The sequence below is a fragment of the Neocloeon triangulifer genome, unplaced genomic scaffold, assembly GCF_031216515.1.
Source record: "Neocloeon triangulifer isolate White Clay Creek 2 clone unplaced genomic scaffold, ASM3121651v1 ptg000014l, whole genome shotgun sequence".
Classification (NCBI taxonomy): Eukaryota; Metazoa; Arthropoda; class Insecta; order Ephemeroptera; family Baetidae; genus Neocloeon; species Neocloeon triangulifer.
Window position 1 is genome coordinate 17706536 of NW_026775556.1, and position 70874 is coordinate 17777409.

The 70874-nt window shown below is 36.2% G+C and overlaps 6 protein-coding genes across 14 annotated transcripts in view; all 6 read left to right on the forward strand.

Annotated features, from left to right (window-relative positions):
• The window catches only part of LOC132200404 (zinc finger protein 260-like), a 1812-nt gene extending 639 nt beyond the window's left edge, over nucleotides 1-1173 (forward strand). The window contains exon 3 of the mRNA XM_059625843.1: nucleotides 226-1173. Within this exon, the coding sequence (XP_059481826.1) occupies nucleotides 226-1076 (851 nt within the window). The 3' untranslated portion in view covers nucleotides 1077-1173. The remainder of the gene's footprint in view (nucleotides 1-225) is intronic.
• Nucleotides 1174-12261: 11088 nt separating this feature from the next.
• Nucleotides 12262-16612, forward strand: LOC132200456 (uncharacterized). The gene is made up of 24 exons (XM_059625926.1): nucleotides 12262-12341; nucleotides 12394-12555; nucleotides 13047-13222; nucleotides 13291-13534; nucleotides 13585-13623; nucleotides 13677-13710; nucleotides 13806-13870; nucleotides 13925-14021; nucleotides 14074-14315; nucleotides 14365-14433; nucleotides 14487-14520; nucleotides 14576-14652; nucleotides 14702-14798; nucleotides 14907-15139; nucleotides 15196-15274; nucleotides 15328-15377; nucleotides 15440-15475; nucleotides 15548-15668; nucleotides 15723-15832; nucleotides 15882-15944; nucleotides 16009-16042; nucleotides 16096-16172; nucleotides 16232-16331; nucleotides 16387-16612. Exons 1-24 carry the CDS (start codon nucleotides 12297-12299, stop codon nucleotides 16596-16598), a joined length of 2496 nt encoding a protein of 831 aa, XP_059481909.1. The 5' UTR covers nucleotides 12262-12296; the 3' UTR covers nucleotides 16599-16612.
• Nucleotides 16613-45392: 28780 nt separating this feature from the next.
• LOC132200366 (BTB/POZ domain-containing protein 6-B-like) lies at nucleotides 45393-47813 on the forward strand. 9 transcript variants are annotated; one of them, XM_059625780.1, is made up of 6 exons: nucleotides 45393-45514; nucleotides 45631-45757; nucleotides 45823-45999; nucleotides 46161-46318; nucleotides 46381-46594; nucleotides 46661-47812. In XM_059625780.1, exons 2-6 carry the CDS (start codon nucleotides 45689-45691, stop codon nucleotides 47591-47593), a joined length of 1551 nt encoding a protein of 516 aa, XP_059481763.1. In that variant the 5' UTR covers nucleotides 45393-45514; nucleotides 45631-45688; the 3' UTR covers nucleotides 47594-47812. The 9 variants fall into 9 exon arrangements, with proteins under 9 accessions (XP_059481763.1, XP_059481768.1, XP_059481767.1 ...); XM_059625785.1 differs by having other exon boundaries at nucleotides 45429-45514; nucleotides 45650-45757; nucleotides 46661-47813; XM_059625784.1 differs by having other exon boundaries at nucleotides 45435-45514; nucleotides 45657-45757.
• Nucleotides 47814-48652: 839 nt separating this feature from the next.
• LOC132200495 (kelch-like protein 40) lies at nucleotides 48653-51005 on the forward strand. The gene is made up of 6 exons (XM_059625990.1): nucleotides 48653-48773; nucleotides 48918-49047; nucleotides 49127-49306; nucleotides 49411-49565; nucleotides 49626-49842; nucleotides 49910-51005. The coding sequence occupies exons 3-6, from the start codon at nucleotides 49142-49144 to the stop codon at nucleotides 50762-50764; spliced, it is 1392 nt and encodes a 463-aa protein (XP_059481973.1). The 5' UTR covers nucleotides 48653-48773; nucleotides 48918-49047; nucleotides 49127-49141; the 3' UTR covers nucleotides 50765-51005.
• Nucleotides 51006-69010: 18005 nt separating this feature from the next.
• Nucleotides 69011-70609, forward strand: LOC132199911 (uncharacterized). Its single transcript, XM_059625011.1, has 3 exons — nucleotides 69011-69209; nucleotides 69312-69430; nucleotides 69556-70609. Exons 1-3 carry the CDS (start codon nucleotides 69034-69036, stop codon nucleotides 70041-70043), a joined length of 783 nt encoding a protein of 260 aa, XP_059480994.1. The 5' UTR covers nucleotides 69011-69033; the 3' UTR covers nucleotides 70044-70609.
• The window catches only part of LOC132199912 (zinc finger protein 224-like), a gene marked incomplete at its 5' end in the record, with an annotated part of 1670 nt that continues 1272 nt past the window's right edge, over nucleotides 70477-70874 (forward strand). The window contains one exon of the mRNA XM_059625012.1: nucleotides 70477-70874. This exon is cut by the window's right edge and continues 1272 nt beyond it. Within this exon, the coding sequence (XP_059480995.1) occupies nucleotides 70477-70874 (398 nt within the window).

Below are 70874 nucleotides of genomic sequence, written 5' to 3' on the forward strand. Positions count from 1 at the left end.
TTTTCTGAGATAAAAACGAGAATTAACTTATTTTGAGGTTAAAATTTACTATGCTGAAAAATCAGACAAACCTCCAAGGACCTGTGGTTTGAAAATTATTAGTAGTAAAGTTATAACTTTTTGTACTTAATAATATAACTTCATCAACTTTCAAACTAAAAATAATGCTTTTGTCGTTTAAATTTGATTTGTTATAATACATATTATTAATTTTATTTGTTACAGATGCAAAATTGAAGCAGTGCTGGGTGTCTTTGGAAAAGCTGAAAAGAGTTCAGTGCAACTCAATACAGAGTGGCCAAGGAAAGAAGTCAAAGAAAACAGCAAAGTGCATCTATTGTTTGAAACACTATGTCAACTCAAATAATTTAGTCTTGCATGTTAATCGAATGCACAAGCATGTAGCTTTAAAGTGTGACTTTCACAAACTGTGCGTCACCTTTTTCAAGACTGAGGAAGACCGAAAATTGCATGTTGAAAAATTCCATATGGCCCCACAAGAGAAAATTCTCTATGACTGCCCTGAAACTGCCCTGCCCAGAAAACAGTTGTACGACCATGCTCGGCACAACCACCCTACCAAAGTAAATCAGTGTAAAATTAAGAGATGCGGAGTATATTTTAAAACTCGAGCTGATCTGGACTTGCATTTTGAGAAGGAGCACAAGGAAAAGAACAAATTCACTTGTCATTTTTGCAGTTACAAAGCTAGGGACAAAGAGTACTTGTTGAAACACAAATTTTCCAAACACTACAAAAGTGAGAAAAAACCCATCAGGTGTTCAAAATGTCCAGCCATATATAAATTCCAGGCGAGTTTAAATCTCCATCTTTACCTGGCTCACAAGTTACGCGAGTGCTACACTTGCAGGACTAAAATCAAAGCTGGCGTTTTCAATTACCACATTACCAAGGTCTCCTGTTTCAAGTGCGGAGCCAGATTCAGCTGCAGGGGTGCTTTACTCGCCCACCAAAAAGGCTGCAAAATGTCAAAGTTCCGGTGTGAAATGTGCTCAAAAGTTTTTAAATGGAAAAATTTCCTGAAGCGTCACATTAGTAAAGATCATTTAATGTAAGTGCTCATGTTTTTTTCAGTATTTAAATTATTTATTCAATGAAATGCAGTTGTATACGTCAAATTGAAAAATGAATAAAGGAGTAAATAAAATTAAATTTGACCTTTTGTTAATAATTTATAATCAAGAACCTTTTATTATAACTATTTTAATACAAATTTAGTGAGCCTTGTCGGATTAAAAAAAATTCTTACCTCATTTGTAAGGAGAGGAGATTTTAGAAAACCCAAAGTTTTGAATTTCAATGTTGCAAATATCTTTCCTTCCACCCACTACCACTACCCAGACTTTTTGAAAGTTTTTAACCTAATATCAGTATATCTATTTGCTAACCCAACTTTTGGGCTATATTGCATTTTATTTTTGTATATTTTTCAAGATTATAATATTTCCGGCCGTCTTCAAAACCTGGCAGCAACATCACTGCAAGGCTCAATGCGTATTCCGATAGTGCTGACAGGCCAGATTGCTTTTCTGAGAAACACTCCGCTTCATTGAGTCGTGCATGTGTTTCCATTTTGCTGGAAAATCGGCAACGATCCGAGTGCAAAAGTTATACACACGAGAGAAGAAACGCCATTTGCAATAATAAAAAGCATATAGGAGGATGAGCGCAAAAGAAGACATTACAGATTCGATATGAGAGAAATACATCCGCCTCTTTCGCATAATGTAATAGAGAGAGCAAAAAGGCGAAAAAAGGAAAATCTTTGGCTCTGCCGTCTGCGAATGTAAAACACAAACAAAAGAGGCTCCGAGTGGCCGAAATGACTGCTGCCTGCGCGTGCAAGTATAAAAAGGGAATTTTCTATTGATTTTCGATTTGTATTATTGAATATACCAGAAAAAGAGAGCATAAAGAGAGATGGATGCGAAAGAGAGAATTTAGAGTTCGTGGCCTCTATATTTGATATTTTTTGCCTAAAATATTCCGCCTTGTCTCGTCAGCGGCGAAAAGTGTGAAGACGCCATTCCTCTGGTGACCACTGCTGTAGCTAAACTATATGAAAAATCTCGCGACGACAAAACGACTCGCCGCCTTGGGATTTTGTGTCTTTTTCTTGCACCGCCGTCTTTTTGCCCTCAACGAAGCAGCACAAAAGGCAGGAGCAGTTTTGTCACCCAAGTCTACGACGACAAAAAAGGAAGGTCATATGGCTGGTCGAGTTGGATTTTTTTTTATCTTTTTGATTCAAATTATTTCATTAAACTTAATTTCTCAAGGAAATAATTTATCAATCATATGTTCATGTTTGATTTTTTTATTGACTTCCAAGATTTATTTTAACAATCAACACTTGCGGATTTAATTTCAAATTTAACGAAGCACAGATTGTATTGAATTTTTGGACCAAATAATATTATAGTATTTACTTAAATTAAATTTATTCAGCAAAACTTTTAAAAATTATTAAAATTATGTCATTTATTAATATGAAGTTTATTTCTGTCAAACACACTAATCAACAATTTGATTACAATTTACTCAGATGAAAAACAAAAAACTAAAATGAAATATTATGCTTCATTTTCATGTGGTATGTCAAAGTCGACTTCTTACAATAAATTTTGCGACATTTGCTATAATTATGCTCATCATATCTCGATCAGATATAAGACAAATTTAAATTTACAATGGCAGCATCCCCACTCCATCTGCTGGTGTTACATTAGAGAAGGGCAGAGTTTGTCTGGGTTACACAAATAGTTTGTGCTAATTCACGATTTCGCAAATTTACGCCCGATATCAAGAGTGTGTGGCTCGGCATGTGTCGGGCAAACATACACACACACTGCTATTGTTTTTCGCGCTAATGCGCGCCGCGTGTGCTGCTCTCGCTGGCAAACACCACACGCAGTTTGTGTGCGTGATAATGTTGGCAGACGCAGCGCCCTAAATCACCCCCCGCCGGAGCTAATTTAACACCCTGGCACATACATAGACGCACATAGCATAGCACCCACATGCGAGTACTATCAACGTCTGCTTTTCGTCGGGCGTGCGAATTTGTGCGGGCGTTCCAAACACATACCAACATGCCCAAAGAAATAAATTTTGCACGCCACGTAACAAGCAGCTGACGGGAGACCAACCCCTAACGATGCAAATTATTCTTAGGAAGGTCTCGATTAGCTTTTGTTTTAGTGGTTCCTTAATATTATTGACTTTTGAAAAAATTTTAAAATAAAACAAGTTTTCTGTTTATTCCTTACTCGTCCGATATTTTAATAAATTAAAAGATAATGAATAGGGCGATCGAAGTGATTAACTTGGACCAGGTAATTTTTACCTAGTCTCTGGACTAAATTAACCCAGCACCAATCAAATTGAATGGTGGGTTGCATTAGCCAGCGCCAAGTTAATTTAGCCTAGGCTAGGCTTTCGGATGGCCCTCATTACTTCCAATACTATTATATTATACAATTAATTTTGTGATTTTTTTCAATTGTTATATTTTATTAACATGATTCAATGATGAGTGGAAAATTTTAATTTATTAGCTTCATAATAAAATTTTTTGGAATAATGTTTAATTTAATTTATACTTGTTAATATTTAATATAATTTACGCAGATGAGTCTATGATAATCATATTATGATCATTTTATAACCTTATTAGCCTTATTTATAATAACTGGTTAAAATTTATAACAAAAATAAGCTAATGAATTCTATTCATTTTATAATCTGCTTCAAATTGCTTGTTTAAAAATTTGCTAAACACAAAAATGTTAAAATTAAAAAATACTAGAATATTAAATAATTAAAAGTAATAAGCTAATATTTATTTATTTATTTTAAAACTCTTTATTAGAAAATATTTAATTTGATTAAAGCAGGGTTTCTGAGCACGAGCATTTTCATCTGCTCAACCAGTTTTGCTCATGAGCATGCTCACTTTTTGGGTGCTCAACTTTGTCTGCTCATGAGCATGCTCACTATTTGGGTGCTCAACTACGTCTGCTCATGAGCATGCTCAATTTTTGGGTGCTCAACCTCGTCTGCTCATGAGCATGCTCACCTCAGAGGGTGCTCAATCGCATTTGCTCATGAGCATGCTCACTTTCAGGGTGCTCACTTGCATGTGCTCAATGCTCTGCTCAACGGACCTTTGCTCAAGGCTGCTCATGAGCAAATTTTGCTCAATCTTGCTCATGCTCAAGTTTATATGAGGAGACAATTTCTGTATTACTCTCCTTATAATCCAATTGCATAATAAATTAAAAGTGGCCAAAAATATCATAAAATTAAAACATAAAAATAATAAAATATTAATATGTGTTGGTTCTCATTAGACTCTAATTATAATACTGAAGGTTATATTTAAATCCAAAATTAAAAAGAGAAAATTGAGATTTTAAATAGTCAAATGTATTTATAAGTAAAGTGGGGAAAGTTTAATTTTTATTTTTAGTCGCAACGTAATTAATTTTTAATTGCGCTCTAAATACTTGGATTATTTGGGTCTTTGAAAAAGGAATGAATGCCAGGAGCACATGATAATAAAGGAGGCAGAGCGGAACTATGTAGTAGAGGAATAGAGGGGAAGCAGCGAGAGGGTGGCGGCGGCAGTCGGCGAGCGGCTAAAGGCCACTGAAGTTTTTGAAGGGTACGGGGATAATGTATTGGAGACGATACATGAGCACCTTACGCTGGATTTTCTTGGTCTCTCTATGTATTTATGATTTCCTAATTCCTATTTATTGCAGGGAGAAAAATACATAGGAGCAGATGAGGGGATATTATTGAGCAAATAGTTCTGCTCATGAGCATGCTCACTTTTGGGGTGCTCAACTTCGTCTGCTCATGAGCATGCTCAACTCCGGGGTGCTCAACTACGTTTGCTCATGAGCATGCTCACCTCAGAGGGTGCTCAACTTCGTCTGCTCATGAGCATGCTCACTTTTGGGGTGCTCAACTTTGTCTGCTCATGAGCATGCTCACCTCCGAGGGTGCTCAATCGCATCTGCTCATGAGCATGCTCAACAAACCCTTGCTCAAGGCTGCTCATGAGCAAAATTTTGCTCAATCTTGCTCATGAGCAGCTCATGCTCAGATTCCCTGGATTAAAGTTTTTTAGTAATAAAGTTTTTTAACTAAACATAATATATAAAACTTAAGGTACCACAATAAATATTCTACTAAAAGTTCAGTTATTTTATTATTTTTAAGTATAAAATTCCATTCAGAAGGGGATATCATTAATTATTAATATGATCCACTTTCCACTTGCATAATGAAATTTGATTTGACGCAGGAAGGAAAAGAGGAAAGGCAGGGCTGGATCGCTCCTGGAAGTGCGTGACGGGAAATTTAGGAAGCGGCCGTGCGCCTTTTCTTTTTCCTCTTCTCTCACCCTTCCCTACTTTTTGTGCTGCAGAAATAAATCCAACGTCTGCCTGTGTGTGTATAATTAACTTAGGTGTGGTTGCTCCGCCACCGCTGCCGCCACGTCGTCTCCGCTGGAGGTATATTTTTTTGCCGAGCGAAATCAAGAAAGGGCTGCGAGGCGAGGTGCTAGATTTATACAGTCGACAACAACGCCGGGCTTAATTTCACGCGCTTAAAATTTTATTGCGACTCGCGAGGCGCAGATTTTCGACTTGTTCTTTCCGACATGCGGTTTCACCAGAGAGAGTAATTAAAGATTCGCCGAGAGTCTGGAAAGAAAGAAGCAAAAGGAGAAGTATTTTGTCTTGAAAAGAAATAATTGTATAGGCGCAAAATAACGCCAAGAGCAGAGCTTTTATTGTTATTGTTCTCCACGGCTTAAATTAAAACTTACAAAGGAGAAACGTTTCAATAAACTTTTCTCTTTTTCCTTAAAATCACCCAATTTAAATAACTGTCAAAATTTCCGCTCGATTAAGCACAACTCACAAGTGTTTCGCGGTGTGAAGTGAACCAATTTCGAAACAAGCCATTTTAGGGAAATTCTCCGGTCCCTAAAACCGCGGTCGATGCACCCCATTTACCCTTGAAAGTTTTCGCCCTTTGGTGTTTCGTCAATTTTGGGGGGTCAGCTGAGTAGAAAAGGACATGGGTGGGTCTCTGCTCCTTTTTCCGAGCCACTCGCGCGTGAGTCTTCCGCCAATCGTTTTTCTTTTAGGCGTCCGGAGCCATTATCGAAATTGCCTAGTACCTGCAGTCGGCCGACGAAACCTTTCATTAAACTTGATTGTCGACGCCCATTAGAGAAAAGCGGCTCAACTATTCCTCGACTCTCGGAATCGCCACCCCCGCTTTTGCTGCAGATTGACCTCAAAACATTTTAATTGAATCGTCTTTTCGCACGGCCTGTCGTAAAATTTCATTGCTTCTTGCAATGGCCGTCCAAGTGAGGGGCGATAACGACAGATTTATCAACTCCATTTAATTGGTCACGTGCGCCGTAGTCCAAACCTTGCTTTTTTAATGAACCGTTCCAGTTTAAGCTGCATTTATGCATGGAGGAAAAAAATTTTATTGCTTGAACAATAAACTTTTGTTTTATTGTTTTATTTGTTATATGTATAAAATAAATACAATCGTTTCTTAGCCAATCTAGAAATGATATATTATTCAAAAATTCAAAGCGTATACATTACGTATTTCAATTACTCTATTTGAATATCAACTTATCATTAGTTTTCTTCATTTAATTTTGCTGATAATAATATTGCGCGTTGCCGTGGGTGAATGGCACAATTAGACAAATAACACACACCTACATACATATTAATCACGCCCGCAGGTCTACATTATTCGGTATGGTTTCTATTCGCATGGCGTCGGGCTTTATTCACTCTGAATAAACGCGCAGCCCTGCCGCTGACTGTGCGAGAGTGCATTTCATTTCAGAGAGAGCGATCCAATTCACCTCTCTGTCAAACTGCGCGAGTAAAGCGAAGGCTCAGCTCCCGAATGTTGTTCCACCCGAGCTCCATTGCCCATCACCAGATGATAATGCGCCGTTATTAATGGAAACGACATGCGTCTTCCTGCCAGCGTTTCGCACCGACAATGCAAATTGATGGAAGGTAAACGTCGGCTCTGCCACAGAGAGTTAAGCCATGCGCCATGCAACTAAATATTTTGTTGATTTTTGTACACTTTAGTGTTGATTAGACAAGTAAATTGTTTTATTTTCAAAATGTACTTTTTGAATACATTCAACATTAGTAAAACTGGTACAAACGTTTACACGCAAATAATAAACACAAAATTGATTATTATTCATAAAGTTAAAATATTTAAAAATGTGTTGCAATTTATTTATTTTAATTATAATATTATATTTTTACTAACAATTATAATTATTTACTTTATAATTTTTACATTGTTACTTTTTTTAATTTTATGCAAAAGTTTAATGAATAAAAATTTTATTTTATATTATATATTTGTCTTGATCAACATTATCTATTGATGTTAGTCAAAGGCTAATGCTATTTCTGTGACAGCAGATGTTTTTTGTATTGCGTTTTGATGCATGATTTTTAATACATATAACAATTTAAAGTCTATCTGATCGTGGATTGCTCATGCAACTGCTGAAAAAGTTCGCGTGACTTAAATTCACGCAAACAAAAAATTTGATCAGAGACTAGGCCTTAAGTTACGTGAATGTAAAATCACGTTTAAAATTAAAATATTGTTCTTCCACATTTGAATCTGTGAATTTTGCGAAAAAATATTACAATAACACACATAATGTTTTCTTAAGAAAAACAATACTTAAACAAACAGAGGAAAATCGTGAATTAATGAAAGCTCCGTTTTCTGTCGCAACCCAAACAAAAGTGCCACTTGATTAAATTTGTTTTCGTCCAATTAAGATATCCAATCCAAGTCTCGCTCCTAATTAATTTAGTTGGATTGCGCCCCGTGGCGAAGGTTTTTGCCAAGAAAGTTGGCTTTTGAACCCCTGGAGTGATTTTTGCCGAGCTGTTTATTGTGTGCTTTGCTGCGAAAGTATACAACATACACACACGCGAGACCGCAAACTCAAAGCGGCGGTGGTGGTTTCGAGCCGACAACGAGCTACATAATTTATTACCCTAGAGCGCGATCCAATCACATCCGGATTCACTTTTCCGCTCCAATCTGAACAAATTTGTTCTCCAATCTCCAATGTCAAATTAATTAAGTAAAATGATTAGAATATTTATTTGAAAAAATTTATTTGTTCAAATTTTTTGCTCTCAGCCATTCAACAAGTGAAGAAATTGGGTCAAATGAAAACTGAGTTTGCTCTCTCTGTTTATTTATTGCAGCTCTTTGGTACTCAAGAGTCGAGACCGACTGCCAACATATAAATTAATTATAGACTTTCTTGTCGACCGAATGCTTACTCTCCTCCCTTTGATATAAGAGAAAAGCTTATCTCTTGAACTTTTGCTCCGAAACGACGACGAGAGACGAATGTCTATCTATCTACTTGGGCTAATTTGATTGAAATGCATCACTCTCACAAACATAGTTTGCTTTATTTGCGAAACTAGCTCGCAAGTGAATATTAATTTAAAAGTTTATTTTTGCTCGACTCTGACGACGACTTAAGATGAGAGGAATCATATTTCATTTAATTTTATTGGATTGAGATAAATTGAGTGATTGCTTGAAAGAAGCAAATGAAAATCAACCTTATAAAAAAGTATAATAAAAATTGTAAGACAATTTTTTCTTGACTGAAGAAGTAGCCTTGTCTCAAAGAGAGATTAAATTTGTGAAGTATGAGCAAAACCAGACTTTGTCTTGGTTAAAATTTTTTATTTACTGTAAACATGTGCTTCCATCATTTTCAATTTTATTATCCGTTACTAGTTATGATTTTTATTGTTGATGCCGAAAAAAGAAAACAAAATTAAGTTCTAAAACAGAATGGAAAAATTTCTGTAAAAAAAGGATTTTTCACTTGAAGACGCCTCTAGTTGCAGGCATTATTTTTCAAACACAGATTCCAAATAAATAATAAAGTAAAATAATATGCAATTCTAAATTTCACCATAGCGATCGATCCTTAATTATAGGGGCCATATTGTCTGTATCTTAATTAAAAATAATAATAGTTAATAATTTATGAAAATTGAGTTGAAAGTCAAAATGTTATTAATTTTTTATCTCCCATAGAAAAAAATTTAAAATGAGAAAAATATAATTTTTAAACTCCTTTTGACATTTAGGTTGAATTTGTCTATCCAATAATAATTAATTCCATTTACTGTTTCTCAGCAAGAGAGTAATATTAATAAATATTTAATGATTATGTGTAATTTGGGTTCCAGAACTTTCCTCGTTATTATTATTATTTGCTTGGTCCATTTGCACGCCCACTTCATTGATATTCACAATTCAATTACTAGGAAAGCCTTCCTCCAACGTATGAAAGCCTCTGATCCATTTCTCGAAATCTCTCTTGGTACTCTCTGGAGGGTCTCATGTTGTTGTTGCTGGTGTGCCGTTGTTGTTATTACGATTATTACGACGTCTGTGTGTTGCGAGTTTCATTTGTCGCTGGCTATATTCGTTGTGTGTCATTATGTTTCCGCGCGCGCCGAGAGTTTTATGACCTCGGGAGATGAGCCGAAGATGAGGGATCTCCGAGGTACTAACTTTCGCTTTCCTTGTACCTGGCCAACGACAGGCAGCCCCATTTCGCAACCCTTGACGTTCTTCGCCATATCTGCGGCCTTGTCGCAGAGAGAACAGTATTAAATTGATGCACATATATGGACTTTATACAGAGAGGCGGATTGATGAAAGTTGAAATTGCAGAGGATTTTGTGTGTTGTCGTCTCCTGGAGAGAAATGCTCAAGAAATATATTGGTGGTGGAAAATGTTACCTCAGCGGTGGTATGAAGAAAATGACATGGCAATAAAGTTCGTTTATTAAAAAATATGAATGTGATGATAAAAAACTTAATTTTGTATGGCTTGAAAAATATTTATTTATAAATAATAAGGCTTCAAAATTAATATCCAACCTAATTCTTGTTCTATTAACGTGTTTTATATCGAGATTTTAATTTCGTCGTTATTTTATTAAGATTGGCGTTTTGCTAATTGTTATTACATTTCACAAATAAATAAGTACTGCAGACTGCAATTATTGCCAACACAAGAAGCATAAAAGGTAAAGCAATAGCTAAAAAAAGTTGATATTAAAGCAAAGTTTTTTAATACTAATTAGTGGCATTTTTCATAATAGATTTGTCTTTAAAAATAAATATACCTGGTCTTTTTAATGCGTATACATTATAATTTTTATAGTTTATTTATTAATTTTATAGTGTTTATTATTCAATTCTTGAAAGATTAATAATGTATAAATAAAAATTAGTGCGTCATCACATCCCATTCTGAATGGGAAAAACGGTAACGTTAATGCCATTCCCAGGCTGCCCCAGGCCTTCTGATTGTGAGTCTCAAAGTGAAGATGCATGCGATTGTCCTGATTGAATTTTCTTGAAGATGTTGAACTGAGAATCACGTTAAATTTGTGCAGTTATTCTCTCCACTTCTTAATTTTTTTTTTATTTAATAAGCTGTAAATTTATAGGAAATTTTTGCCTTTAAAAATTACTTCATTTATTTTGTTTATTATTGGACCAATAATTTGTCTTCCTCGAGTCACCGCAGATGCTAATAATCGATTTTCTGCACGATTAGGAATGTGCCAATTTTTATATAATTCATTGCGATCATAAATCTGCCGCATAATGGATGGATTTTCCGGGCAGCACGTCGGTGAATTGCGTATAATAAACGAGGCTCGCTCTCTCTCACTTTTGTTTTAAAATATTGAAAGCAGGCCGAGAGCAGAATGCGCCCAAATTAACCCTTTAAAAAGCAGCAGCAGCAGCCCTGTTTGGTTGATGATGAATTTGACCCCAGCTCGGCCAACTCCCGGCGGCCATTAATAATAATTGGTCGTTTTGTTCCGGCACTGATTTATATACCGCGACCAGCAATCAATATACAGTAGAGAAAAGCCGTCGATTCGCTGCTCTGCGACTGAGGGTGGGAAAAAAATGGGATTTATATTTACGGCCCCCGGAGCAGCCCTTTTTGGCGTGATCTCTTGCTTGCTTGGCTGGCATCTGAATAGTGCGGTGGCCTCTCTATGTATATTTATTCATGGGCGAAAAGTTTTTCTCGTCATCAACGCGCGGCGGCCGAGTCCCCTAAACTTCCTTTTTGCAGTGTGTTGTGGCGATGCACGGCGCCATCCATCATGCACAATAGCCGCCCGAAATAAAGAATGTGAGAAGCAAAGTGCTGATGGCGAAACCGCTCGCCGTGGCCACTGAGGCGGATGCGTCCCCGAAAAAGCGCAAAAGAGCTACTCCAAGAGACGTCTTCAGTAAAAAATCTAGAGACGAAAAGACGGCTGAATTTTTTTTCATTCAGAAAAATTTAAGAAGTTTCATAGGAACAAAATTTTCTTTCTCAAGTGCTATTTATTGTAATTTCCAATTCTAAGTGCCCTGATAAAAGACAAGAAATATGAGAATCCGCTTCAGAAAAATTAGAAAAATAAATAATTATTACATGTTATGATATATAAAATTTAAAAAAATTATTGGTCTCTTGGTTAGGAAGAAATTCCCAATCAAGATTTTTTATTTTTGTTTTGAACGTGGCCTGGGCTTTTCCTCAACAGATTTTTTCATCGCTTATTTATTTCAAAGAAAACAGAAAGATATTTTGTTTATTTTCCTTTAGGATGGAATAAATTACTCAAAACCTATCGAGGAAAAGTTCTGTAAAGCTGAAATAGAATAGGAAACTTCCTCTTACAAAATTGAAGCCCAGTCATTATTCATTTATTTCTCCATTGAAAAATATTGACGTGTTTTTGCTCCTTCGTTGAATTATGAGTTTGTAATGAAAACGAGGAGACCGATTGATATGGAATTTCTTTAAAAATTGGTCAAAAATTAATTGATATATAATATTAATAATTCCTTTAGAGAAATATAATATTATTATTATATATCTACACAGTCAATTAAAATAGAATATTCTGCATTTGAGTTGCATAATTTATTTTTGCTCTTTTCTACCACAGGCAATTTTCGTGATCACCTAGTTTTCCCAACCCTAGAGATGAAATTATTCCTTAATCAATTTTCCACAATAAATGTCAAAGTCTATATTAATGAGATATGGGAAATACCACAAATAAAACGCACATCATTGCCGAGCAGTTGAAAGCAAGCAGCCTGCTAGAAATATGCGGCTGCTCGCTTTCATTGTGCCGATCATTTTAATTTCACTGGTATTTACGCTCGTTCTAATTGAGACAAATTTTTACTGTTTGTGATTTGAAGGCTTTGGACGTAGAAGACGCCGAAGCTGCAGTTTATCGACGCAGAGCTAAAGCTCGGTCAATAATTCTTAAATGTTGCGGCACCAAGTCTTGCTCAAAACAGGAGGACAATAACACGGCGGTAAAAGGACGAAATAATGCCACAGCCATCACAACAAAGAAAGTGAGTTTCCTGATGCTTATTTTTATTTGTTTGTGATAATAAAATCAAACTGGTCTTCTCAACTGCGTTACTTAACGAAAATGAAGGAAATTAATTGAATCTAATTTGTTATTTTCACTTTTCCCTGCAAATCGAATTTCATTTTTTCATCATTACTTTTATTATTTTCATGGTTTGATATTAAATTATGTTACCTTTCAAAGTCTATTAAATAAAATAAAATATAAGTAATGATGCTAATTAAAAAAAAAACCAAAGTTTATTTGTAAATTATTGTGTTACAGTAAGCGGACTTAAAAATCTCTTTTAAGACAAATTCTTCACAATCTTACAAAATTAAGTAATCTTTATTTCACCTGAAAACTAGATGAATTTGACAAAAAGTGATGAAATAGAAAAAGAAGTGTATTAAAAAAGAAATTATTGGCTTAATTTTTATAAAATAAAAAACGAACAGTAATAGTTAAGATTTTAATTGACAATTAAATCAGGATGGTGTGGGTAATGCGGCCGTAGCAAACACTGTTACCACCAATTCAGGACCAGCTAATACGGCAAATGCTGACGCGTCCGGGGGTGGCGAAACACCACCACCTGCTGATGAAACTCCTCCTGAAGGAGATCCACCAACTGACGCAATCAATCAAAATTTGGGCACAACCCCAAGGTGAGATATTTTTGAAAAATTTGGCGGTGCGAATTAAGTATATAAATTTGGGGAATATCAACTGCTAGTGGACCGGAAGTTTCGGTGAGCAGCTCGGCCGCCACCGCAACACAGGAACCCAGCACGACCGGCCAAAAAATGGACTCGAGTACTTCAAACACGACCACATTTACAAACAGCTCCACCCTTGATTCTACCTCAAATGCAATTTCGGCAACGTCTTCTACCTTGAGTACCTCAACAACTACGACACCAACTACGACGACTACAACATTAGCGACTACCACTACAACCCAACCACCATCTGTTGAAGTAAACCATAAAAAAAATCAATGATAATAATTTACTGAAAACAAAATTAGGAACTCATACTGGGAAAATGCGAAACGTTTGACAAGGATGTAAAAATTTATTTCTTAACAACATAATTGATTTATAAAAATACAAAAATTAGGTGACACAGTTTACATCCGATAACAGTTTGAAAGGTTTGTCACAATATAAAATGTAACAAGAGATGACGAATTTTTGAAAATTGCGTGGAAAATATTAAATAGTATACAAAAAAATTAAACGTGTGTAGATCCAGAAAAGTATGGTTCTTGGGTGGAATCATGTGGCTATCAGTTTGTCTTCGGAAAAACATACGTAATTCTCCAATACACTGACTGCCAATCGGTGAAATAATAAAATTAATCAAAGGTTACCTGGCGAGAAAACATGATAAAGTGTAATGAGATCGGTATGGAGCCCTTGACGGTTGAAGATGCGACCAAGCTGGAATGCTTTTCAAAAATGGGTCTATATTAAAAAATGATTAGGGAAATTCATAGCTAGAACTTTTAAAAAAGGCTACAATTGGAAATATGCTTCAAATTTCTGGACTTCCGGCATTAGATCAAGTCAGAATACTTTTTCATGGTGCAAAAAACCGACAAACGTCTCCTTCGGCATGCAAATTCCATGGGCCGCCGGACAGCCTGATAATGCAAACAACAGCGAGAACTGCGTCCACATGAGTTTTCTGCGAGAAAACAATCCCATTAAACTTTCAGACAGAACATGCACCGACATGTTCATATTCGGTTGTCAGGTAATTAAATTCTTGCAATTTATAAATGAAATTTAAATGTTAAATTTAGGGCCCAACCACTCCCGTTCCATCAACCTGCGCGTCTCCTGTTTGTTCGAACGTGCCATGTGTCAAGAATGTATTCCACTAAAAAACAAAAAAAAAAATCAAAAAATCATTTAATTTTTGTAGCCATCTTTGTTCAGCTCAACAGACATTTTAAAAAGTAATTTTTTTATATTATTTTATTATTTAATAATAACATTAATTGTTTTCCTTAGCACCAATGACGTATGGAACTTGGTTCAATCATAACGGAAGAACATACATGTTCAGCCTGTCAAACGTTACTAATACGGTAAAGAGTCCAAAGTTACAAATTTCTAGAGAAAAATTAAAATTTTCAGTTTTCGGGGGCCATGAAAGCGTGCTGCGATATTGGAATGTCTCTGTTAAGTCTTGAATATGACTACAAGTATAAGTCCCTGATGGAGGCTATGAAGGGTGCAATTATTTAATTAAATTATTATTTAAATTAACGATAATTTATTCCTTTTCAAAATATTTATCAATTCACCTTAATTCATGATAGTGAAAAAATCTCATTTTTAGTGAATGCGTCGTCCAAGTCTGACTTCTTTTGGACTTCTGGTTCTGACCAGGGCTGCGAGGGCAAATTTGGTTTTTGCACGACCCAGCGAACTTTGCGAAAAGACGCCGTTTGGGCTCAGGGACAGCCGGACAACGCTAACGGGAATGATAATGCGATTGCGATTACTGTTAACTCGAGTCACTTGCTATTTTACGACGCGAATGAAAATAGCCAGTACAGATACATATGCGAGGTGAAACATATTATTTATTATTTTATAAAATAAGCACTCGGTAAAAATAATTTCAGGGACGAGACACAAGGAAGGCCAAATCAGGCGGCGACGGTGTAAGATTAGAGTGTGCCGCTGCCTACAACGTTACTCAAGGTTTTCAATTTTCTTCCTCTCTGTTTTTTAATCAATATAAATGATTTACGTAGAGGAACAGAATACTTTGTTCACCAAACCAAATTTTGACGTCAGAATAAGGGTTTTAAAATAAATTGTCACTGTCTAAATCAAAAAATTTATTAAATTTTTTTTCTTTTTAAGTGCTTCCTTAAGTGCGTTGGTGAGAACGCTGGAGTGGTTCGTATTTTATTTCTAAGTTAGATCAACTCGAGATTTAAATTACTAATAATCCTTTTTTATTGACAAAAGATGGTTAATGGGAAATTTGTCTATAATGATGCTGTGCCAGTCATGGAAAATATGATGGCGGGCAATGTGACCGAGTACACCAATAACTTTGCAATAGTTGACGCTTGCAAAAATTCCCTAAGTAAAACAATTTTTATTTATCTTTTTTTAAAAGAATATTTACTGAAAATAATAGTGGGTATGAGTGAGTGCGATCTGGCTGCCATGATGATCAAGTGTACCAACGACAAAGCACCTCAAATCGTCCGTGGCATCATCGCGGGAATGGAAAAGACCATCCTTCTGGTTTGAATTTCTACAAAACTAGTGAAACAACATTAAAAAAATTATTTAGGAAAAACCACCGATGGCACAACCAGACGCATTTTGCTACGATCCTTCTGCTTGCAAATTGAATGTAAAATATATTAAAAGAGTGTAAAATTACATGCAAAATTTATGAAATTTTTCCATCTATTCAGTCTGCATTGAAGCTAGAGGTTGATAATTGTGCATGTAAGTCTTCCAGTTTTCACTTAAAAATTAAACTTTAATTTCAAATAAAATAGCAAATTGCTCACTAAGCGCTGGCGATGGTTTAATTAGATCGGCTTGTGGAAAGAAGTACCTTTATTACAAGACAAGTGTATTTAATCGCTTGATATATTATAAAAAAATTATTTAAATACCAAAAATTTCACTTAGATAACGTGGGATCAAGCATTCATCACATGCTGCGAATATGGCATGAAATTGGCCTCAATCGATAGCCAGGATGAACTCGCGTGTCTCAGCCGCGGTCTTGGTTTGTCCTAAACGTTTCCTGCCAACTTCATTTGATTGTTCTTATTTTCAATCAGACGCATCATTTGATAGTGTGGCCATGTGGGTGGCTGCCAGCAAGTTTAACAGCACCGTAACGCGATGGTGCACCTCAAATGTGCCGTTTTCCCTAGAAGGCGTTTCAACGTTTGCAGAAAATGGCAATGCTTACACTTTCATAATGAGTCAGCGGAATTTTAATGCTGAAACACCAACAAACACCAGGCCAGCTTTTTGTGTCAATATGTGAAATAAAGAGAGAGAAAATTCACAATAAATTAGTTATTTTATTGTCCATTCTATTCTAATACATTAATTAATTATATTTGTGAAACTTATTAGTTGCAAATGACATTTATCGAATTTTATTGATAAATCAGAGTGGAAAACGCTATTTGCATTGAAATTAAAAACTATTGAAAAATAATTTTTTTTATTTAATTATTAACTATTGAGAAAACTAACAAAAATTGCTTTTTTTTTTCAAGCGTTACAAATTTTAATTCCAATTATAAGTGCCCACCTGCAGGTATAAAGTTAAGAAATAAGAGAATCCGCTATAGAAAAATAAAAATAATTATTACATGCTATGAAATATAAAAATAATTGTTCTTGGTTAGGAAGAATTTCCCGATCGAGAGTTTCTTTTTATTATTTTTATTTTTGTTTTGAACGTGGGCTTTTCCTCAACAGATTTTTTCAGTCGCTATTTGTTTCAAAGAAAACAGAAAGATGTTTTTTTTATTTTCCTTTTGGATGGAATAAATTACTCAAAACCCATCGAGAAAAGTTCTGTAAGGCTGAAAAAGAATTGAAATTAAAAACTATTGAAAAATAATTTTTTTTATTTAATTATTAACTATTGAGAAATACTTTTTTATTTGATTTGTTATAATCACAATAGTAAATCAAAGACAACTTATAAAATTAACAAAATATCTGCTGAAACATTTTAAGCAATAACCAATTTGTCAATCGAATATTTTTTCATGCCTTCTATGTCATTTTGTAAACGGAGTAAGCGTGTATTTGAAAAAGCTGCAGATGTGTCTGCTTTTAAATAGAGCTAAATTGGAATTACAAAGGCAATGACTAATAGCTTATTTTTAATAAATATAAATAAAATGTAAATTATAATTTTCCGCGGAAATTATTTTCAAGCTTTTAATAGAAATGAATTAAGTAAATCCTGCCTTTATTACGAGTTTATTTTCCCCTCGCAGTAATTCCAGGCCTGCGACAAAGCCGAGAGCGCGTCCGCTGACGTGTGTAGTGCTGACTGAGATGCGCCGTCTCTCCATAAAAGTGCGCTTTTATTATTTTACGACGACATAAAATGCATCGTGCAACATTTTAAAAGTTTTATATCAATCGCAGGCCTCGAGCTCTCGGATCGCATAAAACGCCCCTTAACTCTCACAGCAGCATAATGCACGTGTGTCTCGCTCACTGCATCATGAATAAAAAGATCCCCGACAACGAATCAGGGCAAAAAGACGCATCGAGTTTATCTTTACGGGGGCGCATATTATTCAAAACGGCTCGCGTGGCCATTGTTTTTAGAGAGCTTGTACTACTTTATTGGGTACATCTCCGAAGCAGAAAGCAGCCGTTCAAGCGAGATAAGCGCGAGGGCAAAAAGTCAAAATCGGCGGCGATCCTTTGAAAGTTGAAAGGGCAAAAAGTGAAAGCGCGCTTCATTCGGAGATTAATTTTGCAAAGGCTCATCTGATACGGTGTGCGGCCTCGGGGCTCGTCACTTCCAAGCTCTTTCCAAATGTCCACGCAAAAACGCAAAGGCTTTTTATTTCTGTCCACTCCAGCACGGAGCGAAACGTCGACGAATCGTTTTTCGTTTATTTGCGCGTTATGCGTGGAAAACCGGCCGCGAAATTGTTCGCGAATGCTGTTTGCTTTTAATAAAGTGTTTTGCAAAAAAATTGATTTGCCGCGTAAATGTCTGGTGCAGAATTATTGCACAGGGCATGCGAAACTAATTTTTTTACAAAAGTCTAGAAATGTCTGAATTTAATTCCCAAAGAGAGATAAAAAATTCCACCTAATTTAAAAATTTTATAATGAAAGCAATTCCTTTTTCTGTAATTTAACAATTTGAAGAAAACAAAATGCCAGAACAAAGCCTTGCCACTAAATGGTATAAATATTTTTAGCTACTGGCATCCAGGATGATTTGTTCTCTAGTATTTTATTTATTTTTCAATATTTAGATCAAATAATGCAACCCCATGTTCAAGTCATTGTCTATGAAACTAAAACAAAATCCTGCAGATACATGTTTCTACTGCCGGTTGCACGCGCCATAATTCATTATTGTTGTTTAATTGTCCACATTGTTACAAATACATTGTTTACATTCATATTTTGATGAGCCGTGAAATTATATTGACATTTTTTACAACAAGTCTGTATATAAATTAAGGACTCCTTATTGACAAAGTCAAATCAAGTCTTTACAACAATAGAAGCCGTTTTTGGCAATTATTGGAAATTTAACAAACCATTGTTGTAAAGACTTGATTTGACTATGTCAATAAGGAGTCCTTAATCTCATTACAGTTTTCCATAAAATTAAAATTTTAGGGCAAAAAACTGTTTTTGTTTCACAAAAACAAAATTCTTGAATTTGTTTATTTAATCTTTCAAAACCATTATTGTAATCATTATTGTCAGAATAGAAAAACGCATGTTTCTAACTTCCTAAGTAATGAGATCAATTGAAGTCTTAACCTGACGATCTTAGCCCCAGGATTATGCCTTTTTTTCAATTCAAAAAATATGAACCAACCTTTGACCTGTGATGAATTCTTGAATATAAAATCTATTCATTGTTTGTAGGTATAATTGAAATTTTTGCTTGCTTTATTTTTGCACTGTAATTTTTCATTATATATTATAAATTATGATGAAACTGACGATCTTGCCAACAGATAAACGAATTAAAAGTTACAATTCAATGAGGTTTTAGAAGTGATTACAAGTATTTATTTTCTAAAAGCTACTCAAATCTTTTAGTAAAAAGTAAAATAGTTAATTCAGAATTCTCTCAAGTAACAGGGGTTTTTCAGTATTTAATATTTGGCAAATAATATAAAAATAAAATTTATACAATAAATTAAAATGTGCATTAGTAAATCATAAATATATATTAAGTTATTAAGTTTATTTTAAGCTAAATATAATAAATTAATATGCGTAATATGTATTAAATGAATTGTGATTTTACGGCAGAGCTAAAAGGTTTTATTTTAATTATTCAAAGTATTGTAAAGAGTTTAAATTAGCATAAACAAATAGCACTTAAATTAACTCCACGAATCAGCAAATAAATGCCAATAAAACCAAATGCACCCGAACGGCGCTTGCAGAAATAATGCACTGTGTTTTATGGGCTATTAAGTGCGGAATACTTTTCGATTTGCATCCCCTGAGGTTGATTGACCCATTTACCAGCTGCAATGTGTCCTTCCAACTGCAGAATTAATTCAAACGGCGCTCAATCAGGGCTCAACGGAGCGAAAGCGCCGCCGTAAAAGTGCACAGGTTAATAAAAGAAAGCGTCCGGTCGGTGGATGTGTGTGTGTGTGTGTGTGTGTGTGTGTGTGTGTGTGTGTGTGTGTGTGTGTGTGTGTGTGTGTGTGTGTGTGTGTGTGTGTGTGTGTGTGTGTGTGTGTGTGTGTGTGTGTGTGTGTGTGTGTGTGTGTGTGTGTGTGTGTGTGTGTGTGTGTGTGTGTGTGTGTGTGTGTGTGTGTGTGTGTGTGTGTGTGTGTGTGTGTGTGTGTGTGTGTGTGTGTGTGTGTGTGTGTGTGTGTGTGTGTGTGTGTGTGTGTGTGTGTGTGTGTGTGTGTGTGTGTGTGTGTGTGTGTGTGTGTGTGTGTGTGTGTGTGTGTGTGTGTGTGTGTGTGTGTGTGTGTGTGTGTGTGTGTGTGTGTGTGTGTGTGTGTGTGTGTGTGTGTGTGTGTGTGTGTGTGTGTGTGTGTGTGTGTGTGTGTGTGTGTGTGTGTGTGTGTGTGTGTGTGTGTGTGTGTGTGTGTGTGTGTGTGTGTGTGTGTGTGTGTGTGTGTGTGTGTGTGTGTGTGTGTGTGTGTGTGTGTGTGTGTGTGTGTGTGTGTGTGTGTGTGTGTGTGTGTGTGTGTGTGTGTGTGTGTGTGTGTGTGTGTGTGTGTGTGTGTGTGTGTGTGTGTGTGTGTGTGTGTGTGTGTGTGTGTGTGTGTGTGTGTGTGTGTGTGTGTGTGTGTGTGTGTGTGTGTGTGTGTGTGTGTGTGTGTGTGTGTGTGTGTGTGTGTGTGTGTGTGTGTGTGTGTGTGTGTGTGTGTGTGTGTGTGTGTGTGTGTGTGTGTGTGTGTGTGTGTGTGTGTGTGTGTGTGTGTGTGTGTGTGTGTGTGTGTGTGTGTGTGTGTGTGTGTGTGTGTGTGTGTGTGTGTGTGTGTGTGTGTGTGTGTGTGTGTGTGTGTGTGTGTGTGTGTGTGTGTGTGTGTGTGTGTGTGTGTGTGTGTGTGTGTGTGTGTGTGTGTGTGTGTGTGTGTGTGTGTGTGTGTGTGTGTGTGTGTGTGTGTGTGTGTGTGTGTGTGTGTGTGTGTGTGTGTGTGTGTGTGTGTGTGTGTGTGTGTGTGTGTGTGTGTGTGTGTGTGTGTGTGTGTGTGTGTGTGTGTGTGTGTGTGTGTATGGGACGTTAGTGCAACACGAACGCAAGGCAATGAAAAGTAATTGCGCAAAAACACAGTGAGAGAGTGAACGGCGCACACACGAGCCTTGAAAGAAAGTTTTACTGGCGTGGCGGCGGAGGCGGCGGCGGCGCATAATGGCAAAGTTGCTCTCGCTCGTCTTTTCATTGTAGTAAATCCTCGAAGCAATGGCTTTTCAGCTCCCGAGCTTTTGTAGCGAAAGCAAACTTCCATTTTCCGCAAGTGGCAAATTTATGGCTCGAAATTATTGCGAGATAAGAACGCATTTCGAGCTTTGTGAACTCAAAGACTTTCGCCTTGTTTATCTTTCGCTTTGAAAATTTTCCACCAAACCCGGCCGCCGTCTCTCGTAAAACTACAAATAAACTTTTAATAATAATAATAACAAAGGCAGACGCAATTCCGTGCAGTAAATAAATTTCTCCCTCGCTTGGATTTTGTTGCTCCGAGTAATAACTGTCTCAGCCCAAGAAGTTGAGGAATCTCTGGCATCGTTTTTTATCTTTCTTGCTCTTCTGCGGTGCTGATCGGGCAGAGAGTGCAGCGGCAGAAATACCGCAAGTTTTCCTCCACCCCGAGAGGGGATAAAAAGATGACTTGATCTTCGAGGATAATTCTCGGGAGAAACTCGGCGGAGAGAGAGAATAAACCGCCGGAACGTCTGATACTTTTCCAAAGTTGCGACACGTGCCTATAAACGAGTACGGCCAATCAAAGTGCTTCGCCGACTTCAGAAAGAGCGCGACGTCTCGAGTGGCGAATAAATCCGCTCTATTGCCTGTCTGCTCCGGGTGCTCATCCCGGCGAAATGTTATTTTGATCGCAACGTCAGAGAATATTATTACGAGTGCTTCTAAGTAAGAATTTTTAATTTCAAGAAGAGAGCTTGAATAAGGAAAGTATAGAAATAAAAAAATCGTCTAAATTTTATTAAAATTGAGTCCGGACATTATTTAAAAAAAAAATTAAAAATAAGCAGAAAATAGCTGATTTAAGGTTAAAAATCATAAGCAGGGCGATCAAAAAGTTAAATATCAAGCCAAAGCTAGAACTGTTTTTACAGCAAATTATTCTGTGATTATTGGAAGACAATCGACTATTTTGCTCCCATTGTTGTAAAATACTAATTAAACTATGCCAATAAATCGTGTTTATTTGTAATAATCATTCAATCATTTTGCTCCAAATAACAAAGTAATCTGTAATAAAAAGGCAATGAAAATTTTGGCAAGGGGAAAATGGTTACTTGTTTATCCTATTTTCAAGCACGGGCAGAACAGTTTTATTTCCATAACTGATTTGACTTTATCAGAGAGCATCTCCTTAAGCTATGAAAGTTGGAAGGTGCAATACTAATAAAAGTTGTGGCCCATACCTGATATAGTTATTGTTGGACGGAGTAAATATATTAAAGTTTCAAATACAATAATAACAAAAGATTCGTTTGGAATAATGAATAAATTTCCACTATTTTTGGCTAATCCATAAAAAAATTTAAAATAAAATATTAACTTATTTTATCAATATGATAATGAAAAGTTCACGAAAGTTTAAAACAACTGTTAGGGTTAAAGAAAAATAAAGTCTGTAAACATTTTTACAGATCGAATGATTTATTATGAAAATATTTGTATCCGAATGTAATTTTTAAAATAAAAATGGTTCTCAAATAAACTTTTGATCTTTTTCTCTTTTCAACATCACTCGCTCGAGATAGAAAGTTAAATGTAGCATTGGTCTTTTTAGCTTTGGAGCTTTTGTTTCAATCACCAGTGAACTTACTTCTTCTCTTGTTGGCCTCGTCGGCGACAATCAAAGCTCTTGAACCGATAGCGATCGGTCCGCTCAGCAGAGCACAAAAATTATCCCCGCACGCGCTTCTGGCTTTCTCTCAATACCCACTTCGCTGTTCGTCTATGCGGTGATTTTCCAACTTGGCAAAACAAAGCCGTATGTTTCGGCAAACAAGAATCATCTGAGAGCGGTTATGGCCCAATGAATATTGACACAGTCTTTCGGCGTGGACAAAGGGTTTTGTTTGCCGAGCGGAATGGGAATCGGAAGCAGCCAGCCAAAAATCACATATCTTCTCCAGACAGAGCAAGGGTTACATTATGGAGAGAAAGAAAAACAGGCCGTGAAATCGCAATCGAAACGTGAAATTTGTCTCTTTGATATTCGCAGAGATAGCTAAAGGAAAATTATTTTATAAATTGAACGGCCACTCTCTTTGCTTTTCTTTCCGACCTAGTTTCTCTCCGTCTTTTTTCGCACCAAAGCCTTTGATTGGATTTAGCAATGCAGTTTCCCGCGGTTAGATTAAAATTCAAGAGTTTTGCAAAGTGAACTTTGCCATGCGGAATAATCTAATTTGAGCAGAATCTCGTCGCATTTTCTGCAATCCGAAAAGTTGCTTTTCTTTTTCGAGAGCAAAACATCCGCTCTCTCGTAAATTAGAAATAATTAACCAAACTGGCTTAAAACATCCAAAGCGGCTTAACCTGCTCATAGATGAATTATGAAAATGGACTCGCAGCTCGAGGATTAAAGTGGCAAAATGACTTTTTCGCTCCCCTGCTCGCCCCGAACTTGCCAAGGAGATGCGCCGGCTGCTGGCTAAATTGTTATAAATGGTGCGCTCTCGTAATGTGCAGCCCCCTTTAAAGGAAGTAGCGCCGGGAAAAATTAATTGTGATGAACCACACGGATGAATGTGTGTCGGGGCGAGGGTGAAGCGAGAGGTGTAGAGGGTCGCGTCTCAAGACTCAAGACTTGGATTGAGAAAAGCTTGAGCTTCTTGCGTTTTCTGGAAAATTTTGCTCTCGGAGCTATTAATCTGTTTCAGGAGAGAAGAATTTCATTTCAGTAAAAATACGGTCTGATGTAATCTGGTGCGGTTAATGACTCGTGAAAAGTGATAATAATGTCGTAGGTCATCAGATTCAAGGTCATTTAACTCACGAGGTAATGGCTTATAAGCCTTTTGTGTAATGTAAGAAGTCTTGAAATAATAATAAAGTAATAAAAGGTTAAGTTAAAAACTTTTAGAACAAAATTTACAAATAAAATTTTTGATTAATATATTTATAAGGTTTCTAATATTTTATGTTTTGAATTAAAATTAAAAAATATATATCTTAGAATATAATCTTTGTCAATATATTATAGGTACAAATTTCTTACCATCAATTTATTTAAATTTTATTATTTTTGAATTAAAAAGAAGAAGCATTAATAATTGCACACCAACTTACATTCCCATTAACAGGAGTGATTAAACTCATTGAAGAGAAGAAAATTTCTTTCCATAAATATGTAAAAACATTTTTTATAAATTTAAAGAAACCTGAGATGAAATTAATACTATATGTCTTTATATACACTGTTAAATTTCCACTTCCCATTCTGAATAATGAGTGAAAAATTGACATGAACTCCGTTTCCTGCGGTTCTACCATCAAAATGTCCTCTCTCATCTCTTGATTCTCTGTCAAAATTAAATTTTTTTCCCTCAAATTCCGAAATGAAGAGTCAAAAAATTTGAAATCCACCAGTTTTTTAGTGTGCAAATTATCTGTCCGCAGGCGGGTGGCGAAAAATCCCATTTGCCAGTCGGTCATGTGTTCAGTGTGGCGCGCGGTCCAATTAAAAATCGCTGCACCTGTCCGCAGCACTCGGCGCCAAATTCTCTCTCATATTCAGCTCAGCATAAATTTCGCGCATCGATCCCAGTCTAACTTGATAAAGCTTTTCTGGCCGGCGATCACGTGCAATCAAAGCCAGATGTTGCGCGCGATCTCCCTCGTCGGCGGCCGCCGCCGCCGCACATGCACTTTTACGCCGCCGCACCCTAACATACTCACACGATAGGCAGGTTGGTCTTTCGACCCGGCGGCGGTTGCCGCGCACCTAGGCGGAATTTTCAATCTATCACTCGCATACATCACCGCAAATTTGATCAATAGCGCCATATTTTCATCTCCACGCTGCAGCATTCATCATCCATCTCGTTCGACGGCGCCGCCATCATAAATAAAACGGGGAAATTTCATTCAAAATTTTTTGTTTTCAGTGTAAATATTTCCACCAAACTCGGTCTTTCAGTTCAGTTAGTTTTTTGAAAGAATAATTTTTTTTCAAAAATGCTGCATAGGCTCATTAAAAGATAACTTTTGGTAGTTTATGTTTATTATTTCTAAAGAAAAGCCGGTTTCAAGCAAATAATTTATAAGTTTCATTTTATTTTTAGCAATATTCAAAAATAATATTAGGAATAAATAATATATAAATATTTGGAATTTTATGATCAAGACATCTTCTCTTTTACTGCAATGATTATGAACAGAGATTTTAAATGAGCTTTCGTAACAAAAATCATTTGAAAAAATGCGTAGCTCAATTTTTATTAAAACTCTTTATATTGCCTACAATAAAATAAAACAAATTTCTATGTTTAATTTTTTGAAATTAATACAAAAAAAAATGAATAATAATTTTTTTTCAGATAACATTTCAATTCAGAGTGAGGAGGAAGGCAGGGTGATGACTTTTAATAATCAGAGCGCCCGAGACGCTCGTCAGTACGTTGTGGCACTTTTTGCTCTTCACCATCGGAGGAAGAAAGAAAATCCACTAGTGTTCATTTTATTACGGAGTGCCAAGATTGGAGACAAGCTTTGCCTCGAGCAAAGATTGCTTTGTTATGCAACTGCGAAAATGGTGATGTTGAAAGACGAGGAGAATGAGCGAGGCCGCTTCAAAGGGGGAAAAGAGCGAAGGCGTATATAAAAATAAAAAGTCATCTCTGCGAAAATTTAATCCAGTCGCTGCAGAGGTTTTCTATGACTTGATTGGATATTTCTTCCAAGTGCACGTTACCAGATTGAAATACAATATAATAATAATCTGCTTTTCGCAATAAGGAAGTATTCCAAGTTCAAAGATTGTTCCGAAGCAAAAGAAGTTTTATCTTCTTTCCATATAAAAAAGTTACTAAAGTGTTTAATTGAAAGCCAATGTAAGCAAACCTTTGTTCAATTATAATTCAATACAAATTCCTAAAAATTAAAAAACGGGTAGCTTCAAATTTTATTTTATATCTTCCTGAACAAAATATAACAGTGAATACATTTGAAAATGACATTCTATGAAATGGTGAATAATATGACAAAAATTAATTTTTATGAGAAAATATCTAAAAAATTTTGGAAAGCACTTACTTCAATTGCTTTAAAATTGAGTGGTATAAAATTATATTATTATTCAAATGTGTTGTTAGAACATAATAAAATTAATATAAATGCATACCATACGTGAGACATGAAGTTACAAATAGTTAACAAAAATTCAATTGAAACAAATTTAGCGACTTGTACGTAAAAAAATGAATTTATGTATTAGTATAACGAGTGTAATTATTTTGAATAAGAAAATCTTATTGTTCGCGTGCCAAGACACGGTTTTTCTTTCCACTCTACCGCGTTGCAGATGCTGCTGATGGAGCACAAGAAACAGAGATGCGCACACACCCTGTAATAATAATCATAACAATATCAACACCGAACTACGACATGCAAATAATGCAGATCATGGCAGACTTGTTGAATGCACACCCACAAACTACATAGATGGTTAGCTTTGAGTGCACTTCTGAGAAACCTCCCTTTGCATTCTTGCACGGCGTCTTAGAAAATGGGCATAACCATAACACGGAGAATATTCAAAGTGAATGCAAAATAACGGAAACTGACATCCGTGGAATATGCAACAAGGCCAAGCTTTGACTTGCCAATTGCAGGAAAATGTTTGCTGTGGAGAAAAATGATCTGATGTAGGAAATTTAAAATTCTATTGAATAAATTCCATAAAAATTCATTATTTAAAGAGATTTAAAAATTGAAATGAATTCTGATTAAATGAAACTAATTGTAAGCTAAAATATATCAATTTAAAAAAAAATAATAATGAAAATATTATTTGAAATTTGAACAAATTTCGTAAATTTTAACTAATCACAAATTTAATGAAGACAAAATATTTAAACAGGCAGTAAAAATAAATTTAATGGTTAAATTTCTTGCATAGTCACACGCATGTAATTAAAATTAATCAAAACGACACAATTCTCGAAGATTCACTGCTAGAATAGATGTGTTGGAGTGAATAAGAAAAAATAAATTAGAGAATTAAATATTAAAAGAAATATAATATTATAAAATTATATTTCAAAAATTAAAAAAAAAATATCCATATCAATTTTTCTCACGCAATCATTCTGTGTTTTTAATTTCTTCCTTTTATTTTATTTCATATCCACTCTGGTTTCGGTGTCACACAGAGAGTTTGAGCCCTTTAATTGCATTTACTTCGCCTCCACTTAGCGTTCACTCGCCTTGTTCCTTTTCCGTGTTCTCTTTTTTTTCGCAGACGGACTTCACTCCATTAAAGCCGCTCGCTTCTTGGGCATTCGCGTCACGTGGCTGCTCGCGGCGGCGGCGGCCACTCTTCCTTTATTCTCACCCCGGCCGGAAGCGCACAACCCTCGATCACCCCCGCTACAAAACAAACCCCTCGTTGTAATTTACACCGCACTCCACACGAGAGAGGGCTGCTGCTGTGTCAACATAAAAATTTAATTCCCATTTCCTTGTTTGCCACGAGTTAAGACGCGAAAAAAAGGAGCAAAAATGCAAATGGGGCGAGGAGTGATTTTTTAATTCCTGCGAGTGCAGCCGGAAAGTTTGGAGGCCGAAAAGAAGCTTAATATGACGAGAGAACAAAGCGAAATTTGGCGCGTCTTGTGGCGTCTCTGCGTTTGGCCGAGGCGAAAAAGTTGTTAAAAAGTTTTAAAAAGAACGTTAATCAGCAGCGAGGGCCTCTTCATTAGGCAGTCTGTGCTGCCGCGCTGAAACATAAAGGCGCACTCGGTTTTCGAGACCAATTTGCACGCAAATCCCCCCAAGGCGCGGGACCAGGGCTTGAAAATAAAGAGCTTGACGTCTTCGTAAATTCTGAAAACATTGTTCTCCCCACATGAAATTTTGATAACCAGGCGAGTGGAGAGGAAAATTACAATCTTGCTTTATTATTTCAGAGGGACGCTAATTTGAACATAATTCAGGGATTAAAACTCACCCCCAACAATCAAGTTTAGTTTGAGCTTTTCAGCAAAATCAACAGAAAGATTTATAAAAATCGTGATTTGAATTTTCTAAAAGTCCAATAGTAAAGTCTAAAGTTTACTGATTATTTTGCATATGTTTAATAACAATTTTTAGCAGATTCAAGTAAGATTTTTATACACATATAAATATGTGAAAATTTTAGTTTACTTTCACATCAATAGTGTTTTTCATAATGTTTTTGCTATTTTTTTAAATATAAATAATGGCCATCCAAAAGCAACCAATACAATTACAGGCTCAATAAAATTAACTCTATAAAAAATAAACTTTTTTTTAAATTATAGCAGGTTAGAATTTTGGATCACCCTTACTAATGTTTTGCATGTCCGCTGATGTTGATATTAAAACGAGGAAAGTAATGGAATTCCCACCGAAATCTCATTTTAAACACAAAGCAATAATAACGTATAAAATCATGTTTGGCGCAACATTAACGCTTTCCTATAATTTCTATCAAAATAGACCTTTTAAGCTTTCATGTTTATATTGCGCGACTTTAATTCATTTATAAACATTTTCAAACATAACAAACATTTAGTTGGTTCTGTCACAAATTTATTTTTGTTTTAGATGAATGTTTATACCTGAACTGGCCTTTTCATTACTTTTTACTTTATTACTAATAAATAAGAAGAAAACTAAGCAAACGGCAAAAACCATCATCATCATCATCATCAGGAATATTTAAAAGTTTTCAATAAGTGTGTTAAAATTTAAAACATTCAAATTAATATGCAACAAAAATTATTATAAAAAAAATGTTCAAAGCAAATTTTAATAAATTTTGGCCTGTCCTTTTAATTCCATGCTGGTTTTTGAAACAGATCGAGAAATAAATTACGATTTTCTTCATTTTATATCCAATTTCGTCCTTTTTTGTACCAAATGATTGTGGATTGTTAAAATTCGTTGAGAATTAATTATTTCCTCATTAATTCGTTTCGCCGCACCAAAAAAATGAGAGACAATGGGCGTGAGATCGATGCCCTCTCGGCGCGGCAGCCGGACTCATTAACGAGCACCTCGGCCCAGCAGCCCAGCCTGGCCCGGCCCGGCCGCCTCATCAACTCTTTAATAATTATGTAACCCCGGCGCGCGCTCTGCTTTCGCTCGAAACTTGGCCGTAATTAATTACTTGGCTCCATAGATAACGCGTTCGGTATAACGTCGTTATTCAACGCTAATAATTCCGCGTGCACCAGATTCCCCTGCCGCCGACAAAGTTTTGGCTCAAGACGAGAGAGTGCACAAGAGAATGGCCGCTTACTGCAAAAGCAACTCCAAACTGGGGCGAAGCGACCAGATTCTTGGGGCACTTTTGAATTGGGCGCACAAGCCAAACTAATTCCATTGTGACGCCACAAGAAATTTCCCGGCAAAAACTTTGAGTTATCTTCGCAGTCAAGTTGTTTCTTGCTGGTTAAGTGGTCCCGAAAAATAGTTTTGCGAAAAATTGTCAATTTTTTGAGTGAGAAATTATATTTTCCGTAAAAAAGGAATAAAATTGCATATGAGGGAAATAATTTTTTCATCATTTTTGCTCAATACTTGTTTGGCTTTGCTGACGGATTTAAAAAAAGTACTCTAAAAACACTCATTTTTATTAATGGTTTTAAAAATGACATGAATTTCTGTGATTGCCTCAACAATAAAAAAAGTATTTCTATAAATTGAAAACTTTTCCTGGTTATTCAAATATCTAGATTGATCCTTGGCCTGTGGTGAAACAATTTGCAGATAGAATTACTCAAGCTTTTGCGTGTAAATTTCAAACAAATTGAAATAATTCCAAACCTATAGTTAAAAAATATGGTTTAATAGATTATTCATCGATAATTAAAAATTCCAATTACCGCTAAAGCTCTAAGGTTAGAAAAGCCAATTGCAATAAAAATTAAATAGCACACTGATTTCATTATTAATGCTTCCCACGTATCCAATGGTTTATAACAATAAGAAAAATAAACTACATTAACAAAGAAAAATAAAAAATATGAAAAGCATGGAAATAAGTTGTTTTTACATTTTTAACCTGTGATTTGCATTTTTTTCCAGAATTTTCCGCAGGTATTTCAAGTTGAAAAAACTATGCTCATCCGGCCCTCGGAGGTGTGTTTTTTCCTGGTTTTCCACGTGCGTGTGCGTGCGTGTGTTTTACACGAGGGAGACAAACGAGTGAGGCACGCACAGTAATTTGTATGCATCTGCGTTGTTTACATATGCAACCCGTGCAGCGGCGTGTCGGACAAATTACCGCGGCAATCAGGCGTGCGCCGCGCTCTTCTCTCTCCCGCGAATTCGCAGGGTTGCATAAATTGCGTCGATATTTCAGCGGCGACAACGAGTGGGCCATAATTCACAGCTTGCACGGCCGGTGATGGAAACGAGGCGCCGCGCTGAAAAATTGCCGCGGGAAACAAAAAACGCATAATGGCGAGCGGCGGCGTCCGGGAGTAATTTTAATTAGGACGCGCATTATCAGATTACACGCCGCCGGCGCAAAGAGAGTTAGTTTCCAGCGTAATTTGTTTGCACCAACCTGCAAATCGTGCTTGCTTTTTATCATATGCATGCTGAGTTTATTCATAAACGCCTGCTGAATTAAATCGTATATGCTAAACAGGTATGACGGGTTGCGGAGGCCAGATATGCAAATTTCAATTATAATTCACGCACCAAATTGCAGGACGAAAAGCAAAACACCGGCTTGAATTAGCTGAAGATTTTTATAAAATTGATAAATACATTTTGCTATGGGAAAAAATTAATTTTTAATTCAAAAAGCAGTATAACTTGTATTTTAATCAGTGGGCGTTGAAATTGGGAATAAAATTGCATTTTGTGCCCTTCAAAAAATTTCTGTTTTGTGTGGAAGGACTGCTATTATTTTGATAATAAACTAAAAATTTACATTAAAGCACACAATGAATTAATCATCATCATCCCAAAATCTGTAGAATTTATAATTGACAAGGAAATTTGGTTGGATGAAAATGAATGTGAATTAATTTAAATTGGGGCTGGAATAAAATTAATTCAAAATATCAACTTTTTGGCACTAGCTTCAACCGCCAATGAAACACAAACTTAAAAATATCAGCCGAAGATCAATAAATAATTATTTTAATGTGTTTCGAGGCCAAATTTTTTAATTTTTAGTGCCTGAATTATCAATCAAAATTAGACCCACATTTTCAAACAGTGATTGTGTGTTGTGATTAACTGAAAAAGATATGCAGTTTTAGCCTCATTATTTTATAAATACAAAATCAGTTGTAATTAATTACATTTTAAACTATTCAATTTTGTATTCAAATAACCAAAATAATTCACATTTTTGCTACGCAAAACTAAATTTCTAAATTTACTTAAATTGAACTTGGTAAAATTTATAAGAAAAGGCAGCAATTACACTGTCTCCTGGAACGCCGAAAAAATAAATTTTCACTTTCCTTGTTTGTGAAATTTCATATTTACATTCGAGCATTCAACGCTGAGCCTCTACTCCAATTTCGAGTGCAAAGGGATGCCTTTTAGAGGCAAAAGAAGCAAAGGGCCTAAATTCGACCAGACACTTTGTCGCAGGTGTGCCAAGGGTGTCAAGCTGCCGTGCTCTCGCCGACGGCGCGGGGTGGAGAAAAGATCAGAGGGCGCGCGTCATTTGATAGCAATCAACGCGCGACTCCGCCGCCGCCTACCTGTGCTTAATGTATTCCACGCGCGCTCGCAAAAAAAGAGAGCGAAAAAGCATCAGAGCAAGTCGTTGTCAGGCCGAGCGTCTCGATTCGATGCCGCCTCTGAAATGCTTTATTTGCAATTTAAATTCTCTAGCGTGAGGCCAGACATCTTCCTCTCACGACCGGAATCATTCAGAGTCTGGAAGATGCTCTTCCAAAATATTATGTGTCTAATTTTAAAAAAGAGCTCAAATCACTCAGTTATTTGCATAAACTGAATACATTTTTCAATTTTTAACATGGTTTCTTATACGTTCTCCTAAAATAATATAACAAATATTTAGAAGTTCTATTTAAATTTTTATAATCAGTTTAGTCTAATGTAATTTTGAAATTATTAAATAGTAAAATATTGTTGTAAAATTGGTATTTGATATTCCAATATAATATTTTAAAATGCACCATTTAATTATTTACTTTTATTAGCACTCACGTAACATTCAGAGGTGGTAAGCCGAAAAGGAATAGGTTTGCATCAGATAATTGCTCATTTTCAAATACCTGCGATGAAACTATTTATACGAAATTAACTTAATAAATAAAATTGTTCTTGACATAAACAGACTTAAATAACATTAAATAACTGTTTTCCGATTTAAAAAAAACAATTCAATAATTTATTCAAAGTATATTACAAAAAGTGAATAAAATTATTAAATTTAATGTAATCTATTATTCTCAATAAAAATTTGTTTCTAATTTTTAATGTAAAAATTTAAAGTAGCCTTTTAAAATTTGAAATAAAATTATTTACCTTATTATACATTCACCCGTCAGAGGACAAAAATCACGCCGTTTAATTTTTCCCACAAATAAAACACCGTAACGTGCACCATTAAAAGCGTTTATGTCAATTCGCTATTCGCTTGATGAAATTTCACTCTCCGGCATGAAAGCTTCTCTTCGGTTATTATGTGGCTCTCATTACGACTCCGCAATCAAATTAAACTGCACGTTATGCATTCGATGCTGCTGTACCGCCGAGCTCATTAATAACCCTCCGCAGAGTTTTAGTCCACTTGCACTGTACTAAATGTATACGCGTCCGCAAAATAACATACACGCAGGGGGAAGTCCCTGCCTGGTTGTCTACCACATTAATTGACGTTTGTTTCAGAATGGGGAGAGGGAGAGGACAAATCGCTCTGGCTCTGCAGCACGATTTGACGGTTTCCACCCTCTTCGTTAATTGCCAAATTATCATTAGGTAATTGGTGTTCCAAATCTTTTGGCCCTTCATTGGTGCCTATTTAAATGAAGCAGAAATTTAACACATCAAGAATTATTGAAATATTTACAATACAGCAATACTTTCGTTGCGCAATCTTTTGAACTAGAATATTGCACCTGAGTAGATTCTCGAATCAGATGGAAAATCAATTACCAGTTGGATGGATGTGTGTGCTTTTCATCGGCAATTTTTCTGCTGAGGAAGTCGATCTAAAAATCAACGTTCGGAAAGGAAAATTCTAGTTCAGAGAACTTGCTGCTGTATTTGAAGAAGTGCAGAGTATTTTTCTCATGTCAGAATTGGAATCGTTAAAAGGAGAGAAATTTTCTCTTTTCCGAGCATTTTCAGTAAGCTTCAAATTTTTTATTATCAAAGTTTTTAAAGTAAATCATAAGTCTTTGTTATCAAACTATTACGAAAATCTAGTAATTGAAAGTAAAGTGAGCTTGTTGTTATTTCCCCTGTTCTGAGATAGTTGAAATTTAATGTGATGTTTCTATAGTTCAGTCATAATTCCGCAGTGAATGTTTTTAATAAATATTTCTCATGAAAAATATAATGTTAAGGAACGTAAAGAGTAAACAAATCAATTAAACCATAGTGCCTCATGCATGAGAACCACAAGAGATTTTGACATATGGGAGGATATTATGCATTTGATTGCGTTTGCATGTCAAAAGTTTTGAATTTGATTGTTTTGGGGAAGGCCGCGAATGGAAAGGCTGCAGCTATGCTTTCTGAAAAGATAAAATAATCTCTTTTCAATATGTTCAGTTCACTCTTATAAAAAAAGATATGATATAATCAAATCATACTATACGTACTTAAAAGCTTTGTATATGAGATGAGATGAGACATCCCGATTTTGATGAAAGTTGTTGTGCATATTTAACTACATACTCTTGACTTCTTTGGAACAGCGATTACTGCTCAATTTGGTTTCCAAAATTTTTCATTTAAAGTTGAAGTTAGGCAAAATATTTACAAGCAGAATGCTTTTCTTTCCTAAATTACAGTTTTTAATGCAAATAAGCCATCCAGGGAAAACTATGCTAATTCTGGGCTGAGCGCATTACTTTGAAAAGCGTTATTTAATAAAATAAAAAAAAATCAAGAATCATAAACGAGGTCCTTGTTTTAATATTGTTTTCATACATTGTGAGGATTAAATTTGATTTAATTTTATTCACCAATGGTTTTTTTTGTTATCATGTGGCAAAACGTAGAGACTCAGATTGCCTGATGAACACTAACTCACACACCGACTCCGATTTGTTTTTCATTGTATTCCCAAGCCGCTTAAGATTCATATTCAAGGTATTCTCGTACTCATTAGAGCACACTTCAAAATTGCCTTATGAATATGATAAACTAGGAAAGAAAATATTTCCACAAACAATTAATGACATCTTGAAAAAGGATGGTACTTGAAAATTTTAATCATAATAATTCTAGTTACCATTTATTTTCCGCTTAGAAGAACCATTCGTACAAATGTACAAGAAGTGAGAACTTTCAACGATGTTTTTAGTTCTCAGCAAACCTCTATAGAAAAGCTGCACGTTGAAAAGCCGCACGCTTTCTTTGGTAACCAGAGCAACCTGGAAATTAATTTAATGAATCATTGCGCAGCGTGCGATAAAATGCGCCGAGCAGCCGCGTTGTAAATCAAAACACGCGCGCACCCTGCCTCGCGATAAAATAAATAAGAGCGTGTGTGTGCTGTTTTTAGCAAAACACACTAATGTGCTAAAAGAAAATAGACGCCGTTTTAAAGCCGCAAAGAAGAAATAGGAAGCAGCAAAAACTTGGCCGCGTTCCACGGAGCATTAATATATTGTGCATTTGGAATATGAAATAAAAGGAGAGGGTCGCGCACTCTAGACAATGCCTGATAATGGTACTAAACCAACCAAGCATATCCACCCTCGCTCTGACACATTACATGATTTAATCGGATTCCCTCCCATACATCGGATATTTATTCATTTGTTTCAACGGCACTGCAGTGCTTTGTATGAAGATCGAGCAAAAGGGAAAGGCCGGAGATATGTGCGATATATTTATTGCCGAGTAAGAAATATTGGAAATTTTGGAGCTCCTATTCTCCCAAAAAGTGAGTTTTCACTTCATATAAATACATATATAGAGTCGATTTTTATGTGGAGAAAGAGACTTCAGTAGTAATAAAAGTACATAAATTCTGCGTTGAACATGAATAATATTACTATAAATTTATTTCAGATATTTCCTCAATTTTTTTTCTGTTATTCAAAAAGAGAATATTTTCAGTTTTAATTCAATTATGAAGGGTATGAAGGGACTTGAGAAAGTCAAACCGTAAAACTGAAAAAAATGTCATGTTTGTAAATTTTTAAGAAATATAGAAAAGGAATAAAACTAACTTATACCGGCTATACAGGCTGTATCCCTTCAAACTTAAAATAAAATTGCATTGTTTAGAAGTTTGAAGATTGAAAAAAAATTCTGATATTGTTAATTTTTATTTCACTTTGGTTGCAATGCAATTAAAAAAGATAAGTTCTCTCGAGATTTACATAAACCACCCAATTATGGCTAAACCACCGTCAAAAGTAGAAGTTTGATAGCTCAAATCGTCTCCATAATCAGTCGGAATTTTTTTCTTCACAGTTGAAACACTTGTTTTTGGTATAGTAAAATTTGTGTGTATTTTCTTCCCATAAAATCAATTTGTACGAATTTAATTTTAAGAATTTTAAAAATAGCTCCTCAGATCAAATCAAAATGTAACTATAAATTTAAAAAAATAAACTTTTACACGTGATTTCTGTTTCAAAAAAACTACTAAAGATGTGCCAAAATGAAATTTATTTATTTTAATTTTCCTCAAAAGGATTTGAAACCTGTTTGTTGTCAAATGGAGAAATCTCCAAAATTAGGCACTTGTGAAAAAGTACTTGACTCTTAATGCCCAGCTCTAAATTCACCACCCTGCGCGTTGCTGGGCGCTCGCTGGCTTCGGAGTTGTGTATAATGAGAGAGACCTTGCGCGAGCTGATGTTGGTTATTATTGCTATTGCCATTACCGAGCTGAGGGCGCATTCGTTCGCAGCGTAATTGCAATAAATAATAACAAAAAGCGGCTCTCTCGCTCTGTCTCGTTAGTCGCTGCTGCTGCTGCAGTCCGATATATTTCATGCATGATTATCATTTTTGCGGCACGATGACGAGAGCGAGCGTAATAATGACTCTATATGTATGCAGCGACACAAACTGTTGCCGCAGCACCAGCTGATATATCCAGCTGCGAGAGAGCGAACGCTGCACTCTGCTTTCTTTCTTTTCTTTCATCGTTCCTTTCCAGTGATTTACGGCGACCTGCATTTGCAATTTGCGGAGCCGCAGTACCGGCGAATACCCATTCAATTTGTTCCCTGGGTTAATTCACCGCAGCACAGAAAATGCACCAATTGTTGAAAAAATTTAAATAGTAATGCATTTTCATTTACTGGAGCGATTTATTAAAAAATTGTGTATTCGTCACGCAATCTTCAATTAACGAGCAGTCAGCATTTTAATTTATTCCAATCATTTAATTTTCAATTCACTGCTATGCAGTAAATTAAATTTTTATCGATAGAATCGTACTAGCTATTTATTATTTTCTGTAATTTAGCTAAACTCGTTTCTGCTGAAACGACGTAAAAATGCATTAATGATTTTGTAAATTCATATTATTACGATTTATGCACACATTTTAATCACTTATCAGTTGATTGAAATCGGTTTTGTAAGTTGGAAACGATAAACGATGCAGAAAAATGGGTTCTGGGTGTTGCTGCCTTTCTATAACCAGACTGTTCATTTACAAAAAAGCATCTTAATTTTTTCGCAAAACAAAATGGCAGTGCATTATCTACCGAAATAAAACTTAAAAATAATTATTCTTGATATTTTAATTACTTATAATTTTTGCATGGAAAAAAATTACAAAGAGATACGAGTTTTTTGTTAGAATTTACGAAAATAATTATTAATTTTGAAGTTTTTTCAAATGAAATAAATTTTTAAAGTAGTAATTTTTTTTTAAATCTAAAAAAAAAGCTTTTTTGTCGTCTTATCATATTTAATGAAAAAAAAAAATCTTTTATTTACTCCTCGTCCTCTATCAATAAATTGAAGCTTGCCGTCAAAATTAACCCTTCCAAGTCTCAGAGGCGTTCTTCAGGTTCCTTCTTGGAAGTTAGCTTGGACCGTTAAGGCGCAGCACCTGCAGCAGCATAATTGAGATAAATGATAAGTCAGCAGCTGTAGTTTGGCGCGCACACCGCTCTTAGGGGACTGTGCTGGCTGCTTATTAAAATCTGGCAACCCCCGCCCTGCCCACCGCCGCAAAGTGTATAAGAGTGCTCTTGAGACGAGTTAGCGCTGAGGCGGCATTCTCTGGTCGTCGCCGAGGCCTCTTGAATTCGCTAGCAGAGGACGGATGAAAAATTCAGCACTACCGACCGATTCGTAGAAAGCATGAATTTATTTTCGGCTTTTCTGAAAAGCGGTCACATGGCATTTCCACGCAGGAAACGCACCAGTGTTTTCTTTCCTGTCGACCGACCAGCGCTTCCGGTGATCGAAAAACCCCAACAGGCAGATAAATACCCTTAAAAACAGAATCAAAAACAATTTATATTTTTCTCTTAATGATCAGTAAGCGATAATAATAAAAATGGCCAAATTTTGAATTAGATATGAATTAGTCTATAATTCTAGACAAAGTGCATTAAATAAATTATAATGTCAAACATATATTTGACATATTTGTTGTAAAAAAATTAACTCATAAAAATAATTTAATATAATTTTTAGTTTCTCTAGGCTTCTTTTTAACATTTTTAGGAATTTTTGCAATGCTGAGGTAGTTTCCATAATCACATTATCCCGATGCAATATGCATTGATAAATGTTTTAAATAATAACGATGCTTCGAATATGATTGCAGGGGCTGATTATGCAACCTGCTCAACATAGAAGCGACACAAATTGCCTACCTATTTATTCCAAATCACTCTTCATTAATTTATAAATGCTTCAATTATAAGTGGTAATTATTAAAAAAAAAAGCCTATGGACAATATATTTTAGTGGGGAAAATAATTTTAAAGAATGTTTTTTTCAGCTTTTAATTTTATTTGTTTTGTTTGCCCAAATCTGAAAGTATAAAATGAACAGAATGTTACATTGAAACATTGCCACAAATTTGATTACGAGCTCAAAAAGCCTCTGATATGATATAATTAGAAAAGTACCATTGTCAATATTATCATCAATTCATTATTATATACATAATCAACTACTAAATCATCAAAGTAATATGATGGAGCTCATGAATTAAATTCAGTATTTTCAGCCATTGAATAATGTGCTCTTGTTACGCGACCATTGCGACTAGAAATTTATTAAGCCCAACTACCATGAAAAATAATAGCGAACAAGGAAAGCACTAACTTTTCTCATAACGGCGTCTGTCTGGGGACCAATACGCATTAGCCATGAATACAGCATTAGCGGAAGCAAACGAAGGCGCATCATTACGCCAGAGTGCAATACTCGCCCGAGTTTGAATGCACGAGGCAAAAAACGAGCGCTCTCATTTTAATTCAAAACTAAAAGTGCGTTCGCCGACAGGCGTCGTCCCAGCTGGGAATAAAATATATATGCGAAAAACTCTTGTGTCTGCGCGTCCGAGGCTTGTTTGGCGCTGCGGGAAATTCAAATGAGCACTCGAAATGAAATGAACTCTCTCTCTCTCTGGCCGCCCGCAGTAGTTTAATATGAGCCGTGGCAGACGTGCACAAAAGATTGCCGGCCGCCGGCGGTGATACGCCGCTTTTCCAAATTAGCCGACCGGCCACTTGACTCCGACTAGCCCGCGAGGCTCGGCCCGAATTCCAGGCAAAGAGCATTAGGCGAACTTTGCGATCGGCCTGTGCGGTCTCGTGACGGATGAAAAACGGGCCCCCGGCTGGCCGACAGACCCGTCGAAACAGACATCACAAGCGGCCGATATGACCCTGGCAAACCGCACTCACAATCTGCGACAACGGGTCGTGCAAATGAGGTTCGGGAACCAATTTTAGAAATGGAGGAAGGCCGCAGACGAGCCCTCGGCCCTACAATTACACAAATGGATAGAGCAAAATTTTTATTAATAAAATTTCTCCGCATTGTGCCTGCTGAGCCAGTTCAGTTGAAACCAGATTATCCTTAAAAAAAAGTTTAATGGGTGGTGTTAAATTTTCAATTTTCAAATGCAAGCTTTCTAAATTGAAATTATTTCCCCAATTTTACACTCACTGAATCTTTTGTATGCTAAAAATTATTAAATGATTAATCTGGCGGTCACCTCAAAGTTAGCTGGATTTTTAATAAATCCCTATATATGTATCGTCACCTCAAAAAGTAAAGCGATACAAGTTTAAATTTTAAGGATTTTAAGATTTAAGCCTCTTTCTATAGATGAGCTTAATTTAGTCATGAGTACATAATTTTGCTTGTAAATTGCTTTTTAAATACATATATGTCATCAAATAATTCCTAATTTCAACTTAAGCATTTTTTTTCAATATTATTTTTTTATTCACCAACTTCTTTTATTTTGCTAAAACAACAATTTGATTTGATGATTTAGTTACTACAAAAATCTGCAAAAACAGCAAAATCTAATAGATTTAAAATTCAATAAGAGGCGTCACCTCTTTCAAGCTAAAAAAGTGAAACATCTTTCAGATGCAAATTCCCCTCCATCTCCCTGCTTTTGTCACAAAGGGCATCACGTGGAAAGAGCGGAGCACTTTTACTGATCGGTTTAGATTTATTTGCATCCTTTTTTCCCCGCACCGCCGCTCTTCACAAGGGAAATTATTCATCAAGTGCCGGCGACTGATAGATATTGAATGCTAAAAATTCTCTCATATTTATTTTGCAGCAGCTGTGCCGCAAACGTGACTTGGAAAGAAACAATTTCCGCTGCAGCTGGATGGAGATGGATGCGCGATCACTAGTCCGGAGCGGCACATCAATAATTCAATTGTGTGCCGACGCAGGCACGCAAAGTCAACACTGATGGTCTCTGCATGTGTAACACACTTTAGAGGGCGATTAGAATCAAGTCGATATCTATATCTTTCCTCGCTCTCGATATTCATTGCGTTTTTCGGCGGCTGTTTTTCTCTCCTTTGAAGTCGCGCTCTCTTTCTCTTTCAGATCCGTCGTCTCATTACGGTCCTTTCTGGCGGAAATCTTCAGCGCGCACCTTATTCCACGTTTTCGTCTCAAACGCCGCCTTTGATGTTTGACTTTGGCTTCAAATTAGGCGCGCGGCTCTCTTTGCTGCGTGCATGTGATACGCCAGCCAGCCGCTTTAATGGAGTAAAAAGCACTTTAAGTGCCTGTTTGTTTGCCCAGAAATTACGCACTCCTCGCCGCGGGCAAAGAAAGGTCGAGAGAGAGCGTCAGACTTTTCAAACTCTCATCCAGAGACGCGAAAAGGATGAGAATTAAAACTTTCCAGATTGACTTTCAACAGGATGATAATTTGTAACTGCGATATTTGAAGTGGAGAGTTCTCAATAATTAAAACTTCATTTTTATGTTTAGTTTACTTGAAAGTGGTATTTATTTAGGAATAAAATTTGAAAAAGAAAAAAATTGTTTTAAAAATAAAAATCTGAAACTTCAAAATATTCCTTTTTTGGTACAGCAACCGCCGGTTTTTACACTAAAAAAAACCTGTTTACATCATGTACGGCTAAAGTAAATCAGATTTTATTCATAGATTTCTTTTTCACAAAAACACTATATTATATTTGTTGTAATTGCAAAAAAATAGTTGGATATTTATATTTACAACAGGGCAATTAACTTTGCCCCATCAGTAAAATAGACAAAACAAATAAAAGAGAAAAATATATGGTTGTTGTTTGTGATCCCTGTGTCCTTTTTATACATTTGGATAAGAATTGGAGGATCTTTTTTGCTTTTCCTTGTCTTTTATTCTCAGAAGCAGGAAATATCTTTTGTGAAATTCTGCTTTGGCTTTTGTGTGTTTGTTCGCGTTCGGCACATTGGGCGCGTGTCTTTGACAGCTGCATCGGAAAACGGTGCAAAAGCCGTACTCGCTTGTTGTTTTTTGCAACTTGTGTTTCACAGTAGTTGTTTTCGCTGTTTGTGTAGCCAAAGAAGGAAGCAAGCAGGCAAAATAGCAGACCCGGTTCGTCCTGATTAATGGGCACGCTGTGTCAGCAGCAGGACCTTGTTGGACCGCGGAAAAGCAAACATTCGCTGGAGATCTTCCTTTCTTCCTCCACCCTGTTGCTCGCCCCGAAATGGAATAAAAAGCTAAAACCGACGGCAGATCGAAGAAAGCTTTTTGTCGGGACCAAAAAAGTAGTACATAGTGTGCTGCAAACGGACAAACAAAAATGTACGTGCGAAAAATTCACTTAGGCCGGCGAAAGTAGCAAAAAGGCCGCACCGCCAAATGGAATTACTACGTGTGCTTTCGCTCTACCACATTTGCGGTGCAAAATTGAGATAAGTTGAAGGGCGTCCCGCGGCCGCCGCAGCCCCTTCGCCAACTCTCAGTAGGTATATAATTGCTCTGTGTTTTCTCTCCGACTATGCAAATATTTTCGAGGCTCTCAGTCCGTAGAAAATAAACTTCAACCGAGACCAAGAGATGTAACCTGAAAAACAGACATTTAGCAGGGGAATTTCGGAAAATGAGTCCAAAGGCGGAAAAAACGCAGATTTTTATTTTAAAAGTCAATTTTCTAGAAAATTGTGTAAGAAAAATTTTAAACACTAATATTTTTCTATTTATTCTCAATTCAAATAAATTGAAATACAACATCGTCTTTCAAATCAATACATACAAAAAGAAATGGAAAAAAATTAAAAGATTTATTTATTTTTGGATGCAGACTAGAGAGAAAAGTTGTTTGCTTAAGAAGGCTAAAACTTTTGTTAAAAGTCCCTCAGTATTATTTTTAAGAGAAAAATTATTTTTTATCTAACAGAGACATTAAGAATAAATAAAAATTATGAGAAAACTACATAAAAGAATTTTAAAATAGTCCTCATAATTAGAGAATTTTAATTTAGGAAATTATGCACAAATAAAAAAAAATTTATTTTAAATCTTTGAGGAAACAAACCGAGTGTAAGTCAGCTGTATTGACGCGTTTATGTAAACCTATTAAATTTTGATTGTTTGTTAAGTTAACCATTGTGTATTTACACTCATGCAGAAAAAATTTGGTTTTGCTTGCAACCACTGATCGTGAAACTGGTTATTGATTTCAACTGGTCAATCACATCATTTGTGTTGTGTGTCTGTCTCTGTTCTGTGCAAATCCCAACGCAGCTCGCCAGCCACCATGAAATGACACGCCACTTAACAAGCATAATGGACAATTGGACATTTTGATTAAACACCACTCACCGAGCTGGATACTAAGCCCAACTGCCTGTGATGTTCAAAACAAAGCGCAATTTCGTCCGTTTAGAAACTCTCAAAACTCAATTAAAAATTGTTTTGAAATGCATAAAATACACTCTGCAGATGAAATTAATAATGCTGGTAAAAATAAATAATCCTCCCCCTGTGTAAAGGTGGCGAGGTGGAAAGAACGAGACAAGAGACGCAATTATTTTCCGCCCTTATTCTGAGTAAAGCGAGTTAAAATGCGTACAGGATTTTCGCACTCGACGACACGTGATGTGCGCGAGCGTTTTAATTAGAGGGTGCGAAAAAGCGCGACTACACGGCAGCTGGCGACAGCAAGTACGAAATTAATTCCCAAAATTAGTGCATGACTGCGTACAGAACGCTAATTGCGATTTAGTCCCGTTATATGTATTCATAGTTTTTCATTTTACAGCTTGTTTACACCTGCAAATGGTTCAACGAAGGAAAAAAGTGAATAAATTCCATCTTTTTAATTGCATCAAAATAAATAATTTTGTAAGCACACACCCACACACAAAAAAGATAAGAAAAAAAATTGATTTTTATAAAAAGTATATTGAAAAAATATTTTTCTCTGCACCTGAATTTGAGATCTTATTCAGTTCCACGATGCAAAAAAATTCTGTAATTTTTTAATTCTGGTGTGTTTAATTTTAGATAGATTTATTTAACTTCGTCATAGAATTAAAAAAAAAAAATATGTGCTTTAAATTACTAAAAACAGCTTTTTTAGACTTGTTTGGTGAAAAACTGAGTATAATAATTAAAAATAACAGAAAATTTTGAATTCTCCTTCCTTTTCTAGCAGAAAGTAAAGCAAACATATATCTCAAGTGAGAACAATGCACGTCTAATGGCAGCGCGAATTATGATAATTATTTTTGACGGATTCGCTTGTCTAGTGGCTGAATCCAGATTATTATTTGCTGCACACGAGGCGTGTGCCCTTTGTAGCAGAAACAAGCCTCATAAATAATACACACAACGGCGAGAGAGAATCGCGCTCGCTCGCATCCCGACAGAAAACCTAGTGTGCCCGGCTCTCGGCACCAACAACAACCAGAGAGCGAGAGAGACAGACACAAAGGAATGCAATATGTGTGTTAGTGTGACGTGTAATTAAGAGCAAATTGCGTCTTCCTTTGTTGCAGAGGGAGCTGCGGAAATAAATTCGCTCTTGTGCCATTACATCCATCCATCCATCCTTTCTTGCACAGAGTTTCAAAAGCAAGAATGGCGGAATTCGCAGCACATCTGAAGGATTGAGACTGATGTGTGCTCTTAATTCTTAATTACGTTTCATTTTAACTCACAATCATTTTGATCCATCCTGCAAAGCTTGTGAAGAAAGTATTAATCTAAAAATCTGCAATTATATTTAAGGAAAAGACAAGCGTTATTTTAATTAAATATTTTTATCCACCGATGAATAAAATAAATTAATTATAAAATCGTAAGCAGATCGAAGGAAATTCTCTATTATCAATACTCAAAATTGTTGCCTGCAGGTCTTATTAAAATAATTTTCTCTACAACCCACTATAACCAAAAAAGATTTCAAAATATAATAATTAATTTTTTCAGCGTATAAATATTCACAGAATAGAAGCTAAAGCTTTTTAATCGTATAACTTTCAAATTGCAAAAAAAACTATTCAATCACGCAAATTTCATTTTCCTCAACGGTGGCCTCTCACCCCAACAATAAATTACAGCTAGAAACTATTTATTCCAAGTGTAGCTTGACCTTTATTATTCATCGTTTAATTCCATTCATATGCGCGTGTCAGCACAAAATTTACTGCCCAGTGTAAAAAAGATAATATAAAAAATTTACATCAACTCCGGGGCGAAACAGCTGTCTGTCTATTTTTACCATTTTTACATCTCTCAGGACACGTGAGGGGGTGGCGTGCAAATAGAAGAAGTGTGGCGCGGACAGACAAAGGCTGCTTTGCTCGTCTTGTCGGATCGAAATAGAAAAATAATGGGAACGCGCGGCATTGACACGTCTGGGCCACCCACACCATATTGTATTGTGCGTTAGCAAAAAATACTGCGAGCGCAATTCGAGCTCTTCGTTCGCGTGGTACATGTAGCAAATTTTACCACACACATCACATATTTTATCCGATGGGAGTCGTAAAAGTCTCATCCAAAGAAGTATTGAATTTACTTGAAAAAAAGAAAAAGGTGAAAACGCTTTGTTCTTCAAAAACCGTCGAAATTAAACGATTCACTGTGATGCATTTTTAACGGCTCAAAAGTAAAAAGAATTTATGCAAATAAAGTTCACTAATCTGTGTTGCCTTTTTGCTCTCATTATACATAAAAAATATAATATTATCTCATACTTTATGTAAAAAAATTAAAAAAAAAGTCTTATTGATAACCAATTATAAAACTTGCTATCATAATTTTAGCTCATTTATTCTTAATAAATACGCTTTCACGATGTTTTTGGCTATGCCAGTCTTTCAAATGAGCAGCAAACCTGATGCGAATTGATCTATGATTGTATTTTATTGCGCCGACGAGTTTCTACAAAAATTTTTATGTCCACGTCAAACCGATCGGGGGAGGAGAGGGGAGTGCGAGTTTTGTTTCTGTCATTTCGCAGTCTCCTCACGGCGCTGTCTCCTCTACCCCTACCCTGCACCTGCACCCCCCCCCCTCCGGATTTGTTGTTGCTTGTTCTTTTTTCTTTTTTCCAATATGTATTCCTTTATTTTCTTGTTGACAAAGGACCAAGGCGTGCGCATCACAATAACTCGGAGCAAATTCGGATTGTTGCAAAGCGATTGTAGGTACATTGTTTTTTTGCACATGCAACTCAGAGAACTGCAACGGAAAATCAAATTCTTATGTTCATTTGTGACTCGCGAACTTTGTTGTTTTGCCCTTCTTTCGTGAGTTCAGGGTTCAGGTTAATCGTCAGGTATTAGTCGCAGATCTGCACTCTTGTCGGAACCACGTAATGCTACCTCGTTTCTGGCCCTGGACAGCTTTCAATAAGAGGAATAATTCGCCCAAAACAGAGTCAGAGGTACGTTTTTTTAACGGAATTTATGGAACACCGAATCATTTTTCATTATTTGAATGAATTCTTAGAGCAAAAATTCTGAAATGCAATCCATCAATGAGGTCGAGGAAAAACTAAGTCGATGGGATAATGAGCGTTTGAAGCAGCAGCTGGTGGCAAATCAGGCCAAAAAGATGATGGCTTTGCTCAAAAGTGGTGAGCACTATGATTGCACCTTCCAAGCTGGTCCTCCTGGAAGCTCAAAGGTAGAAAAACATAATTTTTATTTGCATACATACATAAAAGTAAAAGTAAATTTAGCCATTCAATTGATTATTTGTTTCTGTTTGTCTTGCAAAATGCAAAATAACTTGAATTTTTTGTGATTTAAATTATTATAATTAAATTTTATTTCACCATTTTTTAGCAAGGCCTTTTCAAGTGCCACCGATTGGTTCTGGCAATGAGCAGCCCTGCTTTTGAGACAATGCTCTACGGCCACTTCAAAGAGGCTGGAAAGGGACGAGCGGATGAGCCTATTAATATGCCAGACGTGGACGTTGTGACCTTCCATGCTGTCCTTAGGTATAAGCAGACATTTATATTTATTTCCATTAGTTGTTTTTTACAATTTTATTTGCACAAAGGTTCATCTACGGTCGAGAAACTGTATGCCTGACTGAGAATATGGAAGTGGCCATTTCTATTCTGGAGTTTGCCTCCAAGTGGCAAATTCTCGGATTGGATCAGTTGGTTGACTCCTTGTTCCTTCGTTTTGATCTCTCAGCTGAAGACTTGCTTGTCCTGCACCACCTCTTCTACACCCACAGCTTGACTGATGAGCGCAAAAAAATTATGCAAGTGAGTTGAACCATTTTTGTAGATAACATAAATATAAAATGTTAATTTAAATCTTTCTTTTTTAAGCATATCTGTGAAAGAGGCAGTGAGGTGCTTAAGTCATTGTCTGCTGCTCACAATGACACCGTCATTGATATCCTGAGACAGGACAAATTAAACTTGTGTAGCGAAAAAGACTTGTACGACGCCCTTGTGGACTGGGGTGCTGCCCAAATCACCAACTCAGACAAGAACCCTGCATTGATTAGGAGCCACGTGAAGACTTTGCTGCCCCTCATCAGATTCAAGTCCTTTAGTGTCAAGGACTTTGCCCAGCTCTTCAGAGACCCTTCAGTGGTCACCGACGAGGAGAAGCTGAAGATTTTCTCTATTCTGCACTTGGAAGAAAATGTTACCCTGAGATACTTTGATCTGAAGTCACCCTGGAGAGGAATGTTCAACCCTGCAACTCAGCAATTAACCTCATACAAAGCTGAAACCCCTTTGCAAATAATTGAATCCCAAGGGGAGCAAATTGCCTTCTCCAACGTTAAGTGCAGCAAGCGCATTTATCTGTTCGGCGTCGGAATCTACAGTCTCTGCCATCTCAACAAAGGTGCTGAAATGCATCTCAGGCTGACGGTCCGGCATAAAGAACTTAACCCTTTGGCCATAGTCGATCACCATGTGATGAGCAACAATTTCAGCCACAATGACTTGGCCAATTCAATGATCATGCTGAAAAACCCATGCCTGTTGGAGGGTCACACAATGTACAACGTAACTGTTACCCATTTTGCTGGGGGCTTGAGGAAGTACGCAAGTTTCAGCAAACCAAGTGAATGGAAAATTGCTTTCAAATCTACTTCTGAAAAAGTAATAAATAGAGAAGATGGTGATGATGATGAAGAAGAAGAAAGAGAAGGTTGCAGATGTTGGATATTTGGCTCCGAGACTCCAATAGTTTTCGGAAATGAGGTGGTTGCTTTGCAATTCGCTGAAGCAATGAATCAACAGTAACAGTTAATACTGTTGGGAGCATTTGAGATTTTGGCCATTGTCAACTGTGCAGTGACAGAGATTTTCTGTTACTAAATTTAATTAATTCATGCATTTTGACGTTCTAAGCTTATATATATCTAAGCACTGCACATTAGTTTTCAATTTTTGTCAATAAAAAATGTTAAAATATAATATGTAAACGATGATAACAATTATTTATTTTCCCAGTTAAATCTCTGTGACCTCAAATGAAAATTTTTTGCTTCATAAAAGGTAATTCCTCATCTCTAATCATTTGTGTTTACATTAATAGATTAGTGGTATAATCCAACGGGGTGAAAAAATGAAATCATTATTTAATTATTTACAGTTTGACTCAATATTTTCATCATTTTTATTTATATGTATTTCACTGTTAATCTGTCATGTTGAGATGTTAATGATATGAACGAGAAAATATGATATGAAATTTAAAAAAATTACCATTTTTAAAGCATTTTTTTATACGCGCAAAATATGAATGATGTGGCGCGTGTGGCTTAATTTACATTGCGTCGTCGAACGACACACATGAGCCGAACCGACCATTGAGACCGTCTGAGCGAGAGGCGGGAATTGTCGGGCGAGATCTGCTCGTTTTGATTAGCCCAGCGAAAGAATGCATTATTTTTACAGAACGCGTTTTTAAGTTAAGTATATATATTCATTCAATATTTTCAGAGTTGATTGTTTGATATTTGATATGCTAGTTTTATATATATTTTTTCTAGAAGTGGAAATTACTGGTATTAAAAAATTTTTTAGTTTTTTTTTCTTTCAACTTTCCAATAAAAAGAACAAGAACATTTTTTGAAGGACTCCTTTTGTCCCTTTTGATATAGTGTCAAATCAAGTCTTTACAACAATGGTGATTAAAATTTCCAATTGTCTTTCAACAATCACAAAAATCTTTTATATTGTTGTAAGGACTTGATTTGACTATATGTCAATAAGAAGTCCTTAAATTATAAAATCGTTATAAACTGTCGACTACGCTCCGCCCCCTTCCGACTTGTTTTCTGTTTTCTTTCCCAATGAGTTGAGTATACAGACAGATTACCGACGACCCAAGGTTATTTCCTCGAAGCTCCATTTGTCTTCAACGTTCGCTCTCATCACAACAATTGGGCGCTAATTTGGATCGTTGCCGGGTGTTCTGGTTGGGCTATACTTTATTATTACTTTGTACTGAATTCATAAAAGAGTTCAAAACAACAATCAAATCTAGTTTCATCGTGATGCGCGGACCTTTGCTTAATTTCCTTTGGATGACGTTTGTCGTTTTTACTTCTTCTTTTGTCAGGGTCAGGTGGCTGGTCATCGTCAGGTAGTCAAGATCGCTGCACTCAGATACTCGGAACCAAAAATGCTGCCTTTTTGGATGTCCCTCATGAAAACAATATTTCACTCGGAATAATTCACCCGCATCAGAGGTATACATAGCACAACCGATTTTTTTTTCAAACGAAGAATTCGCATGTGGTTTCATTATATTTTTGTTTGAATTCATAGAACACACCAACTGAAATGTCAAGCGGATTTAAGGAGATTAGGCTGGGCAAGGACAAAGGCGGAGAATTGGAGCAGCAGCTGCAGGTGGCAAGTCGTCAGGCCAAAAAGCTGTTGACTTGGCTTGAAAGTGGTGAGCACTACGACTGCACCTTCCAAGCTGGTCCTTCTGGAAGCTCGAAGGTATGAATTAGAAAATGTTTTTTGTAAATTAATTAATTGATGCATGATCGTGTTTTTGCAAAATTTAAAAAATGCGAATTAAATTTATTCTTATGTAATCATAGGAGGGCCTTTTCAAGTGCCACCAATTGGTTCTGGCAACCAGTAGCCCTGTACTGGCAAGAATGCTCTACGCCCACTTCAATGAGGATGGAAAGGGAGTCAATGACCCCATCTTCTTGCCAGACGTGGACGTTCTGACCTTCAAAGCTGCCCTTAGGTAAAGCAGACAATGAATTATTTCTTACAATCAGTTAGAAGAATTTTATTTGCATCAAAGGTTCATCTATGGTCGAGAAACTGTTGACCTGCCTGACGAGAGTATGGAACAGGCCATTTCGATTTTGGAATTTGCCAGCAAGTGGCAAATTCTTGGTTTGGACCAGTTGGCAGCCGCAGTGTGCCTTCATTATGATCACTCGGCTGAAGACTTGCTTCTCCTGCACCACCTCTTCTGCACCAATGGCTTAACTGATGAGCCCAAAAAAATTATGCAAGTGAGTTTAACCATTTTTTATTTTTCTATTTACATAAACAATTTTAATTTAAACAATACTTTTTTAGCTCATATGTGAAAGAGGCAGCGAGGTGTTGAAGATGTTATCGGCTGCTCACAAGGACACCGTCCTGGAAATCTTGAGGCAGGACCAGCTAAACTTTGTGTGTGAAAAAGATCTGTATGACGCTCTCATTGAGTGGGGTTCCGCCAAAATCACTGACTCGGACAAGAACCCTGTATTGATTAGGAGCCAAGTGAAGACTTTGCTGCCCCTCATCAGATTCAAGACATTCAGTGTCAAGGACTTTGCCCAGCTCTGCAAAGAACCACCAGTGGTCACCGATGAGGAGAAACTGAAGATGTTCTCCATTCTGCACCAGAAGACAAATGATTGCATCAGAGGATTCGATCTGGAGTCACCCTGGAGAGGCATGTTCGACCCTGCAACTCTTCAATTGACGTCTTTCAAAGCTGAATGCTCTTTGCAAACAATTGAATCCCAAGAGAAGCAATTTACATTCTCTTCCATTGAGTTCAAGTCGCCAACTTACCTGCTCGGGGTCGCAATCTACAGTCTGTGCCACCTCAACGAAGGGGCCGAAATGCACCTCAAGCTGGAAATCACCTGCAGTGGGAACCGTTACCCTATGGCCTCAGTCGAGCACCATGTTGCAAGCAACATGTTTAGCCACAAGGACTTAGCGAATTCACTTGTCATGCTGAAAAATCCTTGCCTGTTGCAGCCTTTCATAATGTTCTGTGTGAAAGTGACCCATTTTGCCGGTGGCATGAGAAAGCATGCACGCTTCAGTATGGGCATGAAAAATGATCCCATACCTTCTGATCAAGACACTCCTGTATATCGTTGTAGGGGAGGTGAGGTGGTTGCTTTGAAAGTTGCCAAACCAATGAAACGTTGAGAGAGATTTTGGAAATCTTCAACCTGCAGGATTTTGTTTTTAAATTTAAATTTATGCATGTTGAAGTTTCTCATTGTACTTTCAATTTCTTCCAACAAAAAATGTAAGTAAAAAAATTGAAAATATTTCCCCAGTTTAACCTTCAACTCAAATGAAAAATTGTTTCGCTTCAAAAGTTTTTCCCTCTAATAATTTGTGTAAATAATTAATTCAACATTTGTAGTTATCTTATCAGTAAAAAAGTGGGTCATTAAATTATTTACAGTTAGATCAAATAGATCAATTCAAAATTATATTTATTTCATTGGGTTGATGAAATGTTAATAACAAAGTAAATCATTTTATGCTATAAATTAAAAAAGGATACATGTGACATTATTGTTTGAAAATTGATAATGATTGATTAAAAAGTATTGTTATTGCAACATGAGATTGGCCGCGGTTTAAAGGAATTAATTACATTACAAGACAACAAAATGCTAGGTTAAAGCTTCAAAGCTTCTTTTTTAACAAATTCTGTCAAATTTTATCATAAAAGTGTCATTTGAAATATTTCAAGGGGAATCATCACAGATGGGCAAGTGTGACCGACTCGCACGCAGTGGCAGTATAACTCAATTCTTGGCACGTCTCATCATTGTGGGGTCGTTTCTTTTTTTCCTTCTTTTACGATGAGCCATCGACGCGAGCGACTCTTTTCGAGAGGACCAGCGGCAGTCCTTCTCCATCATCACACCCGATGACTCCGTCGACTGCGGGCAGACATATGCTTGTGACACGTCTTTTTCTTTCTCTGACTGAAGCCCACCAGATTAAGGAAAAGCGGCGGGCGAAATAATGTTTTGATTGCCCTGTCGATTTTTCACGCCCGCGGCGAGAGAAGAAAAGGGTTTGATTGCTTTTCGCGCTTTCACCGAACCGGCGTTTCTTCCAATAGCTTTTTCTTTCATCTCATTAATTTCCTGGAAGATTTTTTTAGCAAAAAAATGCGAACGGTAAAATTTTCTCAGAATTTGTAGAAACATCGTGATTTTAATACATATTGACATTAGTTAGGTGCGGAAAGCAGGTCCTTCACGTGCGCCTGCGAGAGAGTCGCACACTTTGATGCCATAAAGCGAGCGTGCATTTAAATTAAAGTTACGACTTATGCAGGTGGAACAAAAGAAGAGAATAAAAGTCGTAAAATTACGGCGAGCGCGCAAATAATAAATTTAGCGCAGCATCATAAAGAATGGAGAAAAGGGAAAAGCGCAGTGTGCACCAAAAATATAATGTGTTGCCTCAAGCTCAATCTGTTTTAAGATAAGATAAAAAAAGTTTATCAACTAAATTTCAGTAATACAGTAATTTCTCAAATACATGAAAGAAATCTGAATCATGCATTTAGTTTAAAAAGTCAGACATTTAAAAAGGATTGGAGCATTATATAAAAGCCATTGCCTTATAAATATAAATCTTTTTTATATGAAATAACAGCTTAAAAGCATTTCTCTTTATTAATGTGAATCATAAAAAATTAAATGTTTTGAATAAGTTTCCTTTTTCAGAAACAGAAACCCATTTTTTTTTCAATCCGATAATTTTAGAACTGTATTATATGATGGGAAATCAGTCGGTAAATCAAAGAGAGTCTATTATTGCTGATGAGTGGAGAGCGATAAAATATAATTGATTAAATTGGCATGGGCCGCGTGCGTGCATGTGTATGTTGTCTCGGCAATAATTGCGGGTGTGCAGAAGCAACGGGACAGGGAGTGGGTCTTTTCGAAACATAAAGCACGCTTTTATTGCGTCGTAAAACTCTCATTTCGCGGGATGGAAGTTAAGTAACGAGAGATACAAGCCCTGCAGAAAGAAAGGAAAGCCTGGCAGGCTTCAAATCTGATTTTGTCAAAATGTTTCTTTTGCTCTCTCTTCTGTCTGATAAAATCTTGGACGCTGTAGCACGCAATATGTTAAAAACGGCCCCAGACACTTTATTTCTCTCGAGACAGTGAACATACGTTCGTTTTATTTGAGGCCGACACGATTTTGCGCCTGCCCGGCCGACCGGGGTGCGAAAAGTCTTTAAAAGCCATAAAACTATCTCGCGGTACTCAATTGCCTGCTCCTCTGCGTTCTGCACCCGACGCCGCCGGCTGCTCATTCAGTCAGAACGCGAGGAAACTTTTGGCTTCCTAGCTCAATGGAACACATTCGTAGAGAGTGAGAACATAGAGAGAGACAATGAAAGGCGTCAGCTCAAACGATTTTGCAAGCACTGGCAATTCGCGACTGCAATTAGTCGGCCTAAAAGTTTTGTGCCAATGTATGCACTAAATTTCCTGCTAAATTGAAATTTTGGCTATTCAAATACCAAAGGTTGCCATTTAATTATGTTCAAGTTGTTATTTAAATGCCTTTTTTTATTTTTTCTTATTATTTATATTTTTTTTAACCTTGGCTACAACGATTGTCTTATCTCTGACGCTTTAAATTTGAAGAAGGCCCACAATATTGATTTTTTTATTATATATTTTAATTTTAATCTTGTATTGGTCCGGATTTTGGCTTGAAAATTTTATTTTTAAGAAATTGGCTGGTTTAATCGGAAATCCTTACAATTAAGCGTTCAAAATATATCAAATAGGCATAATTGAAAAAAATTATTTTCAATGAACTAAAACAGATTTATTGATTGTTTTATAGAAAACTGACAAACCAGCCAAATAGCAGTAATTATATGTGAAGGAAGGCGTGAGAAATTTTATATTTTAAATTTTTAATTGTTTTTTTTTTTAATTCTATTCTCTACCAATCAATTGACAAAGGGGAAAATAATTAAAATCATTTCATCAAAAATTGTCTAATTTATGTATTTATGTTAATTGTATAATAGCGTTTTTTTAGATTTGTCACTCATAATAGAATCAAGTTTTTAAATTATATTCGTATTAAATATAAATTCTTTTCTGCTCTTCTATTATTTGGCTCATTGCAAGTCAAGAGTTTCCAACCTTAACATATTCTGATATTGAATGGAGAACGTTTCTCCAGAATCGATTCATAAATCAAAAGATGCAAAGCCCAGGGAGCTTCTGTATAATAAATTTGCAAAATTCGATCACAGCCCTCCCACGAGAGAGTGACGAAAGGGTTTAAGTGAAAATTCTGCCGCAATCCTCTCCATAATTGGAGATTTGTCGGCGGCGGCGGCGGCCCGACGACGGCGTGCCTCTGGCAAGTGTCACAAAGCGGCCCTTGTTCTTTTTCCTCTGCAGGCGCGCGCAATTTATTTTTCTCTCGTTGCTTCAAGACTGCAGAAAGGCGGATTTGGGCACACTCGAATTGCTCGCAATCATTCTCCAAAAGAGCACCGCCTTTGTGCACCAAAGCAGCGAGTCATTAAAATTTTCCGACCGATTTTCCCTGACGGCGTGTTCATAAATTTTAATTGCTACAAGTTTGCGAATCAAAGGCTTTGCCGATCATCGTCCGACTGACCGCAAATTCGCGCGCAATTAATCTTTTGCGGCGCACTCATGCCGAAATTAATCTAAATATTTTAATTGCTCGTTTTTGCACGACGAGAGCGAAACCGGAGAATAAAAAGCACTGCAGCACTTTCTGCGCAAAAATGCTGTATATGTGTCGCGCCGCTGCTGGCTGACGCGCGCGAGAGATAAATTTATCTTTCCACTCTTTTTCTACTATGTACGATGGTTGTGCCGGGTAAATAATGTAAATTCATCACGGCACTCGCTCCAGCTGCCTGCAGTCGTCCCATGAAAAATTCTCTTTAACTCAATTACACGCGCCGCGACCACTTCCAAACCGCTTCATTTCAGTCCAAGGGTGAAAATCTTCCTCGCCGCCATATGTGCCACGGCGATTCGTCATCTCTCGCACAGTCTGCGGGCCAAATTAATAGTGTGTTGTGTCTGCGCTCACTCGCTCAGGTCATTTGTTTCTCCAAGGCGAATACAACAGCTTGAGCAAAAAAGAATTTTATATTATGGCTTCAACTTTTAATTCCTCATTAATCAAATCAAGTCAATTGATAGTGGTTTAGCTTCAAAAATTAAAACATTGAATAAAGAATAACGTCGATGTCTTGCAAAATCTTGTCCATTTTGTAATTTGTCATCCAAGATCATTGACAAATCTTTTTGTTTAATTTTTTGTTTTAAAATACTTTTTCTGTCTTAATTTTAGTACATTATAAATTAGCAAAGACTAAAATTGAAATAATAAAATTTTTTGTCATTCTCAAAAATGTTTTAAAAGCAGATTCTATGCAAACTAACAATAATAAGTAATTGTTTTTGAAAGTGCGTAAAAAAATTTTAATAATTTGATTTGATTGTTAATCCATTCTATTTATGCTGATTTGCAATCAAAAATTTTAAAAATCAACTCCTAAAACACGCCATTTAAATGATTTTTGGAAGTTCATTAGAAACCAATAAGTCTGATTCTGAGTAAATTCGTCTAAATAAACAGAGTGCAAAAGGCCATTAATTCCACGCAATTAGCAACGTACACCTTCCACTGGTAAACAACCCAAAATAGAAAGGTTTCAATCGACGTTTCCGCCCCCGTATTTGGCAGAATCAATCTGAACCCAAACAGTTTGTTGTTTTGTTTACGAAACGGAGCAGGAAAGCAGAAACGGAAAAAAACGACTTGTGTCTATTAGCAACAGCGGCACAAGACAAGACGGGGTCGCGCGCGCGTTGCCTTATTTACGTTGGTGGAAATGGAGCGGTCGTGACACCTACATAGCGCCGAGCGATAAGAAAAGAGAGCAGGAAATTGACTTATGCACCAGCCGAGCTGATAAAATAACGAATGCACTCCGACAGCCAGCAGCAGCAGCGAGATTGCGACTCTCTCAGGCGATTCGATTTCTCGTTTTATTACGAATGCACGTAGCAGTTGATGTGTGCAGTTGCGATCGCTTATCGCCGCCAATCGTGTGCCATTTATCAGGCGTGTGCGCGCCGAGGTGCTGTAAAATCAACCGAAACACACTCAATTACTTGTGATAAATGCGCGACTCCGCAGGGAGATCGAAGAATGAGAAAGAGATGCACCTTTTATATTCAACGGCCGTCGAGTGTTGTAAATTGTTTTTGCAAATGGAAAAAGTAACAAAATGCTTTTGCGAGACGATTTCCAAGTTTTTTTTTATATCTTTTCACATTCATTTGCATAAAATATTTAAGAATACTTCAAGGTTGAATATATCGACTTCATTTACTTGATCAGCAGCGCAACTTGCAAATAGAAAGTAATTCAAATTCAGTTTCAAAATTGGCAATTTGTTATTTTTGAATTTTTAATTATGTCCAATTAAGCTACATAAAAAATATTTATTAAAAAGGCGAACAAAAACCAGAGTTAACAAAAAATTAAAATCCAAGATATAAAAGTTAATAATTCTTTTCAAAGAACCACTACTTAAGCTCAAAGTTTATTGATTTTAAATTTACTTTTGAAAGGGCGCTTTATTGTATGTACAAATTATCAATCTGTCTTATTCATGACCAAAATAAAGTTTAGTACTTTTCCAATCTGGGTGGCTTTTAAGTTTGTAAAATATGAAAAGTCGTAAATTTCTGGAAAATTTACACTATTGGTTAAATTTTACCACCATGCAAATTAAAAAAAAATCGGTTATTTTAACAACTTTATTTGAATAAACACAAATGCGAAACGAAAAAATCAGCTAAAGAGTTATCACTATTATATTTTTTATTGAATTGCTTTCTTTTTACTTTAGTGCAAAGAACAGGCCTATGCAGAAATTCGTCTCAGGCCAGAGAAGAGAATTGAATCCCAGTCACGAGTGGCCGCAGTTAATTTATTTCGAAATGATGAAGCAGCCGTTGCACTGTGCACAAAATGAATTTCATTCCATTCGCCACAAACGGCAAAATTAAATCCAAATTGCTTTTTTATGGCTTTTCGCGTGCACAGATTTGCATATTCTAATGGCCGCGGCACGAGGGAAGAGCTGCTGGTTTGACGCTTTTCTGGTGCTTCTCTTATCTCCACGGCAATAAATTAGACGCGGACAAACAATGCAGGTGCGCCTCTCTCACTTTTTGCCGCCTCTTGGTAAAAAAAATCCGATGAGTCAGACACACACCTAATTGCGGCGGGCCGACTCTGCCGCCGCATCAATATAATCCCAAATTAAAGATCGCGAACCGAGATAAAAGCAGCGAAAGCCATTTCCCGTTGCCGCGAAACACATTTTAAGAGCGGCAACTTTAATTCCGCTGCTGGCTCCGCATTTCCAGGCCTTAAATCACAACAGCCATTTTCCTTCCAAGCAGCAGATAAAATTTTTATTTATTAGTTTATGTATTTTTTTTTTACCCAACGTCGAAATGCAGCAGGCAAAGAAAATTACAACTCCCTGGGAAATACAACCAACACCACTCGCGGTGTATTTCATTTTAATCACGAATCGCGTATCTAATTTATTGCGCCACGGCTTCCCAATAAATTTGGCACTCTCTCGCGCCGTGTGCAATAACACAAGTGTGCGAAATAATAACCAAACAATCGATACCATCGCCTGCTGCTCCCGGGGACAAAAATTTTTTGTACTAAAGAGGGAAAAAGTTAATTTACTGATTACATTCCTACTAACAAAGAAGATAAAAAAACGTTGATTATTAAAATAATTTGCTATTTTCAGAGTGCAATGAACGAATTAAAACATAATTAGCATTGGTTTATTTTTGAATAACTAAATTATGTGTTTTGGGCAGAAATTTCCTATTGATAAGTCAATAAACTCAATTTGTAAATGAATGCATCCTTCCCCTTTGGTGTACATTTGTACAGATATAAAAAGTTAGCCATGATAAGCTTTTTAATTGTGTTTGAAAGCTCATCAAAGTTTAACAAAACAGGAAATTAAAATCTAAATGACGGTGACCTTTAAAAAGCACGCCATTGAAAGTTTTTCAATCACATTTAATTTCCTCTGGAGCACCTGGATAGCAGTATTCAAATCAGCAGAAAGAATGAGTTTTTTTTGCTAGGTGACCCCAGAAAAGCTTTTAAAAGTTTAATTGATGCACTCGGCGCTGCACCTAATTTAATAATGCAACTCTAATCTGCAAGATAAAAGAGAGCGCCGTTTAATAGTTTCCTGCTTTTAATAATACACTGGCCGCCTGTGGAAAAAAAATATAATCATTATCGCACGACGGCGCTCTCTTTGCGCATTTAAATTCCAATTTATGCAGAACTTGTTACCGTCCTCTCTCTTTTTAATAAAAATCCAGGTGCTGAGCCACACGGGTGCGGCAAAGCCTTCGAGATTTACCTCAGAATTGGGTCAATTGCGCTTAATATATTCTTATTAAAGCGGGAATGATTTAATTTACTATTGAAAAGATAAAATGTAATTTTCCTCTGCTACTTTTTTTAGAAAAATCTTGAGAGATGTTCTCTTTTATTCTTTGAGCACGGCAGAATGGCAGCTTTTCCATTTTCAATTTGAGGATAAGGCGTGTGCACGCACCTTCTTTTGTGTGTTTATTCATTCCGACCCCAAATTCCCATGCCGACACTGAGCGTCTTTTCACTCTCGTATATACGCGTGTGCACCGCGCCCCCGCCGCCGGCTTTGCATGTGTCAGCAGCGTGTGCACCCCCGCGCCGAATAATCCATCTGCGGGGTCGGGACGAGTGCTCCGTCTGCTATTATGTTTCACGCGACGCGAAAGTGGCGTTCTGCAGCCGCACGAGGGAAAAACAATCGGACACATGCCAAATTTCCTTTTGCCACTTTTCGGGGGAGAAATATGGAAATACGTCTTCCAGAGAGCGTCTTTTCGAAGGGGTGAAAGTTGAAAGTCAAAAAGGGTGCAATATTTTTTACCACTGCGTGCGAGCTTGAGAGAATAAAACTAACAAGAACTTTGACCTTTGTGGGCAAAAATTGTGGAAATGTATATAATTTTAAACTTTAAACAATTTTTATAGTCACGAAAGAGTGTATTATATGACACTGATATGAAAATCTAATTGCATAATATGAGTATAATTTTTTATTGTTATATAAAATAAATAGTCCTGTTCTGGTTATATATTTTAATCCTTTCATCAGAAAACCTCATTTAAATAAAAATAATCCTGTAATTGGCACAGACAATGAGTATAACAGATATTATTTTAGATTTAAAAAAAACTCAATTGTAAATTATAAATTAATTATATCATTTTTTAAGAGAATGCAATGGTAAAAAATTAAAAATAAATGATTATGTACCTTTTATTAATAACACTTGTAATATTTTTTAGTATTTTATTAATTTTTTATTTGAACGTATCAACAATTGAAGAAAAAAATCGTTATAGACTATAGAGCAAAAAAAGGCACCAAAAATTTGTATCTAATTATTTTTAAATAGCTTAAACAATAAAATATATACAAATGTTATTGCTACGAAAATATTTCTCAAGATCCCAGTTGCAGATTTTTTTATAGATTGCAATTTGATCGTCCAGTCTGTTGAGCGTGTTGCATAACTCGTCCCCTGCTACTCTCTCCCGGAGACCCTCACAGCAAGTCGCATTAATTCCGGATGCAGAATATCATTCGCCGCACTGCATTCTAAATAAATACAAGTTTGTTTTGTGTCCCCCTTCTCGCGTTGCTTTAATTTGAACATTTGAATTACCATCTGCATAATTTACAGGCGCCACAAAACACACCGAGCCGGAATTCACATATGGTGGTGCACTGCAGTAAATTATCATGAACTCCAGAAGGCCGAAAAAGGAATGCTTTATTATTTCCATTTGGCTGACAAAACAAACGGCAGCCAACAAACCCACACCTTTCCAGCTCACGGGAGCCAGAAAAAAAAATGCTCACGCATTCCTTTTTTCATAAAACAGAGTTAGCTGCGTGTGTTTGCGCCCTTGTTTATTTTCTCCGGCCGGGTGAGCAAAATAAACTGCTGCTGAATCGAGCGGATAGGCGGGAGGAAATAATAGTGCAGTTTTTTAAGCATCCTATTCACTAAACTTAACTGTTGTGACTTTTGAAGCTCGCGAGCGAGGATTTTCAATAGGAGAAACTGGAGTAAAAAGGTCGGATCTCTCGTTTTGTTGTGAATAACAGTGCAAAGTAACGATGAAGCTTATTTTTATCAGCTTTTTATGAGGATTTTATTTTCGTGTGCGTAAAGCAAAGGCTCAATTTTCATCCAAAATAAGTGATATTGAATTTTTCCTGCGTAGCATTTGGCATAACATTATGATCTTCTCGAAGGTTCACTATACTTCTTTTGATGTTATATATCATTATGTAAGAAGTTAAAAATTATTATATAATTCTTTAAAGATTTATTTATTTTATTTCCTTTCTTAGAAGGCGCATTCTGCAATTTCCTTCCAAGTTATAGCACAGCAAAGTTTCCTTTGATAATTAATTTAGGTAAAAGCTGTGAAAAATTGTGAAGAAAAACGCATCAAGGTTAACAAAATTCAGGATTAATATTCCAGTGATAAAAAGCAATAAGAGTTAAATTTATTGCTAAATTTAGTAACTTCATCATGTTACGATTCATGGTTTCCCATCTTTTTGTTTGGCGAGTCCCAATTTTAATTTAAAATTATTCTATGTAAAAAAATGTTACCAGGAATAGAATAATTATAATATGTAATGAGAAACACTTTGTGGTGATTAATTACTCTACATAATAATGAAGCTCGAAATTTAATAGTAACCACATCAGAGGGAATCTTACAATTAGTGTTTTTTTTTCTATTCAAGCGCTTATCGTTTTTTTTTTATACCTTTTCGTTAATCAGAATTAGGCTAAAGAAAGTAACATCATGTGATAATTTTTTGATTGGCACCAATTTCTTTGCTATGTTTTGTAAGGTGAATTAAAAGAAGTGATTTCTGTTGCGATATGTGTGACTTTTGGAACATACATATCTAAATAATTTCAAATTATACTGTACGCATTTAAGATTTCATTTTTTTGCATTTAATTCCTTGAGTTTTTTTTATTATTAGAAAATTAGACAACTCCTTGCTCTTCATAGTATTACCAACTCAATGTACGAAAATTTTTCTCAGCGTTTACAGTCTACATGTATATAAAGGTTAGTAACTTTTGACTCCAACCCACTTATTCCGACACAAAGTATCTCAATTTCCACGCCGTTTGCGGCGGCGGCTTTCGAGTACGTCTCGTGACTCCGGCGGCGGCGTCGCGGATAATTCGCAACAATGCAGAAAAATGGCGAAGCCTCGAGGATAGAGGGCGGCATTCAAGTCGGCATGAAAGCGACGGGGCGCGCTTGAAAGGAGTGCGCCACAATAATATCAGTGTCGGGCGAACGAGTCTGAATAGCACGGCTGGATGAATTAGAGCGAGTTATGGCTTTTTCGGCTCATTCGCCGGCTGAATAAACTCCCCTGAGGAATTAAAACGTCTCGCGCAAGAAGCTGCACCTGCTTCTTGGCCGCTTTTAATCCCGGCGCCAGCGGCGGCCACCGCTAGACACAATTGTGTTTCTCGCTCTCAATTGCGCCGGGCAAACATTTGCGCGCCACAATGGCTGTGTGTGCAACGCACAATAATTAATGAATCGCAAAAGCACAAAGGCGTTCTCTTTGTCAGCCACTTTTGGCCGGGACTGAGCTGCCGGGCGCAGGTATAGTCGTGCGTTGTGTAATAAAAGATCAGCTCATATTGTTAAGCCGGCCTCATGAATTCGCAATCGAATGACATTTGTTATAATTCAAACAGAGTGACTTTGTCAAAGTCAAAATTAGCTCGCGTGAATTAGGATCACCAATATTTGTACAAAACCCAAATTTAGTTTTCTTCGAATTTATTGTCCCACCGAAAACGGATAATAATAATAATTACATTGAAATAAAATTGGTAAATTGGTGAAAAATAATTTAAACATAATTCAAAGTCTTAAACTTAACTTAAGAAATTTACTACCATAAAATATTGCACACCATTATTTAATTATTTATAATGAGGTTAATTGGGCTCATATGTGCAATGTTTCCCTCACACAAATAGTTCAGTTGATTGAGTAATATTAAATTGCAGTTCCAAAAAACCCACGAAAATAATCCAGATTCTAACCAAGTTAAATCTTTTAGAATTTATTTTTATAAGAAAATTTTAATGAACATGTATAAAATTTATTTTTCAAGCATATTATTTTTTTTTAATTTGGAAACGAAACGGAGCTTTTATTATAATTAAAAGTTTAAATTGACGCACAGCTACACTATATACTTTAGGTAAAATATTTGAAATTTTATTATATTCAATGGTTAAAATAAACATTTAAATCATTATTGATTTTCAATCTTTAAAGTATGTATTACTGAGGGCCCAATGCAACAATGACATTTCATTTTGCATTGTTGTTGGCCAGTGAGAAGTGGTATCAGTTTTATTTGGCCTGCAAACAGTGACATTGATTTTATTGATTTATTATTACTACGAAATAAGCATAAAATAAAATACTAAAACAACAATTAAAATCATAATGGCAATAAAATTCTGAATATGTAATTCTGATTAAATTTTATTGGGACTAAAGGTGGTCCACTTGTAGTCACCCTGAATCCTGCTGATTAATTTCATTTTCGGACGCACCAATTGGCGTGGAAGAATTATTGCAATTCGATAATCTCCTAGCCACAGCTATTTCCACAAGGCCAAACATCAAACTCGTTAATTAGGACTCGGCTAATCCTCTCTTTCGTGCAACCGCGATTATTAATCACCCGCGAGAGGTAAAAACCGTCCGCCTAGGCCCGCTGATAAATCGTCGTTTTGCATGCACCGCTGTAATTCATCGCCATTTTTCGGCGTTAAATTTTCATAAAGCTGTTCTTGCCCGCACACACGTTTCATGTTCGCCATTATTATTTACGCCATCTGGGCCGATAATTCATGTTTTTGCTCTGTCGAGCAATAAAACTGCAAAGCTTCTTACATTTTCTTTGTGAGCCTGGACCACAAATATAGCGCGCGTGGCCCCAAGATGATCGTACACATATTCCTGATTTATGAACTGCCTTTTCTCTTTTTTTCACAGCCGCCGTGTGCAAAACAAAACACACCTGCTCTGTCGTATTTTTCTCTACGACCGGTGTGGGTGTTTAGGTACGGGCACGTCGTTCGGCGCTTTATGAAAATTAATGGTGCAGGTGGAGAAAAATAAACAAAAATTGTGTAAGCAGAAAAAATGGCGCGGAATTTGTCAGCGTGCGAGATCGAGGTTAATGGTTCACGTGACTTTTGGGATTTGGGTGCAACCTGTGCCACGTTTCCTCTCCACTGGAAAAATGAGTTTGAATGTATAATCATTGAAATATGCAAAGCAAAAAAGATTAAATTACACAGATAAAACAAAAAGCTATACAAAATTGAAAAGCAAAAATTTTGTTAATAAAATTTAATTTTAAGTTTGGTGCAGAACTGGCCACAAAAGAATATTTTAAATCCAGAACTTTGCCAGAAAATATCTTATCACAGAATTCACACAAAAATGTCAACTTATGATAAAAATAATAATAATAATAACCTGGCAACTAATGTTGTTTTCATTATTCTCTCCCTCCTGATAATAATTAAAAAATAATCAACAATTTTGTCATTTTTCAATAAAAAAATAACTTCAAAACTCAAATTATCAATTTTGTACAATATATTTTGGTCATGAAGTCAAATGCACCACCAACCTAATCCAACGCAAAACATAATAAACACAATTTTAGATTATTAGTTTATTACTTATAGACAAAAATTACATACATGAACAATATACTTTAATTGCAGTAGTTACTTGATTTATGCTCCATGATGGTCAACTTGAAAGAAAATGATAATAAATAAAAAAATATATAATTAATGAACCTTTTCTTTGAAACATTTGATATATTATAATAATGTATTTGTTGCATATATTTCATCTTTAATCTAATTTGCTTGGAGAAACAGGGGGGTAGGTTTTTAAACATTCCGGAGTTTAGATTAATTATCTGCGTCAAAGAGTAAAGCATTGAAGTTTGTGCTAATCCAGCTGCCAGCAGCATTTAATATTCAAATTCCCTGCTGGGGTGGCGTTCAGATTTTGGTGAAAAATTATGGGTCGCAGCAGAGAATGTCCCGCTGCTTATCGCTGGCCAGCATGATCCGGCATTTAATTCGAGTTCAAAAGTGCCGCAGGCCGCAAATTTCCGAGCAAATGCCTCGCACACGGCACCGCTAATTGATTTCAAGTATAATTCTGCTGAATTCAGGCGCGCGCGGGTTAACACCTCAATTTGACAGCAGGCTGCTTATCAGAATCTGCTTGGTGTGCGTGCGGTCGCCGGACGGTGACTTCCTCCACTCGCCCCCATGCATCCCAATAATATATCATAATTAACCCTTCCACCCCCTGCTGCCGGTATTCCGACGAGGAGTGGCCGAGCGCTGCGGTTGCCGGGCAGTGCGAAATAATTCAAAAAGTAGCTCACGCGAAAATTGAGCTTGGATTTTGGAGGGTTGATTTTGTATTTAATAAATTTAGAGGAACAAGAGGTGCAAGAATCCGGGATTTGTGGAAAATGTGAAATGATTGCGGAAGACTGATGAGGAAAACCGCACAATTTAATTCATGTGATTCCAATCAGGGGTGGATTTCAGCAAAATGTCACTTGGAAATTTGTGTCAAATTAATTTTGGAATTTTGTAAGGATTTGCGTGTAATAAATGTCATATATATATTTTGTATAAGTGTACGCATACCTAAAAGCTTTAATTTTAATTTTTACCGATTTTTACATAGTTTTCTAGATTTAAAAAAAAAATCATAAAGATACAATAATTTTATAATTTATAACTTACTAATTATTTATTTTTAAATATTTTAAAAATATTTTTATCATAACATATTTTTAATTTTGAATTTTTAAAATTTAATTAATTTAAATGAATATTAAACTATTTTTAATTTATAAAAACAAATTTTGATTTTCTTAGGTACAACATAGATATTTAAATCAAATTATACTTATTATATTGTTGTTTTTATATGAATATTCAAAGTATATTAGTTGTGTGTCTAATTTAAATGAAATCAATTATTACAGAATTGTACTTTGTCAATCGTCGCCCCCTAAACAGTTGAAAGCAAATCAAATGAACAAAAAAAGAAATTAATGACAACATTCGCTGAAAATGAATATAATTTCAAGATTAAAATAATACCGAATAGGTTCCTATTCAGTTTAAAACCATTATAAAAATAAGTTAATCAGTCTTTTGAAGTTTTGCATTTCCAACTGACTGAAAATATTTTTCAAAATTGTCACACTGCCCTAGTGCAAATGCAGAGCGAGCGTTGCGGTTCATAAAATATCGAACACATTACGATGACATAAATCACACACACTCGCAGCAGCAGCAGCAGCCCGCATGCATACAACTGTGCCTCGCATTAATTAGCGCCAAACTTTGGCACCACCAGAACTCTCCTGGCTGCTGCGAGTTGGCGCCGTGCATATTACCTGGATCAAGGTACACTATATGGTTGTCGCGCCCCGGCACAGCGAGCTGTTTGCTCAGCGTGTGGGTGCATAATCGGCAAAAGCTGCCTTGCACAATCTCTCTCAAGGCCGAATGCATTTTCCTGGTACGGAGTTTTGCGTCGCAACCACTGTCGTATGAATGCAAACCCTTTGCAGGAAGTTATAGCGCGCGTGTACCATGAATAATTATAGATGTAAAACTTTCTGCAAGTTGAATAAACTTTGACTGCTCTGAAATGAAATAATATTTTTGTTAAAAAAAAAGAGTAAAATGAAGCGGCAAATATATATTAACTTTATTTATTATAATTGAGCGTCATAATTCAAGAACAAATATGAGCAATTAAACTGCAATTGAGTTTCAATTTGTAAGATATTAATAACAAGTAGTAAGGTGTGTGATAAAAATAATTATTTTAAATACGAGTAACAGTATCTATGTGTATCTATGAAAAAATTTATGATTCAAATGATGAAAAAATATGTTTACAATTAAATAAGTAAAAAAATTAAAAAAATTTAAATATATAAAAAAAAAATTCTCTTTGTTAAAAAATTTAAACAAGGATATTTTTATTGCTTTTATAAAACGTCTGCAGCAACTATTAAGATTAAATTACAAAATTCCAGTTAGAGTGGGATGAATTTGTTAAAGCCAATGTCATGTTGACAGTTTTTACTGAAAAGCGCCCACGTTGGCCGGCGCCCTCTTGAAATTCCGCGGCAAACGTGAAGCACCCTTTCCCGCACGCACACGGTTAATCTAATTTGGAGGCAAAAAAACTACACTTAACATAATAGCCACCTGAAAATTTCACTTGGAACACGTGCGCGAACGACCCTGATTAAATGTCATTTCACACTCCATAAAGTGGAAATTGCTCGAACGCACGCCGCGAGAGCAGGTGCAAAATTATGCACGCGCTAATAAGTAAGAGCAACGAGCACCACCGGCGGAATGTTAATTGCGTTGCATTCCGCTCCTAATTAACGAGTAATCTTGCAGCACGCCGGCGAAAAGAAATTTTTAATTAAATTTGCGCCTCTCCACGTGTGGCGGTGACGATGAAAGCGGCACAGAGTGCTAATCATTCGTCGAGAGAGACGATGAGGGCGGAAATTTCCCTCGTTCAGCTTAATTTTACTTTCTCAGCTCAAGCGTGCACAATTAACACTTCTTCCAGCTACTTTTCTTGTGATGAATTGAGCTTCTCAACGGTTAAAATTTGCAGCTCTAAGCTGGAAAGAAGAAAGTGAACTCATAGAAATAACCAAAGATTGTAAAAAAGCAAAAGCTGTCAAAAATTCTTAATATCTTGTCTTTAGTTATTATCTTATATTTTTTTTCTCTCATGGCATAAAAGTATATTTATGTGAATAAAATAGGAGTAAAAACTCTAGAGAGAACTTTTTAAATTTAAAAAAAAAATTTGCTCCAAAAGAATTTAAACCATACAAGAAAAATTATGGAAGATATCTTTTGATTTGAAATAAGAAATAAGGCAGTTAAAAATAACCACCTTTATGCAATACTTATTAGGGGGGCTTCACATGGTTTTCACACCTTATTCAAACAAAACCCCTTACAATTAAATTATATATTTTAATATTTTTTCTGTAAAATGTTTCAGAAATTTTGGAACATCATCCAGATTTCCGCGAATTGTGTAAAGCAAAATTTTCTTCCCTTAGGCGAGTATTAAAAAGTGCTTCATCACACTGCGAATCCATTTGCGGGGGCGTTCAATCACAAACTCATCGTTTTGCTGGTGGGGCCTTTGAGGGTAGGTATTTTGCACTTCATCTGCAAATTGAGGCGGAAAATGGCGAGGTCGGTCAGCTCGGACGATCCATCCACACAAATTTGAAAACTGCAGCACACTCTCTGTATAACACAGAGGCAGAGGTTGGCAGAATTTTGCGCTATGCATCTTTGAAGCTGATGATAATTGATGGCCGCGGGGCCTGCTCGACACAAACTCTCTGCGAGTCGAGAGGGTGACACAACGCGACGAGGCAAATGCATATCAGAGCAGCCAGTCAGTCAGGTGAACCGCGCCAGCGACGCCGGCGAACATCTCCATCACACAAAGTGCGCCCGCCGGCGATGATTGATGTTTCACAGATGGAATCAGCAATTTCATTCGACGATCCGCTCAAGTTGTGATGCAGCTCGGCATTATTTAGACCCGAGGATCACACAGACAACCGTGTCTATCTAAAAATATATATGCATAATATACTTCAAACACATTTTGACTTTTGACCTGTCAAAGTGCTCTCCGCTCTTGAGATTGTCGCTCGGTGATATAATATAATAATTGTTTTATTAGCAAAGCTTGTTCAAAGTAATATCCTTATTAATTATTTTCTTTTAAATTTAGACTCTAATTTATAAAATAAAAATTAATTATTTTGCTAATTTCAAAAATTATTTGAGTCCGTATATTTGCAAAAAACATTTTTAAACCTCATTGTTTGTATTTTTCGTATTTTTATTTATTATTATTGCTTTTTTTATTAGTATATTAATAAAAATCTACAACATAAATTGTAAATTGTTATAAAAAAATAATTATATTTTTTAGCACATTAAAAATTATAATTGCGTTCGATTAACGTGGGAGTGGAATTCATAAATTGTAAAATAATTATCTTGAATCAGTCTTGAATGAGACCTTTTTGTCATAGAATTTTCTGAAAGTAAAATTATTTAAATACCTTAGTTAAATGTGTATTGTATATAATTCAATATAATCCGTTAATTCTCTCTGATAGAAAGCTGTTTATTGCTACATTCTAAATTCTAAGATTGGCAAAATCATTTTCCATTTTCTAAAATAGACACAGACAACTTTGTTTTGTCCATATAATGGAGTCAGTGGAATTTTTATTATATTTTTCGTTAAAGTTAGACCTTCAGAGCGGTCAGCGGGTTAATTAATTAATTTTGTTTTGTCGCTTCTCGTTTGCGGCCAAGCAAAAATTATATATTATATTGTGGCAACGTACCGCGAGATAGAGAGAGATGGGGGCGCAAAATTAACAGAGCGTGCTAATTGCAATTGCACTCGACAAGAGATGCATTATTAAGCTAGCTGATGCACACATATGTCTCTAGCCTGGCTGTATTTTGCTGCATCTCGACGGCAGTTATGCATTAATTGTGCTCCGCTCCGTGTACTGCACACACACGCCCTTGTGTGCATTATTATATTGCTCGGAGAGCTGCACGCCATCAGTTTGCTCCTCTCCGTGACAATCGAGCCTTTTTCCCGCATGCACGTCAAATAAGCAAAACGTCTCTCGTCCTATGAAACGGTTCTCAATTTTGTGCGATAAATTATCACAATTAATTATCAAGTGTGATTTAAATTAAAGTGCAGAAACGTTTTTTATATTTAATTAAATAACATGGAAATAGATAAAAATTTAATCATCAATTACAAATTGTATTTAATTTTTAAAAATAAAATAATTTTTTAAATGAAAGGATAGGTTGTTTCATTATGGTGTTAGAATTTTAAAGAATTTTGCCAGTCAACAGTGATGTTCTTCGTTCGCGCCACTTCGCGCGCTTTGAGCGCAAAATATTGAGAGGTGGGAGGGGCTAAAAGTTGTCTTTCTCGCTCGGCACAGCTGATAAAATACAACATCACATAAAAAACAAATCCAGCCAGGAGAACCGAAGATGCGGCCTCGGTTGTGTCGACTTTGCGAGCGGCCAGCGGCCGACGGCGACTATGAGGCGGCCGAATTGGACTTGCAGAAGCTGGATGAGTGGTGTTTAAATTACTTGGGCACGACTTTGGCCGAAGATGTCACAGAAAATGATGTCTTCTGCAATGCTTGCGTTTCAGACGCAAGGTATATTATTCTAGATACATAATTGCCATTTTATTTAAATATTTTATGAATATAAATGTTTTTATTAATTGTTATTTTCAATCTTTCAATTGAATTTTTAAGGTTCCTTCATAATAATGAGATGCGGAAAGCTAATCTTGGAGCTGAAGTTACCAATCTTTGCTGGTGGCCAAACGAAGTTGCCGGGAAAAAATTGCCTGTAATGATAGATATTTCTGAAGGTCAGTGTTTCTTTCTTTAAATTCCGTTTAATAATAAAAAAAATTAATTTTTTTTAAAGAAGATATAAAATTAATATTAATGAAAAAATAACAATTTTCAACGACTGTTTCAAATAAATTTTCAGATGTGGAGTTTCCAATGGTAAAAACAGGACAAATATCAGCTCAAAGTCAACAAATATTCAATTCCACCAACAATAAATCATGTAAGAAAAAATGTGAATACTGCAATAAGATGTATGTGAAATCAAAAATGTCAATGCACATCAATAAGGAACATTCAGATATAGCAATAAGGTGCACTTATCGAAAATGCGCAACTTACTTTAAAACTTTGGAAGAAAGAGACGCCCATATTAAGGAAACCCACTTGAAACCAAAGGCTATCGACCCATATCCATATGTAGAATGCATCTATTGCAATAGGCGTGATATAAGAAAATTTAATCTTTCACAGCATGTTAAAATTAATCACTCTGACACTGCCATCAAGTGTAACTTTGGTAAACGATGCTTGACTTATTTTAAAACTAATGCTGAGCTAGAGAAACATTATGAGACAAAGCACAAAAGCATCGAAGAAAAGAAAAAGTTTAAATGCTCTTGGAAATGAAGAGATCGGGCTTTTCCTCGTTGCAGAAAAATTGTTTTTATTCAAAAACAAATGGCTCTACCAGTTTCGGTCACGGTCTGCGACCCTATTTCATGAGCAAGAAAAAATACAAAAAATCAGCAAATTGAAAAAACACCACATTTTAAATAAAAAATTAAATTCTTAAAAACTAACAAATTCAGGTACCAACCTATTTCATGAGCAAACGCGCTGCTCGCTGACTAATACAAGAATGAGCTAGCTAAAGACAGATTGATTGGGGGAGGTGATCTTTATTGGGTGATTAGCGCGCGGCGCGGCCGACCACGGGGGCGCCGAATGACGTCGGGCACATTATGCGTTTTCGAGAAAAAGCTGTTTGCTGTTTTTGAATAAAAACAATTTTTCTGCAACGAGGAAAAGCCCGATCTCTTCATTTCCATGATCATCTCCTCGAGTGTCAACTTCTTCAAACAAATTTAAATGCTCTGTTTGCAATTACAAAGCAGCTCAGGCACAAGACGTAGAACACCACGAGTCAAAATTTCACTCTAGCTCAAATAAAAAGTACAATTGCTCAAAATGTACTGAGACTTTTAGCAGTAAAGTAAGCCTAAGTGACCATATTTTAAGAATACACAAATTTAGGAAATGCCCCACTTGTGAATTGCAAATACCGTTTAGTCAGTTTGACAATCATTTACAACGATCTAGATGCGGAAAATGCAATGCTAATTTTAAATGTAGTGGTGATCGTCAAAAGCACCAGCAGAATTGCAAACCTGTTATTCAGAAATGTGAGATTTGTTCCAAGGTTTTCAAATTCAAGCATTTGCTTGGCTACCACATGAA

What these genes read in the sequence shown, in the direction of transcription:
- LOC132199911 (XM_059625011.1), top strand. Translation starts at nt 69,034, where the DNA reads ATGCGGCCTCGGTTGTGTCGACTTTGCGAGCGGCCAGCGGCCGACGGC. An exon ending in GCTTGCGTTTCAGACGCAAG is followed by an intron (nt 69,210 to 69,311) that starts GTATATTATTCT and finishes TGAATTTTTAAG; the next exon opens with GTTCCTTCATAATAATGAGA. An exon ending in AATGATAGATATTTCTGAAG is followed by an intron (nt 69,431 to 69,555) that starts GTCAGTGTTTCT and finishes ATAAATTTTCAG; the next exon opens with ATGTGGAGTTTCCAATGGTA.
- LOC132200456 (XM_059625926.1), top strand. Translation starts at nt 12,297, where the DNA reads ATGCGGCTGCTCGCTTTCATTGTGCCGATCATTTTAATTTCACTG. An exon ending in CCTGATGGAGGCTATGAAGG is followed by an intron (nt 14,799 to 14,906) that starts GTGCAATTATTT and finishes TCTCATTTTTAG; the next exon opens with TGAATGCGTCGTCCAAGTCT. An exon ending in TGCCTACAACGTTACTCAAG is followed by an intron (nt 15,275 to 15,327) that starts GTTTTCAATTTT and finishes TGATTTACGTAG; the next exon opens with AGGAACAGAATACTTTGTTC.
- LOC132200495 (XM_059625990.1), top strand. Translation starts at nt 49,142, where the DNA reads ATGTCAAGCGGATTTAAGGAGATTAGGCTGGGCAAGGACAAAGGCGGA. An exon ending in GTCCTTCTGGAAGCTCGAAG is followed by an intron (nt 49,307 to 49,410) that starts GTATGAATTAGA and finishes ATGTAATCATAG; the next exon opens with GAGGGCCTTTTCAAGTGCCA. An exon ending in ACCTTCAAAGCTGCCCTTAG is followed by an intron (nt 49,566 to 49,625) that starts GTAAAGCAGACA and finishes TTTGCATCAAAG; the next exon opens with GTTCATCTATGGTCGAGAAA.
- LOC132200366 (XM_059625780.1), top strand. Translation starts at nt 45,689, where the DNA reads ATGCTACCTCGTTTCTGGCCCTGGACAGCTTTCAATAAGAGGAATAAT. An exon ending in GTCCTCCTGGAAGCTCAAAG is followed by an intron (nt 46,000 to 46,160) that starts GTAGAAAAACAT and finishes ACCATTTTTTAG; the next exon opens with CAAGGCCTTTTCAAGTGCCA. An exon ending in AGCGCAAAAAAATTATGCAA is followed by an intron (nt 46,595 to 46,660) that starts GTGAGTTGAACC and finishes TTCTTTTTTAAG; the next exon opens with CATATCTGTGAAAGAGGCAG.